We start from the raw sequence: 72089 nt of genomic DNA on the forward strand, positions 1-72089 counted from the left end.
ATAACAAACAAAACTAAACAAAACAAATTCATTTAAGTGCATTTACTTTAATATGAACATAATATTAATAGAAATCCAATAAATACAGACTGGGCACAATTTGTGGGCACACTCGATGTGATCATTCATATTACAATGAATATATGTGTGGAATTGTCGACTTACCTGACAACTGGGATACATTTATTTATTATCACTATTTTAAGAGCAATGGACATCAGAAATGTCATAGCAAATACTATGCCCGTACTTATGTATCCAAATATTAAAACGAGATGCACATATACATATATCGATATAGAAACTCAAATCATAGATTGTTGTATCAAACTGCACATATTTCTCTACCACTCAACTGTATTTGTTTTTACTGTTACTGATTTATATATATACAGTGTGTTCCATCTTACTGTCTTATATATTTGGGTTAATAATCCAAAAAATTATTCATTTTCGTCCATACAGTTATCATGAAATTATATTGTACAATTGACCATCCAATATATTGTAGTTAATAAACCATTATATAGTATCCATACATATACTTTACAGTGTATTCATCACTTATATTTGGGTTAATAAATGTGACATTCTCCGTTTACATGCAGTTTGCAGTTTTGCCAAAAACAGGGAAGGTTACGTAAACGTCTTCAACTACATTATAGAACACGCACAATCTTCACCACGAATTGGCGTACATGTACCAAGCCTTACTCACAATGTCTAATTATTATTGTAATCCACACACACGTGAATAAAAATACACGATATAGAGCATTTGCAACACTTGTCATTACTTATGCATATGACGCCACCTGACGTCATTTACCAATCACGTGGGAGAGGAAAAGATTATAAAAAAGGACTTACACAGGCACAGATCACATAGAGAAGTTATCGTGATACGTGATAGGCATCTTCAGAACAAGGTTCTCGCTATGAAGTCCAGCATAATATTTCTCACAGGTATGTACTCCACAGAAAGCAATTTCAGTGTTTTAGCTGTTTTCAATTTTCTTCTTTTGTTTGGTTTATTGTTTTTATGTTTGCAATCAATACTTTTTCCTGTATTGAGTTTCACGGCAAATGGTACGGGTTTCATACCAAATGGCACAATCGATCGGTCGATTAATAGATTATGAAATGACATATTTTACACCTCATTTACCATATGAGACTTGTTGCATGAATTGTTGCATTGTACAGTCAATAATTGATCTATAATAGAGTATGTGTAAAACTGAATAATGATATGTAGAGATAAATTCTCTATTTTACAAACTTCGGTCACGAATTTCAATTGATTTTACGTGTTTATCGCGAACCTAATACCAACTACATGTCGTACCTTTCGTCGCAATAAATTTCCATTGTTATGCAATCCCAAATGACGGATCTGAGTCTTAGTAATGGAATATTCAGTTCTTTTATAGTCACTTGTCGACAGATAATTGTGTTTTCCTTCTTGTGAATGCATAGCCTATGATGGTTTCCACGGAAGCCTTTTCACAATAAAGCGCAGATCGTGACTGTTAATGAACGAGTCGATAGTCATGCACGATTTACCATTTTCCGATGAAACTGTCATGGTTACTATCGGAATTTTATAATTGCACATATCACACAAATTCGATTTGACGAAATAATGATGTCGAACAAGCTCTTTTGTTATATACATGGACGTACATTTGGTATTACGATATTTTTTTTTGTTTCATCCATTTCAATCCATAAATGCTTTCAGTTTAAACGAACTTGTCACTGTGAAAGTATAACGAGTGTTGGTCGTGTAGAGTTCGTGCTCGGTATAGTCAGTATCACTATGGTCTATTAGATCTAATGTAATCAAGAAGCACAAAACGAGTAGCTTAATATCCCTGGCTAATACTTGTTAAAACTTGCTTCCGGAGATATATGCATCCTCCCATGTTGGGAGTTCATCCGGTCAATGAATTATGGATTAAGACTACAAACCACGTGACATTGGTTGCAGATACATTCACATACCATGTTTAAGTCGTTCACTTCGTACAACGTCAGCATTAAAAGAATATGTGGCAAACACTATAACGATGACGCGGATGTTATTTTAGGTATAGAGATCTCGGTTCTTTCAGCATCGATAAACATAAAAAAACAGTATTCTATGATAATTAAAAGCAACTGCTCGTGTAATTCGGCAATTGCCGAATGAACCGAAATCAATCATTAGTGCTCTGTTATAGACAGTATTGTATTTCACTGTAAACATTATTTTTGATAGAATCATTATCAGTTACAATTCGTTTTAAACTCAGTCCAATCATACTCCGCACCAAATGAAGTCAAAAGTGCTGATTTACGTCGTTGTCTGATTTACATAGTGTATACATATTTATTTTCTATTGAGTATCGTTTATTCTCACATTCATTACATGGTATTCGAACAGACAGCATAACTCGATGGTGAAGGTGCCAAACAATATGTCCATAACGTGTTCTAAATGTATTCGTGTGGCCTCAGGAACATACCACAGTTCTAGAAACAGCATTCTGAATTATACATCTTTATGTCATTACCATGCCAATATACATTAGAGTCGTGGCTGCACCAATGCTCTCGCGGGATGAGATATTTTATCCCGATAGGTGAAGCAAAATGTGAGTTGTACTTTATGGGAGTCAATTTTATCATAATTGGACAATACGTCAATACGAAAATCTCACATCACTATAAAGTTTAGAGGTATACAGTTCTTAGCTTGTTTTTGAACTTGTTGTTGTTGTTGTTGTTGTTGTTGTTGCGATATCTTGTTCTGTCTTTATGAACTCATTTGGGATGAGTCTTAAAACATATCTACCTGTTTACCATTTCGAAATCTTCGTAAAAGGAAATAGGTTATTATTTGATTTATTTAAAAGAACTACCAAATGCTGGGATTTTACTTACTACTCATGTGGGGTAGAGTACTATAGCAGAATATGGCTCGGGATGTACGCGTGTAGGGTGCGGCACAGTAGCGGGAATATACACATGGTTGCTCCTGTATTTTCATTTCAATGGCTGAATAAACTGAACCCAACAAATACACAATGATTGTGTCAGCCTACGCGTGGAAGTGAAACTGAATAGTCATTCCGAAGGTTTATTAATCGAGTGTCTCCTTCCTGTGGATTGAGGTATTGTGTCTTCCTTGTAACTCATATCCTTAGCCGCTGAAGATGTCTACTAAGTCAGGTAATACGAGAATTAGTCGCCTACTACAGATGAATTTAATTACAAAACCAATGACTGCGATCAATATACGGATGTTGGAATATCCAATTCAATTTAATGGGAAGGTTTATCACTTACGTAAATCAGATGACTGATCAAACTGCAGTGTAGTAGAAGTTAATGAATATCCAATTTCAATTTGTTTCCGAATTTTCTATTTGGTGTCTATGCTTGAGTGTTTTTTGAAAATGTGATGAGAAGACACACCAACGTTCATTTATACTTAAGACTATCATCGTTCGGGCCAAATGTAATGACTTTGTTCAAAAGTCAATAAGGAATACTAGTATATAATTATAGAGCCCCAGCGATGTATAATTTTGTCCAAATAGTTGGTATTCAGATATATACCGATAGCGATAAATTCTACAAACCAATGGATGAATGAGTCCATACTTAATCAACTGGAAGAATATATTTTTAGAATCACAACAGACAGACATACATACATGCGAACAGACATATATATTGTGGCGTCTCTGTGCGCAAGTGAAATTAACACTCTGGTGGGAATATCCTGCAATTTGCGGGATGAAGAGTTTGAAGGAAATCATTACCAGTGTACCATACCGAGACAATTCATATCTAGTGTTCAATTAATTAAGTAATTAGCATTTATTTTTAATTTATATACGTCATTTGATCTATCGATTGTCTATCTAGTGAATACGGTAACACATTTGTTCATTTCCAGTTATTCGTTTCGAAGTACGTGTGTGAGCACTGATTGTATTTATACATATACAACGTGTTTGCTATGACGTGGGTTTGACTACTGTATAACAGAAATACTTCGATAGTTAATATTTACTCTATACATGTATTCCTTATAAAATTTGCGTAATTAGATTAACCAGACTTGTCTGTGTCATTACAGCGTATGCTGTATGTTGAATTCGTCCCTATTTATCTATATTAGCTATATTGTTATTGCCGTGCCGTATGCTGGATAGTCAATATACGTGACATCGACAATTAGACAATGGATATTTATTACTAGAATGTGTTCTCTATCGGCTGCCTGAAGCGGCTTCCCCAGAAAAACAACATAAGTTGGATTGTTACATGATTAAATTAATCATATTATAAAATGTGTAATCCTCTCAGTTAATTCAATCTCTGTGATATAAGCGCATATACCGCCAGCACCACTAAAATCCCAGATGCCAACGTATGCATTGATAATCAAGGACAAGTGAGTGTAGCCATCTTTATTTGTCCCGAGCCTTTGCCGGGTAATAATGAATATGTTCAATAAGTTTAATAAATCCAATATTTTAGGATCAATTATAAGATATCCCATATAACTATATAACTAATCGGAAGCAGTCAACGAAGCTGTTCGTTTTGTGAGCGGGTGGGGAAATACTTTATAGAGGAGTGGGCGGGGAGATTTTTCGGATTTGGGAGGGCAATTTCACTTCTATGCAAATAGTACAGTGGGTAAAATAAATTATGGTGAGAGGGCGGGGAATATTTTTCTCGGTTGGAGGGGTGTGTTTTTTTCATGTAGTTTACAATAAGCCACTAAACAAGTCCAACAAGTCCCAACAAATCACTTTCGCAAATGTATTTGTTGTCAACGTTCGGTAACCCGCATAGCTAGAAATCCCTCAGCGAGTATGGCTCCATTTCTCTTTACCCACCGTAACCAGTGGCGGATCCAGAGGGGGAGAAAAGGGCCATGCCCCCCGAACGCATGACGATTCATATAATCTGGATTACCCATAGCTTCTCTGCGATTTACGCTCCGTGATTTTAACGGTGTTTTAAGCGAAGCTTGCCCCCCCCCCCCCCGACCGTAACGGCCGTTATTCAGCGGTAACCCGGCTTTCATCATTAATACACACATGCAATTTTACTTTATGAAAATACATAAAAAAAAAACAAGCAACGTACTAGTAATACTAAAAATAAGTACTAGTACGTAACTCGTTACTGCGTTTCCGGTGACATTTGCTATTGTACATTAGCCGAAAAACACGAAATGGGCAAGTAATCCAAATACTAGTATTCTACACTTATAGTCATGCTATTACAATATATATATATATATATATATATATATATATCAGTTCTTTTTATTTAGATCATGGCAATTTTTTGGTCAGAGCGCCCTCTAGTTTTGTGGAGAATCATGTTCATTTGGAATGCTCTGATTGGATGGAAGTTCAAGCCTAGCAAGGTGTGATAGAATTGGCCTGTTATGTTCAGATTCAAATAAGCATGAACCACTAATTTGACAGGGAAGTGATACTTATAATGCAGCAAGCTGTTCTAATTGCTGTTGTGGTAGAGTTTTTCTATTTTCCTGTCAAATGCATTTATTGGTCCACTGAAAAATGAAAATAATGTTCCCTGTAACTTAGACTCTTATTGATCAAGGCATTTTAAAAATCATGGGTGTTAACTCCCCTCAAGTTATGACCCGTTGTCCCCTACAGAATAATGGTTGCATCTAATATTAAAATAAAGATGGCGGAGTATAGCGTTGATTCATCTCGTTCTACTCTGGATTACTTGGAGTCAATAAAGATCCTAGAAAGTTAGTATTTATATGCCTGTGTGTTTTTTGTTTGTTTGTTTTTTCACTGTCTTTGACTTTCCCAGTATGTTTGTTGCTGTTGACAACAATTCAGTCCTCTGCCAGGCTTCAGTCAATGTTTTTCTTCACTACCTACCCAACTCCTCGTCGGGCACTATGTAGCTGGTGTGGTATATTTATCACAGACAGTAGGGCAATTGTCACATTTAGTGCTCCAAGAAAATATTCTCTGTCCATGTGTATTTATATAAATAGATGCAGTTTCTTTGGCTTGAATAACGATCACTGGCTTCGTACATACAGGTATACTGGTTTACCTGTTTCTAGTTGAAATATAGCCAATCTTATTAACCAAGACAGTTGGACATTTGCCACATGTCACAACACTCATTTCCAAGTGCCATAGCTTGAAACAAGTAGTCAAATCTGATATTGGCTGGAGCTTTAGTTTATATGGACATGGTAAATGGCAAACTAGATGGTCAGAAAGTAATAAAAATAATCACAGCTTTACTCCACCCACCCCACTATGAAGTAAAAGGCTGTTTATAAGGCCATGTATGATGGTTTCATTTTTCTTATGGAAAACAATTTTAATTAAAAACTTCTATGCTCCTGTACCCAACCGTGGGGGTTCATCACACTAAACAACAGGTGTCACTATTACTAAGATAAATGTACTTTTTTTTCATTAAAATTACTGATATATATATATATATATATATATATATATATATATATATATATATATATATATATATATATATATATATATATATATATATATATATATATATATATATACTACGCATTATTATCCAATGCCTATGGGACCAAACCCGACATACACACATAACCCGTTGTAAAATGTCGGAGACTATTCACGTTCTTTTCCTTCCTGGCTGAATTACTTTTTTTTCAAGTTGGACTGTTTTTCTGTCCGTCCCGCCTAGTTTCTCGGACACTTCAAGCAGTGGTGACCATGATAATAACTTCCCGGATGGGAGACTAGATACCGCCTATGATATAGGCCTGTTTATACAATTTCCCGAAAAGAGGAGAGAGAATGATTGGATTCCCGACTACCTAGAATGTGATCAGGACTATGATGTCATGCGATAAGATACCTAGGTGCGATGTTTCAATATTTCTATTTTTCGAAGAGAACGGGCGCCATTACTTTAGTATTAAGTTCGCAACTATAAAAATAACGCATTACTATAAATCTTTCAACAGTTGTTGTACAATGATTCACATCGCCCTGGCAACACGACATATATTTTTTTATTTAAGAATTGGGAAAAAATAAAGTAACCTAAACAAATCCCTTCAGGGAATTCAAATAAATATGAACAAAATAATATTGCCCATGATAAATATGGTGGTAAACAACATGTACGTAAAGATACGACGCATGCGATGTTGATCAGAGCGCGGTATTTCAGACCAACGACGAGCGGTGAATAAAAAACTTGAACAATGGGTCAATTTTCCGTTGCTATCACTTCATGGTACTGAGATAAAATGATTTTTTGTTTGGCATATTTCTTAACATATCTGTATTGGATTCATTAGTTCTGCCAAATTGTACCCAGTTTTGTGCAAAATTTATCAGGCATGATTCTCTCTATAATTAAAGCCAATGTCCAGCATGGTAAATAAGAGTGGCTTAGCCATCTTAAAATCACCTTTCATCCACCTTCATAAACTTCTACAATTTATGACACACATAATGGCAAAGTACATAATTTCATTCACGATTGTGATTAAGTACTTCAATGCGATGTGTTATAGATCGGGTGTATTTTAGGTTTCTGCAGCTATAAAATGGTGTTACAGTTTGGACGAATCAGTTGAGCATTTTGGGGTTTGTGCACTATTCAATAGTTCAGTAGTGAATGACTTGTTTGTTTGTTAATGGTATTGTAATGTTGGATATTGCTATTCAGCTTGCTTCGCCATCCAACTTCCATCCAGTGTCCCTTAAGGTCTCATGCCACTAATCAACCAATGGCTGCTCGTAGCCCAATTTAAATGTCTTGCAAGAACCAATGAAATTTTTGAAATATTTGTTTTTCTTAGGTGCTCCCTGTTTCAGGGCGTAATCACCTGGGTCAAGGGTGAGACCAACATGTGGTCTTTTGTTTACTACTTAGCGGCTGTGTACCTGTGGGTATATTCTGTGTGTATTTGGATGTTCTAAATCTTGGTGTTTTTCCAGTGATTTCTCTTGGTGCAATCCAAATACAAAATGAACAGTAGATTTGTCTTGTTTACCTGAGATTTGCAAGAGTTTGAACTGGCCAACGTGTTAGTTTTTTTCATATGGTTGATTACTGTCATATTGATTTCCCATTTTTGAGCCATGTTTTCAACTTTCTTCATCATTTTTATATAGCAATCTCGTCATATGTTAACATTGTCGTATGAGTATGAGCCCATAAGTCTTGTTTCATAATTACCACTAGAGGGCGTTATTTATACCACTTTGGATACATTTTGATTTAATTACAGAAGCTGTTCGACCAAAAATGTTCGTTAGTGGGAGGGGAACACATAATTTTATGCAGTGGGGAAAGGGGAGGTAGAAAATGAAAAGGGCGGGCAGAGTTTCAATTCCACAATGGGAGGGCACTTTCTGAAAGGAGTAGAGGGAGGGCACAACCCGAACAGCTTTGGGGTACCCTAATTTTCGTGAATGACATTTAAAATCGATAGGAACAACTACATGGGCTTTTCCCAATAATTTGAATGGAAATTTGTAAAATCGTTCGTTGGCTGCTTCTGACTAATAGTAATAATAACTTGTGAGCGCATAACCAATACATCAGCGTCATCATTTAAATAAATAATTAAGGAACATACTTATTTCTTGAACCATCAATATATGTAACATGACCTCTACCTTTGTAGTAAATTCAATCATTCAAGAGATACAGTGTAAGAAACCAGCGTATTGCTAAGATTGTCAACCATGCTTTGAAATGTCGAATCGACTGATATGGACCAACTGAGATTATTATTGCTTAGAGCGGAGATATCAAAGTGTATTACGATTTTTCATTACACGGAACGACCATAATATATTGGATACAAATCCGCACCACTCTTTGAAATAGGTCAATTGGGCCGTGGTTATCCAAACATCTAGTTGAGTGTAAAAGTGTTTATTTGTTATATTTGGATGGAGGTATATCAAGATTTTTAAAATGTTCAAGAAGCAATCTCTCTCCTTTGTCATGATACGGATAATACTGGCAGTTCACGTTTGAGTGCATTCGACGCACATGTTTCGCTGGCCTCGAGGGTTATTAAGGATTATGCATACATTCTATCAATGATGTAGTCTGGGCTTGTAGACGATTTTCACCAGGCAATATTCACTGGTTAGCATCAACCAAATGACTATTCAGTTGACAGCAAAATTGATGTCATAGCTTCAGATAGTGCATATTTACCATTGGGACATGTTCGTCATCTATTTTACGACTCGAAACACACTACGTTCCCAATTCAGTATATACAATGGTAAACAATATATATATATTATTTCTGAGGTATAATATAAGTTTTCTGGTAGAGTTTTTATAAGGTCGATTACAAATTTAATTCTTGTGTTATTTCTTGTATAAAATCGAATTTCAAACCCCATAATCTATGTCTATTGTCTGTGATTTCGTTCACATTCACTGCAATATGTCACATTCTCTTACCTTTTATGGGTAATTATTTTTATTTATAATTATTGTTTGTCTTTCCAATCGTTCATTATTCCGATGAGACTTCCGTTTCCATCTGATTAATTACACTTCTAAGGTAACTGAATTTCCCAACCTGTTTTATCATTGTTTCTCCAATTGTTAAATGACAATCAAACATATCCGATTCTTGCTTACAACCATCCAATTATTCTTTCAACTGATTCTTATCTCCTTAATTTCACTTTCTGTTACTACCTTAACCAAATATCGTGTAACTAATATCTCGAGTCACTTTAAACACTGTGTCATTTACATACCTTAAATTATGCCTTCAAAGTATAGATATAGACGATTTGCACTTCAATGGGTTTCCAAAACCAGTTGTAAAGCAAAAATTGATTGTATTACTTGTTTATGTATCTTTCATAAATCCACATTGTTCTATCCCTATTTCAGGTTCAATACTAGCCTTTGCTCGTCACATGATTATTTCAAGAATTATTTGATGACGTGGTTCATGAGGCTTATCGTTTTATGAAGATCATATTCTGTCGCATCCATTTTTTTGGTAAAGCAATAACAAATAGTTTTCTCAGATCATCTGGGATAGATGCCACTGTCTAAAATTGCATTTATCAATTACCCCATTGTGTCAATTGCAGAGTATTCAATCACCACTATTTTGTATGTGCATTAGCTGCATTAGCTGATGTTTTAATATTTCTTTCAATGCCTGTTTTTATCACAATCATCTCGAAACAGCTCTTTAATATGTTCTGAGCATCATTCCATTATGAAAGTAAATGTTATTATGTATTCAGTTGATGTGTACGTTTTACGGCCTGCACCAAAGCAGTGTCCGTTCTTTCGAGGCGCTTAATTTTGTCACATTCCTAATTTTGTTTAATTTCTTTACATTTCAGTTTTATTTTCGATATTTATGTAGTTTTTGTGTCGACACTTCTCTAGCGTTTTTGCATGGAGCTGTCATCCATTCAATTTCTATTTGCTCCTCTTGTTAGGTATGAACACATAACTGTACCTGCTGTAGTAATTGATTTCTTAAGCAATTCAATGACTTAGTTAACACTATAAATATATTCCTTACGTCTATGTTCTGACGTATTTCTGTAAGCTGTTATACTGTACTCACTAGATTATGTTTATGTCCACAGTCTGTTTCTTTTTATGGCGTTTGTAAATTCTTTGCCGATTGCGATGTTATGAATTTGACTGGATACCAATTGCATAAGACATCTGATAAACAACGTTTTTTTAGCTGGGTCTATTCGATATACGACCACGCGGTTATTACAGTTATTAACGACAATATTAACTATTTAGAATGGTATTGATCAACTTTGTGACAATTGTGCATTTCGAAAAATTCAAAACCTTTGGTGGATGCTATTTTGAACAAAAATGTTATGATTTCAATAACATTGGTACTTTTGATTTTGCTACATTATAAACTAACATACCACACAATAAATCTTGATCAGTTTCATTGGTAAAGCAGGTCTTCTATTATAAAAATGATACATAGATATATATTCATTGTCATAACTCGTGACATTTTAGCAAAAAAAAAACATGGATACAAACCATAAATACACTGATATTATTAAATTCTCACATGGACAATATAATTGTCAAGTTTTATTTTGACAGACTAATGGCATTCCAATGGGCACGAATTATGCAACACTTCTATACTTTCCCTTGTTCTGTCTACAACAAATGAAACTAGTCGAGAGCTTCATCAACACGTACAGACACATTGACGACCTCTTGAGTTTAAATAACGATTTTCGAGTTATCTTCATTTATCCCGAAGATCTCACAGTAGAGAACACAGCAGAGAGCATAAATTCAGCTTCATACCTTGATCTATTACTCCAAATACAACCTAATAGTTTACACACTAAGCTGTATGAACGCGATACAATTAAAATTTCGTAATTATCAATTTCCCGTATATTTTAAGTAACATTCCCTCTGCTTCATCTTATGATGTATACGCGCCTTTTAATATACTGTAGAGCATGTACGTCATATTATGATTTGAAGTAAGACATATATTACGTCATATGATGATTTGAAGTAAGACATATATTACGTCATATGATGATTTGAAGTAATACATATATTACGTCATATGATGATTTGAAGTAAGACATATATTACGTCATATGATGATTTGAAGTAAGACATATATTACGTCATATGATGATTTGAAGTAATACATATATTACGTCATATGATGATTTGAAGTAAGACATATATTACGTCATATGATGATTTGAAGTAAGACATATATTACGTCATATGATGATTTTAAGTAGGACATATATTACTAGCTGCAAAGCTACAAGAAATTTACTGATTAAGACCTCCAAAAAGTGTTCTGAAAAAAATTAACAGCTAATCACCAAATATGACTAATTACGTCTCATAGATCACTTATGGCTTATCAAGATTAGATTTGTATTAATTGACATGCATTACAATATGAAACCAATTAATGAGTGTGTGGGTCAGCAACGTATGTTTACTTATTATGAACACCTGGTACCACCACCGAGACGTCAGTGTTTTAGTCTACATCTCATGGACCTAGCAACCTGGAGTTATTTTTTTCGTTAACAAACTGTGTTATTCCCTTCGCAGCACTGTATTCCATAGTTCCAGCCACGTTATGTATGAGTGTTTCCCGACATGTAGCTGACCTTGAACCCCAGTTTTTACTTGAAGTTCATAACTCTCTGCGACGAACAATCGGATTGCAATGGGGAAATGGAGATTTTCACATATCTGATATGAAGAAATTGGTAAGTTAGATGAGTACATGTGATGGAAATAATGTTCTCAATTTAGGGCGGTTGAATGAAAATTGTCATTTTCAGAATGGTTTATAATAACTCTTTTAGTTAAAAATTGGTAAGTTATGTTGTCTTGTACTGAAAGTCTGACATTAAGCCTCGCAAATCCTTATTTAAATCTGTGATTGGTGTAAGGCGCAAATAATAAAGTAATTACAAAAGCATCGTCTGGAGAATTTGGTGCTCACCACGGCTATTTTTTTAAATTGAACATGCTACGTTTTTGAGGAAACACGTGCTTCCCGTGTTGTGTATTGAGAAAGACAAACGGATAACACGACCAAGTCAGCGCAGGATTCAACGACCGCGAATTTGCCGACAATAGCACGAAATCACAATGCCAAAAATGTCAATAAAATACCCCACTTGTTCGACATTTGGACCCCCATACATATGTCTTTACCAGGCAAGCGTTTTCAAGGAACACATCACACACCACGCTATAGACACCACCATAAAGGCTACAGTTCACACAACATCAGTGTATATGTATACATTTATTAATTTAACAAAAAATGAAATTGAAATAAAAAACAACGAAACATTCAGATATCGGAAACACTCCCAGAAGGTTATTCTGCTTTCTGCCCAGAGATAATAATAATCACTGTGGGACTATGGGTTCACATGTTTACTCTACGATAAGAGCTTACCAAGACAATCCTTGAAGAAGATACACATGGAAAACATTTCAATGTGAAAGCCGCAACTAATTAAATCATGGAGATACATGGCAGGCAGTGTCCCCAGAGGCAATCGGAAAGTTGAATCTCCAGAATCCTAAATGATTAACAGGACACAACCGTAAATATTCATACCTAACGAAAAGATGTGAATACGATGAGGTATTATGTTAGAAATCCCTGACAGATGTGGTAGTACGGGTATGATACTACCATGTAACGGCCATAACCCACACGTTCTGGTAAAATTTTGCAAGTAAAACGTAAGTAAGCTGCATGTTTCAATTTGGTTTCAGTTTGACTACATGCTATGCTGGCTTTCCACTTGTTTATTATTCTGATTCACTAGCAAGCAAATTGGCAGTGTTTAGGGCTTACCCACAAGCCACTTGTTTAATATTCTGGTTTATCTAGTCATAGGTTTTTATCTTTTACCCACAAGCCATTACTCAGATAATAGAACACTGCAATCTTTTCATTAAAATCAAAGTTATGCGAAGTACGCATAAAAGACTTGTTTCAATTAGTTTTGTTTTTTCATATTATTTTATTCATAATGTTGCCAAATTACTAAGAATATACAAAAGATATCAGAATGGATGATCTTGTCTTGTTTCAGTAACCGTCATATCTACTCATCTAGGTTCGCTTATGTATATACGAATACGAATTAGATATAATCTTTAAATTATCCGGTAATTACAATAACATCTGGCAGATGTTCGCTAATAACACTTCTACCAATCAAGAATGTTTTTTTGCGGCAGGAATTGTATCATATAGCACGTGAGACTAATAATTGGTCTCATCACTCAATTAACATCGCTTTTATACAAGTAATATACCCCTGGTGAGACCGGGTATACACAAGGTTCAAATGCACTTTGCATCCATGTCGTGAAAAGTAGAGTACCAACGTGTTTCGCATGATAATCAAGGACAATTATGATGAAATACAGGATGTGAAAATTGATTAACAGGTTTAGGTATTGGAGATGTATAGCACCCTTCACTTTCTGTCTATGACATTGATAAAACGAATTGTTATTAACAAGATTTGCTAAAATAAAATTCACCTGAAACAAAAGGATTTAATTGTTTAGTTTTAAGCAAGCTGCAGTAAATCATATAAATGCTATTCGTTGTGTTCTTATTGTCGCCAAAATCACACAATGAGATTCATGCAGTTTTCTTGTTATGCAATATCTACTTATTATGTTTCAAATCATGCAAACTACCATGATTCTGGTAAAAAAAATAGTCAAACTATTTTGGAATATGGATTATGATGTGTTACATGAATTAAAGGATCAGTCAGTTAATGCTATGCTCAAATTATATACTTGCTATACATATTTCTGTAATATAAATATGTTAAAATATGTTCATGCTACGAAGTGGACGAGTCAAGTCAAAGAAGTTAAGAACACATATCTCATTCAAAAATAATCTGAACTCGTATTTTTCAATGTCTAAATTAATTAATTAATTAATTAATTAATTAATTAATTAATTAATTTATTTAATTAATTAATTAATTAATTAATTTATTTATTTATTTATTAACATCAAGATCCACAATAACGAAAGAGTTTTGGTATGAGGTAGAATACATTTAACGATACAAATTATTGACCTGATTCGAGCACGTCATAGCACACCGTTGCCAATACTATTCCAAATACCACATGCATACTCCAGCTTTGTCCTGATAAACGTTATGTAGAGAGCGGTGAGGTCACTCATAGATCAAAATATCATAATTATGTCTAGTGTTTTAATCAAAGTAGAAACTATACATAAAACATGGTTCGTAAAAGTTAACTTAGAGTCTAGTAGAACCTCTAAATCACTGCGTCAGGTTACCTCATCAAGTAAATGTTTGTTGCGTTGACAATTGGCACACATTTTAATGTCCCAGAACAACGAGATTTGAGTAACTTAGCGTCATTTTCCATATGTCTGACCACTTTGACAAGGAATTAATATCCTCTTGCAATTCGATAGTCATTTACATGACGTATTATCTTATAGCGTTAGATCGTCAGCATAACCAAATGAGTTGCATTTAAATCTGCTAAAAATGTCGAAAAAAATACAGAATAAAACAGTGTGACACCGAAAGCAACTAAAACTGGATCTGACCACGGTTACTGTAACTGTGACCTGACATAAACCTTTTCACTACAACTGAATGCGTCTTCCATGTTAAATAACTGAAAGCCAGCTACTGAGCGATATTGATACCCTCGTATTTTTGTTTTGTTTGTTTTATCTATTTTCTTCCCTACAGCAACCCGGGATCTGTTAACACAGAGCCTACCCCGGTATATGTTAACGGACACATTAGATATGTAAATACTGTATTACATATAACTGATTTTAATATGTTAGTATAATAATTGCTGATATTGGTATTGAGCATAGGAACAAATAAAATAATACATATTGTTGCTGGGAGGAATGAAATGTTGATATAATGACCTTTTCTTATTAGTTTGTGCTTGATGATATGTCCTGTGTAGGTAGATGAAACACTACATTGCGGAAGCTCATGTAAGTACCCTACTTCCTGTGTAGGTAGATGAAACACTACATTGCGGAAGCTCATGTAAGTACCCTACTTCCTGTGTAGGTAGATGAAACACTACATTGCGGAAGCTCATGTAAGTACCCTACTTCCTGTGTAGGTAGATGAAACACCACATTGCGGAAGCTCATGTAAGTACCCTACTTCCTGTGTAGGTAGATGAAACACTACATTGTGGAAGCTCATGTAAGTACCCTACTTCCTGTGTAGGTAGATGAAACACTACATTGCGGAATCTCATGTAAGTACCCTACTTCCTGTGTAGGTAGAAGAAACACTACATTGCGGAAGCTCATGTAAGTACCCTACTTCCTGTGTAGGTAGACGAAACACTACATTGCGGAAGCTCATGTAAGTACCCTACTTCCTGTGTAGGTAGATGAAACACTACATTGCGGAAGCTCATGTAAGTACCCTACTTCCTGTGTAGGTAGATGAAACACTACATTGCGGAAGCTCATGTAAGTACCCTACTTCCTGTGTAGGTAGATGAAACACTACATTGCGGAATCTCATGTAAGTACCCTACTTCCTGTGTAGGTAGATGAAACACTACATTGCGGAAGCTCATGTAAGTACCCTACTTCCTGTGTAGGTAGACGAAACACTACATTGCGGAAGCTCATGTAAGTACCCTACTTCCTGTGTAGGTAGACGAAACACTACATTGCGGAAGCTCATGTAAGTACCCTACTTCCTGTGTAGGTAGACGAAACACTACATTGCGGAAGCTCATGTAAGTACCCTACTTCCTGTGTAGGTAGACGAAACACTACATTGCGGAAGCTCATGTAAGTACCCTACTTCCTGTGTAGGTAGACGAAACACTACATTGCGGAAGCTCATGTAAGTACCCTACTTCCTGTGTAGGTAGACGAAACACTACATTGCGGAAGCTCATGTAAGTACCCTACTTCCTGTGTAGGTAGATGAAACACTACATTGCGGAAGCTCATGTAAGTACCCTACTTCCTGTGTAGGTAGATGAAACACTACATTGCGGAAGCTCATGTAAGTACCCTACTTCCTGTGTAGGTGGATGAAACACTAGATTGCGGAAGCTCATGTAAGTACCCTACTTCCTGTGTAGGTAGATGAAACACTACATTGCGGAAGCTCATGTAAGTACCCTACTTCCTGTGTAGGTAGATGAAACACTACATTGCGGAAGCTCATGTAAGTACCTACTTCCTGTGGAGGTAGATGAAAGACTGCATTGCGGAAGCTCATGTAAGTACCCTACTTCCTGTGTAGGTAGATGAAACACTACATTGCGGAAGCTCATGTAAGTACCCTACTTCCTGTGTAGGTAGATGAAACACTACATTGCGGAAGCTCATGTAAGTACCCTACTTCCTGTGTAGGTAGATGAAACACTACATTGCGGAAGCTTATGTAAGTACCCTACTTCCTGTGTAGGTAGATGAAACACTACATTGCGGAAGCTCATGTAAGTACCCTACTTCCTGTGTAGGTAGATGAAACACTACATTGCGGAATCTCATGTAAGTACCCTACTTCCTGTGTAGGTAGATGAAACACTACATTGCGGAAGCTTATGTAAGTACCCTACTTCCTGTGTAGGTAGACGAAACACTACATTGCGGAAGCTCATGTAAGTACCCTACTTCCTGTGTAGGTAGATGAAACACTACATTGCGGAAGCTCATGTAAGTACCCTACTTCCTGTGTAGGTAGATGAAACACTACATTGCGGAAGCTCATGTAAGTACCCTACTTCCTGTGTAGGTAGATGAAACACTACATTGCGGAATCTCATGTAAGTACCCTACTTCCTGTGTAGGTAGATGAAACACTACATTGCGGAAGCTCATGTAAGTACCCTACTTCCTGTGTAGGTAGACGAAACACTACATTGCGGAAGCTCATGTAAGTACCCTACTTCCTGTGTAGGTAGACGAAACACTACATTGCGGAAGCTCATGTAAGTACCCTACTTCCTGTGTAGGTAGACGAAACACTACATTGCGGAAGCTCATGTAAGTACCCTACTTCCTGTGTAGGTAGATGAAACACTACATTGCGGAAGCTTATGTAAGTACCCTACTTCCTGTGTAGGTAGACGAAACACTACATTGCGGAAGCTCATGTAAGTACCCTACTTCCTGTGTAGGTAGATGAAACACTACATTGCGGAAGCTCATGTAAGTACCCTACTTCCTGTGTAGGTAGATGAAACACTACATTGCGGAAGCTCATGTAAGTACCCTACTTCCTGTGTAGGTAGATGAAACACTACATTGCGGAATCTCATGTAAGTACCCTACTTCCTGTGTAGGTAGATGAAACACTACATTGCGGAAGCTCATGTAAGTACCCTACTTCCTGTGTAGGTAGACGAAACACTACATTGCGGAAGCTCATGTAAGTACCCTACTTCCTGTGTAGGTAGACGAAACACTACATTGCGGAAGCTCATGTAAGTACCCTACTTCCTGTGTAGGTAGACGAAACACTACATTGCGGAAGCTCATGTAAGTACCCTACTTCCTGTGTAGGTAGACGAAACACTACATTGCGGAAGCTCATGTAAGTACCCTACTTCCTGTGTAGGTAGACGAAACACTACATTGCGGAAGCTCATGTAAGTACCCTACTTCCTGTGTAGGTAGACGAAACACTACATTGCGGAAGCTCATGTAAGTACCCTACTTCCTGTGTAGGTAGATGAAACACTACATTGCGGAAGCTCATGTAAGTACCCTACTTCCTGTGTAGGTAGATGAAACACTACATTGCGGAAGCTCATGTAAGTACCCTACTTCCTGTGTAGGTGGATGAAACACTAGATTGCGGAAGCTCATGTAAGTACCCTACTTCCTGTGTAGGTAGATGAAACACTACATTGCGGAAGCTCATGTAAGTACCCTACTTCCTGTGTAGGTAGATGAAACACTACATTGCGGAAGCTCATGTAAGTACCTACTTCCTGTGGAGGTAGATGAAAGACTGCATTGCGGAAGCTCATGTAAGTACCCTACTTCCTGTGTAGGTAGATGAAACACTACATTGCGGAAGCTCATGTAAGTACCCTACTTCCTGTGTAGGTAGATGAAACACTACATTGCGGAAGCTCATGTAAGTACCCTACTTCCTGTGTAGGTAGATGAAACACTACATTGCGGAAGCTTATGTAAGTACCCTACTTCCTGTGTAGGTAGATGAAACACTACATTGCGGAAGCTCATGTAAGTACCCTACTTCCTGTGTAGGTAGATGAAACACTACATTGCGGAAGCTCATGTAAGTACCCTACCGGAAAATCGTGAAGAGAAAATGAAAACATATTCGCGGTTGTGTAGTGATTGTTATTTTCATTAAATTCATTTTTTGTTTAGTTTTAGATTAGTATTGTATGGGTCTTATTAAGCAACATAAAATCACGACTACATCGGCCAATATTGCTTGTATCATCGTCTTTTAGTTTAACAATGCAGCATGGCAAGTCGATTCTGTAAGATTTCAAATATAATATTTGGGTGAGTGCATTGTGATTGTTATTTGTGTAATAAACAATATTCACGAGATATGAGGTGCTATCTGTAGATAATGTGACGTTTGGTGCTAAGACTCGCGGACAACGTGATAATTTGAGAAAAAATACACAGATAATTTAGAATCCGGGTAGTTGTAGTTATATGACAGCTGCCGTCGTGTAGCGTGCATTTGTACACGTGCTGAATACGTGACATGGAACATATACCGAGCAACGCCCATGAAACCATGAAACCTGCAATTCAACATCTATGACGTAATTTCAAGTTAATGGCGTCATATAGCTGACACATTGTTTGCGGTTAAAAGTTATTATTCATAGTATAAACCATGGTAACGATATGTCAAAATGTTGAATGTGTACCCATGATGATATGAAAAGATGGATTTTATTTGATAGTTACTATCCGGTAAAGAGTATATATGTGATACGTGGTTTTAAAGTGTTTGGTGTGAATACGCTACAGCTCAAACCTGTGTGCACATCCAACACTAAAATGAGAGAATACATACAGAGGGTGTATGCCCTATCTACGTTATACTGTTTCAACAATTTTAAAAATCGGCTTCGTATTTGTGTTTCATTATTGTGTGTTTTGGTCTAATCTTTCGCCTACCGCCACCACCTAATTAGTTAGGAGCAATCACATGCGATTCCGATTTTTATTTGTTTAAAATGGCAGTAACGGACGAATATAACGAAATGTATGGGGATGATTTTTACTTGGTATAATGTATATTTATATAAAGGCTGTTCTTTGAAATGTTCGACACGTATAATAGTTCTGTAATGCGATTATGCTTAATTGCATATTGGAAATCCAATGTAACTTAAGTATCCATGGCCATCGCACAATATTACCATGTGTACACTTCCTTAATCTGGCAAAAAGCATTGTTCATATACATGGTGACTAATCAGACTCAGCTGTTGTCACAGGCAAACATTACAGATTGCAAGCGTGGAACATCTATAGGTCAGGCATACAATATATTTGTTGTCATATAAGTTGGAAGGAAATCGTGGATCAGTATCTAATAACTAATTGGAAAGCTAATGGTGGTGGATATATCATCTCAGTTTGCATCCCATTCGTGACGTTCATATACAGCGCAATTTTGCAAAGTGAACACGTTGTGTCATTGCTAAAAATATCATGCTGGGTTAATTTCCGAAGTTTACTTTTGAAGGTTTCATCAGCTTTGAATAAAATCAGTCACTTTAATCATTTTAAGAGGAACCACATTTTGTGAATACAAATTTGTTACGTCAATGCCAAAAAAAAAATAATATCGTTTCAATGATCGGTCGCCAGTTATAACTGATTTTTACACGTATCAATATATACTTCGACATTCAGTAAACTATTTATCTATCCTAGTATTAATTTATTTATTTTGTTTGTGGAAAGACGAGATTTCAGATAGATACAGATATCAGTTGACATGTTATCACATAGAGGAAACATTGTGTTACCTGATCCATGGACTAACGTGAAAATTAAGTGATCCAATAAACATATCTCTTACATAATAGAACATTGAATGATGGTATTCAATGGGTATGTTGCTTACATAAAGGAAAATGTGCACCTTGCTTACAACAATCACGTACACTCAAACGATCAAACGTAAAGTTGGTTACACTACAACCTGACATTCGTACTGCAATTATTTTCTACAGGAGTGGGACACAGAGTTAGCAAAGCAAGCCAGTGAATTCGCTATCTGTGAAAATGTAGGGAATTACCGAAAGGTGGATTTGGGGTCGTACGATGGTTTTATCGACGAAGCACAGCCCCGTGAAACTGGACGAAACATAGCATTTGCGGTGAATACGTCAATACGAGAGATTATCGAAGGATGGTTCAACCAACGAGAGTATTACAACTATGAATGGCAATCTTGCAAACCGCTGGATAAAAGATGTGACGATTTTATTCAGGTATTTCTGCACCACATAAATGTGTACAAATTATTTCAGACAGGGGCTATGTCAGCAATTCAGACAGGGGCTATGTCAGCAATTTTAGACAGGGGCTATGTCAGCAATTTTAGACAGGGGCTATGTCAGCAATTCAGACAGGGGCTATGTCAGCAATTTTTAGTCTCAACATAAAGTCTGTAAGGTTTGTTCATGTCAAAGCAATCAAAGTGTAATTTTGTTTTTAATGAGTCTGTCTGATAATTACCTGAAATTTTACATTTTGAAATCCTCATAACGTAAAACCCAAATAATGTATCTAGTTATACATTTAATTTCCTATACAAGTATGTGGTCAAATATTCGCATAGTGAATGCGGTATGTTCATGGAATGCAAAATACTCGTATCTTGAGAACTATACATTATACCTGACTAAAATGTAAAGATCATACTATCCATTTTTGGTTATGTGTTTTCTCAAAAATATGCAAATTAAAAGTCATTAGCCAAATTAGACTGCACTCCATTTCGCCATGTGCACATGCACATAAAAAGTCTATCCGTAATCTCTGGGGGTTCATTTTACTTGCGCTTTATACTGAGCAACTACAGCCAGAAGTTTATAACTAGAAATCAGACTGTATCATTTTTCTTAGTGAGGGAATTATTCTCCGTACATGTATTTGATAGAACTTCTCACGCGGATTTGTTTTTCACTAATAATATTTAATATTCCACCCATGTGACGTCATCATTGCGATGCTTTAGCTGATAATCGTGATTATTATATCCACTATCTGGTTTTCAGCTTGCCTGGGCAGAAGCATCGCGTTTGGGGTGTAGTGTAAATCCAAGTTGCGTTCACGATGGCATCATGGGAATATTCCTCGTCTGCATTTATGACGTAGGGTGAGTACAGTGATGTGTCAAATTGTACAAGTTAATTTATTTGATCTGAATATTGTTTTTCTTAGAGATAAATGAACTGACCCCCGTTACTAAGAACATATAAATCCCGTGTGTTTCTGCCTCCAGTATCAGTTGTAGTCATGGAAACACATTAACGCTAATATCAATAGTGAAATATTCTTTAATCAAATGAAGGGTGTATGTATAGGCATACGAACTCCCGTTATGTGTGTTGGGATTACCTATTTATTTAATTATGTATAATATTTATTTTATCTTGTGTAGATCCACACCATTCGAACAACCATTTCAACTCGGTCCAGTTTGCTCTAAATGTGGTGCCTCAGCCGGGTTCTGTGAGGAAGGTTTATGTGGTAAGTGCGGTGTTTAGGTTTAGAGTAACGTTTGAAGTCTTCTCCGACCAGTACAATTTAACGTTTGTGGTGTTTTTGACACATTTTTTTTTCATATGTGTTTTGTTTCACATGACTTTGCAAACCATTTCAGGAGTTATTGCACAAACAAATCGACATAGATTAATTCATTACAACTTAAAAGTAAAAGAATACAACGGCTTAATGTGGGATTGCGAAGTAGAGGTTCTGGTTGGACAAGAACGACTCAACTCGAGTACTTTCCGGTTACACACACGGCTCAATGACGTTAGCTTTTGTGTAAGCGCAGAGAATGAATCTATAGAGTTTGACGTCATGGGTGACGTCATTGGCTGAGTAAGGTTTCATCGTATTTCAATATTAGTAATGTTATAGATCATAATTGAATTTACTCAGTCGTCTTTTTTGTTTATATTTCAGTGAATGATTGCATGAACAGTGTTTCGTGTGGTGAGTAGACCCATTGTGACCATATATGATTGGATAACAAGAGAGGCATGCAAGCACGCGTGACCACACAGTAATTTGCATACTATCGCGTGACATGTTCTTCTAAGTTTTTCGTAAGACTGATAGTGACAATCGTGGTCTTTTACACTTCAGTGAATTGTTGGATGAAAAGTCATGCGTGTGAAAATAATCAGCCTGAAAACGTAATCACACCAAGCATTATAAACTGTATTTCATTTTACAGAATGTCTGAAGACCTGTAATCATCCTGGCGTCGGCGAGGGCGTTCTTGACGTGACCACTTGTACTTGTCAGTGTAATTTCGGAATGGGATTTGATTGCGAAGGTATGTGGCCAAATTATTAACTACGCCGTAGTGGGTGCTGATGTAATTCAAATGTAAAGAGATTTCCCACTTTTTAGAAGCAGTTCCATACAAAGACGTATAATAATGCACAAAATAAAATAGTTGTGTACGGTAAACCGTGTTAGCAACATGCCACTAACGTCATGCAGATTTGAATTATAGGAAATGCGACTAAGAACGATTCCTATCATGCAATGCTAACTAATGTATTCATTGTGCATGTCATACTAGAAAACTACAGTTGAATTAGTGACACGTTTAGTATCTTATCAAAATGTCGTCATGGGGCTTTAACAATATCAAGGGAATCCATGTAGTACTGTTGCTGCAATGAATTGGGGGCGCCACATCATATGTATCCAATAAATAAATAAACAAAATTATAATACCCTGATTCCCAATTACAGACAAATGTGAAAATCCTCAGTTTTATGAAGACTGGAGTTTCTGTAAAGAGATTGATACATCTGAAAACTGTGACACTATGATGGAAATGCAAATTGAATATTGCCCAGCGAACTGTGACTATGGCTGCCGTAAGTTACTCCTTAATTGTATCACCACGCTTTTCAGGTTGTTCGGTTTTAGAGTCTCCCGCCGTTCAAACAGTTCCGGTTTCTGAAACAACACTGACATTTATTACATTTCCCTCTGGCTGTAATAATTAATCAAATTCAAATTATGTGGGTGGACAATCGAACGTCTACCCATATTTCGGGCACGTAAACTACTTGTCACTTAGTGTTCTATTATAACTACAATAACGACTTTCGGTTTTCGACATTGTGAAATTCCTTCGTTTTTAAAAAAGAAACAACAACTGAAAACAACTGATTTTTACAATAAAATTAAGAAATTTAGTAAGAATAATTCACAAGGAAATTTATTCCATACGCACACTATTAATAGTTACTCGTGAATGTTAAAGACAAATTATAATTTGCTGTATTCTCTATTCACTCTTTTGTCGCAAATTATGACTGAAAGAAGCTGAACGAAATTACAAAATATGTAGAGTGTTTAAAATCTCATATATGAATAAGAACAATGAATATGATATTACTTGAAAAAATACTGTATTTTTCTGCAATAAAACGAAAAAAATTCACAATGTGGCAAACAGAATGTTTTTACCGTAGTGTTTTTTTCGATAAATAAGCCCATTTTGTCATGCTCAGAATGAAATAACAGTTGTAAACACTAAAATAATAAACAAATTATGAGTGTAATATTAATACATGTACAATAACGTACATATTATGAGTATAATATGAATACATGTACAATAACGTATATATTATGAGTATAATATGAATACATGTACAATAACGTATATATTATGAGTGTAATATGAATACATGTACAATAACGTATATATTATGAGTGTAATATGAATACATGTATATATTATGAGTATAATATGAATACATGTACAATAACGTATATATTATGAGTGTAATATGAATACATGTACAATAACGTATATATTATGAGTGTAATATGAATACATGTACAATAACGTATATATTATGAGTATAATATGAATACATGTACAATAACGTATATATTATGAGTATAATATGAATACATGTACAATAACGTATATATTATGAGTGTAATATGAATACATGTACAATAACGTATATATTATGAGTATAATATGAATACATGTACAATAACGTATATATTATGAGTGTAATATGAATACATGTACAATAACGTATATATTATGAGTGTAATATGAATACATGTACAATAACGTATATATTATGAGTATAATATGAATACATGTACAATAACGTATATATTATGAGTATAATATGAATACATGTACAATAACGTATGTATTATGAGTATAATATGAATACATGTACAATAACGTATATATTATGAGTGTAATATGAATACATGTACAATAACGTATATATTATGAGTATAATATGAATACATGTACAATAACGTATATATTATGAGTGTAATATGAATACATGTACAATAACGTATATATTATGAGTGTAATATGAATACATGTACAATAACGTATATATTATGAGTATAATATGAATACATGTACAATAACGTATATATTATGAGTATAATATGAATACATGTACAATAACGTATATATTATGAGTGTAATATGAATACATGTACAATAACGTATATATTATGAGTATAATATGAATACATGTACAATAACGTATATATTATGAGTGTAATATGAATACATGTACAATAACGTATATATTATGAGTGTAATATGAATACATGTACAATAACGTATATATTATGAGTATAATATGAATACATGTACAATAACGTATATATTATGAGTATAATATGAATACATGTACAATAACGTATGTATTATGAGTATAATATGAATACATGTACAATAACGTATATATTATGAGTGTAATATGAATACATGTACAATAACGTATATATTATGAGTGTAATATGAATACATGTACAATAACGTATATATTATGAGTATAATATGAATACATGTACAATAACGTATATATTATGAGTATAATATGAATACATGTACAATAACGTATATATTATGAGTGTAATATGAATACATGTACAATAACGTATATATTATGAGTATAATATGAATACATGTACAATAACGTATATATTATGAGTGTAATATGAATACATGTACAATAACGTATATATTATGAGTGTAATATGAATACATGTACAATAACGTATATATTATGAGTATAATATGAATACATGTACAATAACGTATATATTATGAGTGTAATATGAATACATGTACAATAACGTATATATTATGAGTATAATATGAATACATGTACAATAACGTATATATTATGAATATAATATGAATACATGTACAATAACGTATATATTATGAGTATAATATGAATACATGTACAATAACGTATATATTATGAGTGTAATATGAATACATGTACAATAACGTATATATTATGAGTATAATATGAATACATGTACAATAACGTATATATTATGAGTATAATATGAATACATGTACAATAACGTATATATTATGAGTATAATATGAATACATATACAATAACGTATATATTATGAGTGTAATATGAATACATGTACAATAACGTATATATTATGAGTATAATATGAATACATGTACAATAACGTATATATTATGAGTATAATATGAATACATGTACAATAACGTATATATTATGAGTGTAATATGAATACATGTTCAATAACGTATATATTATGAGTATAATATGAATACATGTACAATAACGTATATGATATGAGTATAATATGAATACATGTACAATAACGTATATATTATGAGTGTAATATGAATACATGTATATATTATGAGTATAATATGAATACATGTACAATAACGTATATATTATGAGTATTATATGAATACATGTACAATAACGTATATATTATGACTGTAATATGAATACATGTACAATAACGTATATATTATGAGTGTAATATGAATACATGTACAATAACGTATATATTATGAGTATAATATGAATACATGTACAATAACGTATATATTATGAGTATAATATGAATACATGTACAATAACGTATATATTATGAGTGTAATATGAATACATGTACAATAACGTATATATTATGAGTGTAATATGAATACATGCACAATAACGTATATATTATGAGTATAATATGAATACATGTACAATAACGTATATATTATGAGTATAATATGAATACATGTACAATAACGTATATATTATGAGTATAATATGAATACATGTACAATAACGTATATATTATGAGTGTAATATGAATACATGTACAATAACGTATATATTATGAGTATAATATGAATACATGTACAATAACGTATATATTATGAGTATAATATGAATACATGTACAATAACGTATATATTATGAGTATAATATGAATACATGTACAATAACGTATATATTATGAGTATAATATGAATACATGTACAATAACGTATATATTATGAGTATAATATGAATACATATACAATAACGTATATATTATGAGTATAATATGAATACATGTACAATAACGTATATATTATGAGTGTAATATGAATACATGTACAATAACGTATATATTATGAGTATAATATGAATACATGTACAATAACGTATGTATTATGAGTATAATATGAATACATGTACAATAACGTATATATTATGAGTATAATATGAATACATGTACAATAACGTATATATTATGAGTGTAATATGAATACATGTACAATAACGTATATATTATGAGTATAATATGAATACATGCACAATAACGTATATATTATGAGTATAATATGAATACATGTACAATAACGTATATATTATGAGTATAATATGAATACATGTACAATAACGTATATATTATGAGTATAATATGAATACATGTACAATAACGTATATATTATGAGTATAATATGAATACATGTACAATAACGTATATATTATGAGTGTAATATGAATACATGTACAATAATGTATATATTATGAGTATAATATGAATACATGTACAATAACGTATATATTATGAGTATAATATGAATACATGTACAATAATGTATATATTATGAGTATAATATGAATACATATACAATAACGTATATATTATGAGTGTAATATGAATACATATACAATAACGTATATATTATGAGTGTAATATGAATACATGTACAATAACGTATATATTATGAGTGTAATATGAATACATGTACAATAACGTATATATTATGAGTGTAATATGAATACATGTACAATAACGTATATATTATGAGTGTAATATGAATACATGTACAATAACGTATATATTATGAGTGTAATATGAATACATGTACAATAACGTATATATTATGAGTATAATATGAATACATGTACAATAACGTATATATTATGAGTGTAATATGAATACATGTACAATAACGTATATATTATGAGTATAATATGAATACATGTACAATAACGTATGTATTATGAGTATAATATGAATACATGTACAATAACGTATATATTATGAGTATAATATGAATACATGTACAATAACGTATATATTATGAGTATAATATGAATACATGTACAATAACGTATATATTATGAGTATAATATGAATACATGTACAATAATGTATATATTATGAGTATAATATGAATACATATACAATAACGTATATATTATGAGTATAATATGAATACATGTACAATAACGTATATATTATGAGTATAATATGAATACATGTACAATAATGTATATATTATGAGTATAATATGAATACATGTACAATAACGTATATATTATGAGTATAATATGAATACATGTACAATAATGTATATATTATGAGTATAATATGAATACATATACAATAACGTATATATTATGAGTGTAATATGAATACATATACAATAACGTATATATTATGAGTATAATATGAATACATGTACAATAACGTATATATTATGAGTATAATATGAATACATGTACAATAACGTATATATTATGAGTGTAATATGAATACATATATATAATATGAGTGTAATATGAATACATGTACAATAATGTATATATTATGAGTATAATATGAATACATGTACAATAACGTATATATTATGAGTGTAATATGAATACATGTATATATTATGAGTATAATATGAATACATGTACAATAACGTATATATTATGAGTATAATATGAATACATGTACAATAACGTATATATTATGAGTATAATATGAATACATGCACAATAACGTATATATTATGAGTATAATATGAATACATGTACAATAACGTATATATTATGAGTGTAATATGAATACATGTACAATAATGTATATATTATGAGTATAATATGAATACATGTACAATAACGTATATATTATGAGTATAATATGAATACATGTACAATAACGTATATCATTTTTTTTTTAAATTTTAGGACGTCACCCAAGCCAAGAAGACTCACCACCATTAGAGGCAAACGAACAAATGTCTAACTTCTTTCAATATGACATTTAGATTCGGACTATTTTATTTTCCTTATTTTCGACATGCCAACTGCTATTTCACCACATAAATTGAAATATTCGGTCGTGAATTTGTATTTCTAACCCGTTTTAGGTATGCATGAAATTTCATGAATCATTTTTTATCTATTCGCTCTATTCTTTATTGATCACGTTACATATTTGTTTACTTGATGACATCATGTTGCACGTATTCTTACTTTATAACATCACGCTGTGTATTTCTTACTTGATGATATCATCTTACTTCGTTCCGTCAATTTGTATATTCTCCTACTTGATAACACAACCTTGCATATTTCTTACATATTTCCACCAATTGTCAGCCAAGTGGTTTTCAGACAATAATGATAACATCATCAGAAACATGGATTGAACCGTTTAATCATATGTCACCATAACACTGAGTGTATCTTCGCCACTAGACTGGCACAGTCTGGGCGATTTATGTCTTTTTAAAATTTAAATTGAATAACAATATCGTAAACGCAAAATCCCCTGTAACCGCGAACTCATGGTGGTTTCGCGTTTACCCAAACAATCACCACAGCTGTTCTACTGCGCCACCTTCATTCGAATGAGTATGCCAGCCATTACAATCCAATGAAACATACGCTGTGGAAGTTTATTTCAGTTCAGGATATTAACAAGACGAACAGAATTGTGGTGTACATAGAATCCTTCTTTTCATATCAATAATAGTTTACACCTTAATAATTCACAATTAGCTTCTCTGGACGACTGATATCATCCCACATCAACACGATATTGCACAGTTCACTCTTTGAATATTGGTTACTATGAGTTGTAATAAACATCTTCGATTTATGAAATGCAGGAATAAATGAATAATTGTATTGTGTTCTCCACATAGACCATGTGTGTGTGTTAAGTCACTAGAAACAAACACATTCAACCAAAATAACTTGAAATGTGCACTCAAAATGTGCGCCGCCCTAAACCCTTTGTGTCAGCAAAATTTGGCCCTCAAATGCAGGAAATAGCGTTTCAGAGGGTCTAGAACGCAGGTCTCGTCCCGCATGCAAAATTTCGTGCTGCCGTCTCTGAAGACTAAAATGTCTCGGACATGGACAAGACCACAATACGTTTATACATGTTCTGGAGTACATTCCTACTTATGTCTCTGTGATAATCTATTTGACCCTCTGTGATTTCATGATTACTACCTTGTGCACACCAGAACATTAACTTTGGTAACCTCATTGTCTTCAAATTCAACTTTGTAGACGTGACCAAATTACCATATTGTGCATTCCTTCTCGTAATGTGTTATAGTGTCAATAAAGTAACTGAATAGATACTCATTTGATAGTTTGTTAATTATTTACTATAAAACTATACGAGTCGAATTTCATGCAGCTTGCTAACACCATCTATCTATCAAGAAACCATCGATCATCAATATTATTTTATTACCGTCGATAATTTCACTGTTCTACTGTAACGTGAGAAATGCCAATCTACTTGGTATATCAAACGATGCTGGACCCTCAATGGAAGTCTTGGCACAATTATCTGTATTGTTAACATGTAGCAAACAAATAAATTTGTAACAAATAATTAAGATATAGCAAATAACGCAGCACCCTTAACAACAATCTTGGTACAACAAATAACGCAGCGCCCTTGACAACAGTCTTCGTACAGCAAATAACGCGGGACCTTTGACAACAATCTTGGTACAGCAAATAACGCAGGACCCTTTACAACAGTCTTGGTACAGCAAATAACACACGACCCTTGACAACAATCTTCGTACAGCAAATAACGCAGAACCCTTGACAACAGTCTTCGTACAGCAAATAACGCGGGACCTTTGACAACAATCTTGGTACAGCAAAAAACACAGGACCCTTAACAACAATCTTGGTACAACAAATAACGCTGGACCCCTGACTACAGTCTTCGTACAGCAAATAACGCAGCACCCTTAACCACAATCTTGGTACATCAAATAACACAGGACCCCTGACAACAATTTTGGTACAGCAAATAACACAGGACCCTTGACAACAATCTTGGTACAGCAAATAACGCAGCACCCTTGACAACAATCTTGGTACAGCAAATAACGCAGCACCCTTGACAACAATCTTGGTACAGCAAATGACACAGGACACTTGACAACAATCTTCGTACAGCAAATAACACACGACCCTTGAAAACAATCTTGGTACAGCAAATAACGCAGGACCCTTGACAACAATCCTGGTACAGCAAATAACACAGGACCCTTGAAAACAATCTTGGTACAGCAAATAACGCAGGACTCTTGACAACAATCCTGGTACAGCAAATAACACAGGACCGTTTACAACAGTCTTGGGACAGCAAATAACACAGGACCTTTGACAACAATCTTGGTACAGCAAATAACGCAGGACCCTTGAGAACAATCTTGGTACAGCAAATAACGCAGCACCCTTGACAACAATCTTGGTACAGCAAATAACGCAGGACTCTTGACAACAATCCTGGTACAGCAAATAACACAGGACCCTTTACAACAGTCTTGGGACAGCAAATAACACAGGACCTTTGACAACAATCTTGGTACAGCAAATAACGCAGGACCCTTGACAACAATCTTGGTACAGCAAATAACACACGACCCTTGAAAACAATCTTGGTACAGCAAATAACGCAGGACCCTTGAAAACAATCTTGGTACAGCAAATAACGCAGGGCATTTTACAACAGTCTTGGTACAGCAAATAACACAGGACACTTGACAACAATCTTGGTACAGCAAATAACACAGGACTCTTTACAACAATGTTGGTACAGGAAATAACACAGGACCCTTAACAACGATCTTGGTACAGCAAATAACACAGCACCTGTTACAACAGTCTTGGGACAGCAAATAACACAGGACCTTTGACAACAATCTTCGTACAGCAAATAACGCAGGACCCTTGACAACAATCTTGGTACAGCAAATAACACAGGGCACTTTACAACAGTCTTGGTACAGCAAATAACACAGGACCCTTGCCAACAATCTTGGTACAGCAAATAACACAGGACACTTGACAACAATCTTGGTACAGCAAATAACACAGGACCCTTGCCAACAATCTTGGTACAGCAAATAACGCAGGACCCTTGACAACAATCTTGGTACAGCAAATAACACAGGGCACTTTACAACAGTCTTGGTACAGCAAATAACACAGGACACTTGACAACAGTCTTGGTACAGCAAATAACGCAGGACCCTTGACAACAGTCTTGGTACAGCAAATAACACAGGACACTTGACAACAATCTTGGTACAGCAAATAACGCAGGGCCCTTGACAACATTGTTGGTACAGCAAATAACACAGGACCCTTTACAACAATGTTGGTACAGGAAATAACACAGGACCCTTAACAACGATCTTGGTACAGCAAATAACACAGGACCCTTAAAACGATCTTGGTACAGGAAAAAACACAGGACCCTTTACAACAATGTTGGTACAGGAAATAACACAGGACCCTTAACAACGATCTTGGTACAGCAAATAACACAGGACCCTTAACAACGATCTTGGTACAGGAAATAACACAGGACCCTTAACAACGATCTTGGTACAGGAAATAACACAGGACCCTTGACAACAATCTTGGTACAGCAAATAACGCAGGACCCATGACAACAATCTTGATACAGCAAATAACACAGGACCCTTGCCAACAATCTTGGTACAGCAAATAACACAGGACCCTTGACAACAATGTTGGTACAGCAAATAACGCAGGACCCTTGACAACAATGTTGGTACAGGAAATAACACAGGACCCTTAACAACGATCTTGGTACAGGAAATAACACAGGACCCTTGACAACAATCTTGGTACAGCAAATAACGCAGCACCCATGACAACAATCTTGATACAGCAAATTACACAGTACCCTTGCCAACAATCTTGGTACAGCAAATAACACAGGACCCTTGACAACAATGTTGGTACAGCAAATAACACAGGGCCCTTGACAACAATCTTGGTACAGCAAATAACACAGGACCCTTTTCAAAAATGTTGGTACAGCAAATAACACAGGACCCTTTACAACAATGTTGGTACAGCAAATAACACAGGACCCTTGACAACAATCTTGGTACAGAAAATATTGCAGGACACTTGACAACAGTCTTGGTACTGCAAATAACGCAGGACCCTTGACAACAATCTTGGTACAGCAAATAACACAAACCTGTTACAACAGTCTTGGTACAGCAAATAACAGAGGACCCTTGACAACAATCTTGGTACAGCAAATAACACAGGACCCTTGACAACAATCTTGGTACAGCAAATAACACAGGGCACTTTACAACAGTCTTGGTACAGCAAATAACACAGGACCCTTGCCAACAATCTTGGTACAGCAAATAACACAGGACACTTGACAACAATCTTGGTACAGCAAATAACACAGGACCCTTGCCAACAATCTTGGTACAGCAAATAACGCAGGACCCTTGACAACAATCTTGGTACAGCAAATAACACAGGGCACTTTACAACAGTCTTGGTACAGCAAATAACACAGGACACTTGACAACAGTCTTGGTACAGCAAATAACGCAGGACCCTTGACAACAATCTTGGTACAGCAAATAACACAGGACACTTGACAACAATCTTGGTACAGCAAATAACGCAGGGCCCTTGACAACATTGTTGGTACAGCAAATAACACAGGACCCTTTACAACAATGTTGGTACAGGAAATAACACAGGACCCTTAACAACGATCTTGGTACAGCAAATAACACAGGACCCTTAACAACGATCTTGGTACAGGAAATAACACAGGACCCTTTACAACAATGTTGGTACAGGAAATAACACAGGACCCTTAACAACGATCTTGGTACAGCAAATAACACAAGACCCTTAACAACGATCTTGGTACAGGAAATAACACAGGACCCTTAACAACGATCTTGGTACAGGAAATAACACAGGACCCTTGACAACAATCTTGGTACAGCAAATAACGCAGGACCCATGACAACAATCTTGATACAGCAAATAACACAGGACCCTTGCCAACAATCTTGGTACAGCAAATAACACAGGACCCTTGACAACAATGTTGGTACAGCAAATAACGCAGGACCCTTGACAACAATGTTGGTACAGGAAATAACACAGGACCCTTAACAACGATCTTGGTACAGTAAATAACACAGGACCCTTGACAACAATCTTGGTACAGCAAATAACGCAGGACCCATGACAACAATCTTGATACAGCAAATAACACAGGACCCTTGCCAACAATCTTGGTACAGCAAATAACACAGGACCCTTGACAACAATGTTGGTACAGCAAATAACACAGGGCCCTTGACAACAATCTTGGTACAGCAAATAACACAGGACCCTTTTCAAAAATGTTGGTACAGCAAATAACACAGGACCCTTTACAACAATGTTGGTACAGCAAATAACACAGGACCCTTGACAACAATCTTGGTACAGAAAATATTGCAGGACACTTGACAACAGTCTTGGTACTGCAAATAACGCAGGACCCTTGACAACAATCTTGGTACAGCAAATAACACAAGACCTGTTACAACAGTCTTGGTACAGCAAATAACAGAGGACCCTTGACAACAATCTTGGTACAGCAAATAACACAGGACCCTTGACAACAATCTTGGTACAGAAAATATTGCAGGACACTTGACAACAGTCTTGGTACTGCAAATAACGCAGGACCCTTGACAACAATCTTGGTACAGCAAATAACACAAGACCTGTTACAACAGTCTTGGTACAGCAAATAACACAGGACCCTTGACAACAATCTTGGTACAGCAAATAACGCAGGACCCTTGACAACAATCTTGGTACAGCAAATAACGCAGGAGCCTTGACAACAATCTTGGTACAGCAAATAACACAGGACGCTTGCCAACAATCTTGGTACAGCAAATAACGCAGGACCCTTGACAACAATCTTGGTACAGCAAATAACACAGGGCACTTTACAACAGTCTTGGTACAGCAAATAACACAGGACCCTTGCCAACAATCTTGGTACAGCAAATAATGCAGGACCCTTGCCAACAATCTTGGTACAGCAAATAACACAGGACCCTTGACAACAATCTTGGTACAGCAAATAACACAGGACACTTGACAACAGTCTTGGTACAGCAAATAACACAGGACCCTTTACAACAATCTTGGTACAGCAAATAACACAGGACCCTTAACAACAATCTTGGTACAGCAAATAACGCAGGACCCTTGACAACAATCCTGGTACAGCAAATAACACAGGACCCTTAACAACGATCTTGGTACAGGAAATAACACAGGACCCTTGACAACATTGTTGGTACAGCAAATAACACAGGACCCTTTACAACAATGTTGGTACAGGAAATAACACACGACCCTTGACAACAATCTTGGTACAGCAAATAACACAGGACACTTGACAACAGTCTTGGTACAGCAAATAACGCAGAACCCTTGACAACAATCTCGGTACAGCAAATAACACAGGACATTTTACAACAGTCTTGGTACAGCAAATAACACAGGACACTTGACAACAGTCTTGGTACAGCAAATAACACAGGACCCTTAACAACGATCTTGGTACAGCAAATAACACAGGACCCTTGACAACAATCCTGGTACAGCAAATAACACTGGACCCTTTACAACAATGTTGGTACAGCAAATAACACAGGACCCTTGACAACAATCTTGGTACAGCAAATAACGCAGGACCCTTGACAACAATCTTGGTACAGCAAATAACACAGGGCACTTTACAACAGTCTTGGTACAGCAAATAACACAGGACACTTGACAACAGTCTTGGTACAGCAAATAACGCAGGACCCTTGCCAACAATCTTGGTACAGCAAATAATGCAGGACCCTTGACAACAGTCTTGGTACAGCAAATAACACAGGACACTTGACAACAATCTTGGTACAGCAAATAACGCAGGGCCCTTGACAACAATCTTGGTACAGCAAATAACACAGGACACTTGACAACAGTCTTGGTACAGCAAATAACACAGGACCCTTTACAACAATGTTGGTACAGGAAATAACACAGGACCCTTAACAACGATCTTGGTACAGCAAATAACACAGGACCCTTAACAACGATCTTGGTACAGGAAATAACACAGGACCCTTTACAACAATGTTGGTACAGCAAATAACACAAGACCTGTTACAACAGTCTTGGTACAGCAAATAACAGAGGACCCTTGACAACAATCTTGGTACAGCAAATAACACAGAACCCTTGACAACAATCTTGGTACAGAAAATATTGCAGGACACTTGACAACAGTCTTGGTACTGCAAATAACGCAGGACCCTTGACAACAATCTTGGTACAGCAAATAACACAAGACCTGTTACAACAGTCTTGGTACAGCAAATAACACAGGACCCTTGACAACAATCTTGGTACAGCAAATAACGCAAGACCCTTGACAACAATCTTGGTACAGCAAATAACGCAGGAGCCTTGACAACAATCTTGGTACAGCAAATAACACAGGACCCTTGCCAACAATCTTGGTACAGCAAATAACGCAGGACCCTTGACAACAATCTTGGTACAGCAAATAACACAGGGCACTTAACAACGATCTTCGTACAGGAAATAACACAGGACCCTTGACAACATTATTGGTACAGCAAATAACACAGGACCGTTTACAACAATGTTGGTACAGGAAATAACACACGACCCTTGACAACAATCTTGGTACAGCAAATAACACAGGACACTTGACAACAGTCTTGGTACAGCAAATAACGCAGGACCCTTGACAACAATCTCGGTACAGCAAATAACACAGGACATTTTACAACAGTCTTGGTACAGCAAATAACACAGGACACTTGACAACAATCTTGGTACAGCAAATAACGCAGGGCCCTTGACAACATTGTTGGTACAGCAAATAACACAGGACCCTTTACAACAATGTTGGTACAGGAAATAACACAGGACCCTTAACAACGATCTTGGTGCAGCAAATAACACAGGACCCTTAACAACGATCTTGGTACAGGAAATAACACAGGACCCTTTACAACAATGTTGGTACAGCAAATAACACAAGACCTGTTACAACAGTCTTGGTACAGCAAATAACAGAGGACCCTTGACAACAATCTTGGTACAGCAAATAACACAGAACCCTTGACAACAATCTTGGTACAGAAAATATTGCAGGACACTTGACAACAGTCTTGGTACTGCAAATAACGCAGGACCCTTGACAACAATCTTGGTACAGCAAATAACACAAGACCTGTTACAACAGTCTTGGTACAGAAAATATTGCAGGACACTTGACAACAGTCTTGGTACTGCAAATAACGCAGGACCCTTGACAACAATCTTGGTACAGCAAATAACACAAGACCTGTTACAACAGTCTTGGTACAGCAAATAACACAGGACCCTTGACAACAATCTTGGTACAGCAAATAACGCAAGACCCTTGACAACAATCTTGGTACAGCAAATAACGCAGGAGCCTTGACAACAATCTTGGTGCAGCAAATAACACAGGACCCTTGCCAACAATCTTGGTACAGCAAATAACGCAGGACCCTTGACAACAATCTTGGTACAGCAAATAACACAGGGCACTTTACAACAGTCTTGGTACAGCAAATAACACAGGACACTTGACAACAGTCTTGGTACAGCAAATAACACAGGACCCTTGCCAACAATCTTGGTACAGCAAATAACGCAGGACCCTTGCCAACAATCTTGGTTCAGCAAATAACACAGGACCCTTGACAACAATCTTGGTACAGCAAATAACACAGGACACTTGACAACAGTCTTGGTACAGCAAATAACACAGGACCCTTTACAACAATCTTGGTACAGCAAATAACACAGGACCCTTAACAACAATCTTGGTACAGCAAATAACGCAGGACCCTTGACAACAATCCTGGTACAGCAAATAACACAGGACCCTTAACAACGATCTTCGTACAGGAAATAACACAGGACCCTTGACAACATTATTGGTACAGCAAATAACACAGGACCCTTTACAACAATGTTGGTACAGGAAATAACACACGACCCTTGACAACAATCTTGGTACAGCAAATAACACAGGACACTTGACAACAGTCTTGGTACAGCAAATAACGCAGGACCCTTGACAACAATCTCGGTACAGCAAATAACACAGGACATTTTACAACAGTCTTGGTACAGCAAATAACACAGGACACTTGACAACAGTCTTGGTACAGCAAATAACACAGGACCCTTAACAACGATCTTGGTACAGAAAATAACACAGGACCCTTGACAACAATCCTGGTACAGCAAATAACACTGGACCCTTTACAACAATGTTGGTACAGCAAATAACACAGGACCCTTGACAACAATCTTGGTACAGCAAATAACGCAGGACCCTTGACAACAATCTTGGTACAGCAAATAACACAGGGCACTTTACAACAGTCTTGGTACAGCAAATAACACAGAACACTTGACAACAGTCTTGGTACAGCAAATAATGCAGGACCCTTGCCAACAATCTTGGTACAGCAAATAACGCAGGACCCTTGACAACAGTCTTGGTACAGCAAATAACACAGGACACTTGACAACAATCTTGGTACAGCAAATAACGCAGGGCCCTTGACAACATTGTTGGTACAGCAAATAACACAGGACCCTTTACAACAATGTTGGTACAGGAAATAACACAGGACCCTTAACAACGATCTTGGTACAGCAAATAACACAGGACCCTTAACAACGATCTTGGTACAGGAAATAACACAGGACCCTTTACAAAAATGTTGGTACAGGAAATAACAGGACCCTTAACAACGATCTTGGTACAGCAAATAACACAGGACCGTTAACAACGATCTTGGTACAGGAAATAACACAGGACCCTTGACAACAATCTTGGTACAGCAAATAACGCAGGACCCATGACAACAATCTTGATACAGCAAATAACACAGGACCCTTGACAACTCTCTTGGTACAGCAAATAACACAGGACCCTTGACAACAATGTTGGTACAGCAAATAACGCAGGACCCTTGACAACAATGTTGGTACAGGAAATAACACAGGACCCTTAACAACGATATTGGTACAGGAAATAACACAGGACCCTTGACAACAATCTTGGTACAGCAAATAACGCTGGACCCATGACAACAATCTTGATACAGCAAATAACACAGGACCCTTGCCAACAATCTTGGTACAGCAAATAACACAGGACCCTTGACAACAATGTCGGTACAGCAAATAACACAGGGCCCTTGACAACAATCTTGGTACAGCAAATAACACAGGACCCTTTTCAAAAATGTTGGTACAGCAAATAACACAGGACCCTTTACAACAATGTTGGTACAGCAAATAACACAGGACCCTTGACAACAATCTTGGTACAGAAAATATTGCAGGACACTTGACAACAGTCTTGGTACTGCAAATAACGCAGGACCCTTGACAACAATCTTGGTACAGCAAATAACACAAGACCTGTTACAACAGTCTTGGTACAGCAAATAACAGAGGACCCTTGATAACAATCTTGGTACAGCAAATAACACAGGACCCTTGACAACAATCTTGGTACAGAAAATATTGCAGGACACTTGACAACAGTCTTGGTACTGCAAATAACGCAGGACCCTTGACAACAATCTTGGTACAGCAAATAACACAAGACCTGTTACAACAGTCTTGGTACAGCAAATAACACAAGACCTGTTACAACAGTCTTGGTACAGCAAATAACACAGGACCCTTGACAACAATCTTGGTACAGCAAATAACGCAGGACCCTTGACAACAATCTTGGTACAGCAAATAACGCAGGAGCCTTGACAACAATCTTGGTACAGCAAATAACACAGGACCCTTGCCAACAATCTTGGTACAGCAAATAACGCAGGACCCTTGACAACAATCTTGGTACAGCAAATAACACAGGGCACTTGACAACAGTCTTGGTACAGCAAATAACACAGGACACTTGCCAACAATCTTGGTACAGCAAATAACGCAGGACCCTTGCCAACAATCTTGGTACAGCAAATAACACAGGACCCTTGACAACAATCTTGGTACAGCAAATAACACAGGACACTTGACAACAGTCTTGGTACAGCAAATAACACAGGACCCTTTACAACAATCTTGGTACAGCAAATAACACAGGACCCTTAACAACAATCTTGGTACAGCAAATAACGCAGGACCCTTGACAACAATCCTGGTACAGCAAATAACACAGGACCCTTAACAACGATCTTGGTACAGGAAATAACACAGGACCCTTGACAGCATTGTTGGTACAGCAAATAACACAGGACCCTTTACAACAATGTTGGTACAGGAAATAACACACGACCCTTGACAACAATCGTGGTACAGCAAATAACACAGGACACTTGACAACAGTCTTGGTACAGCAAATAACGCAGGACCCTTGACAACAATCTCGGTACAGCAAATAACACAGGACATTTTACAACAGTCTTGGTACAGCAAATAACACAGGACACTTGACAACAGTCTTGGTACAGCAAATAACACAGGACCCTTAACAACGATCTTGGTACAGCAAATAACACAGGACCCTTGACAACAATCCTGGTACAGCAAATAACACTGGACCCTTTACAACAATGTTGGCACAGCAAATAACACAGGACCCTTGACAACAATCTTGGTACAGCAAATAACGCAGGACGCATGACAACAATCTTGATACAGCAAATAACACAGGACACTTGCCAACAATCTTGGTACAGCAAATAACACAGGACCCTTGCCAACAATCTTGGTACAGCAAATAACACAGGACCCTTGACAACAATCTTGGTACAGCAAATAACACAGGACCCTTTACAACAATCTTGGTACAGCAAATAACACAGGACCTGATACAACAGTCTTGATACAGCAAATAACGCAGGACCCTTGACAACAATCTTGGTACAGCAGATAACACAGGACCATTTACAGCAATCTTGGTACTGCAAAATAACACATCACACTTGACAACAATCTTGGTACTGAAAATAACACAGGACCTTTTACAACAATCTTGGTACTGAAAATAACGCAGGACACTTGAGAACAGTCTTGGTACAGGAAATAAAACAGGACCCTTTACAACAGTCTTGGTACAGCAAATAACACAGGACCCTTGACAACAATGTTGGTACAGCAAATAACACAGGACCCTTTACAACACTCTTGGTACAGCAAATAACACATGACCTGTTACAACAGTCTTGGTACAGCAAATAACGCAGGACCCTTGACAACAATCTTGGTACAGCAGATAACACAGGACCCTTTACAGCAATCTTGGTACTGCAAAATAACACATCACACTTGACAACAATCTTGGTACTGAAAATAACACAGGACCTTTTACAACAATCTTGGTACACCAAATAACACAGGACCTGTTACAACAGTCTTGGTACAGCAAATAACGCAGCACCTTGACAACAATCTTGGTACAGCAGATAACACAGGACCCTTTACAGCAATCTTGGTACTGCAAAATAACACATCACACTTAACAACAATCTTGGTACTGAAAATAACACAGGACCTTTTACAACAATCTTGGTACTGAAAATAACGCAGGACACTTGAGAACAGTCTTGGTACAGGAAATAAAACAGGACCCTTTACAACAGTCTTGGTACAGCATATAACACAGGACCCTTGACAACAATGTTGGTACAGCAAATAACACAGGACCCTTGACAACAATCTTGGTACAGAAAATATTGCAGGACACTTGACAACAGTCTTGGTACTGCAAATAACGCAGGACCCTTGGCAACAATCTTGGTACAGCAAATAACACAAGACCTGTTACAACAGTCTTGGTACAGCAAATAACAGAGAACCCTTGATAACAATCTTGGTACAGCAAATAACACAGGACCCTTGACAACAATCTTGGTACAGAAAATATTGCAGGACACTTGACAACAGTCTTGGTACTGCAAATAACGCAGGACCCTTGACAACAATCTTGGTACAGCAAATAACACAAGACCTGTTACAACAGTCTTGGTACAGCAAATAACACAGGACCCTTGACAACAATCTTGGTACAGCAAATAACGCAGGACCCTTGACAACAATCTTGGTACAGCAAACAACGCAGGAGCCTTGACAACAATCTTGGTACAGCAAATAACACAGGACCCTTGCCAACAATCTTGGTACAGCAAATAACGCAGGACCCTTGACAACAATCTTGGTACAGCAAATAACACAGGGCACTTGACAACAGTCTTGGTACAGCAAATAACACAGGACCCTTGCCAACAATCTTGGTACAGCAAATAACGCAGGACCCTTGCCAACAATCTTGGTACAGCAAATAACACAGGACCCTTGACAACAATCTAGGTACAGCAAATAACACAGGACACTTGACAACAGTCTTGGTACAGCAAATAACACAGGACCCTTTACAACAATCTTGGTACAGCAAATAACACAGGACCCTTAACAACAATCTTGGTACATCAAATAACGCAGGACCCTTGACAACAATCCTGGTACAGCAAATAACACAGGACCCTTAACAACGATCTTGGTACAGGAAATAACACAGGACCCTTGACAACATTGTTGGTACAGCAAATAACACAGGACCCTTTACAACAATGTTGGTACAGGAAATAACACACGACCCTTGACAACAATCTTGGTACAGCAAATAACACAGGACACTTGACAACAGTCTTGGTACAGCAAATAACGCAGGACCCTTGACAACAATCTCGGTACAGCAAATAACACAGGACATTTTACAACAGTCTTGGTACAGCAAATAACACACTACACTTGACAACAGTCTTGGTACAGCAAATAACACAGGACCCTTAACAACGATCTTGGTACAGCAAATAACACAGGACCCTTGACAACAATCCTGGTACAGCAAATAACACTGGACCCTTTACAACAATGTTGGCACAGCAAATAACACAGGACCCTTGACAACAATCTTGGTACAGCAAATAACGCAGGACGCATGACAACAATCTTGATACAGCAAATAACACAGGACCCTTGCCAACAATCTTGGTACAGCAAATAACACAGGACCCTTGCCAACAATCTTGGTACAGCAAATAACACAGGACCCTTGACAACAATCTTGGTACAGCAAATAACACAGGACCCTTTACAACAATCTTGGTACAGCAAATAACACAGGACCTGTTACAACAGTCTTGGTACAGCAAATAACGCAGGACCCTTGACAACAATCTTGGTACAGCAGATAACACAGGACCATTTACAGCAATCTTGGTACTGCAAAATAACACATCACACTTGACAACAATCTTGGTACTGAAAATAACACAGGATCTTTTACAACAATCTTGGTACTGAAAATAACGCAGGACACTTGAGAACAGTCTTGGTACAGGAAATAAAACAGGACCCTTTACAACAGTCTTGGTACAGCAAATAACACAGGACCCTTGACAACAATGTTGGTACAGCAAATAACACAGGACCCTTTACAACACTCTTGGTACAGCAAATAACACAGGACCTGTTACAACAGTCTTGGTACAGCAAATAACGCAGGACCCTTGACAACAATCTTGGTACAGCAGATAACACAGGACCCTTTACAGCAATCTTGGTACTGCAAAATAACACATCACACTTGACAACAATCTTGGTACTGAAAATAACACAGGACCTTTTACAACAATCTTGGTACACCAAATAACACAGGACCTGTTACAACAGTCTTGGTACAGCAAATAACGCAGGACCCTTGACAACAATCTTGGTACAGCAGATAACACAGGACCCTTTACAGCAATCTTGGTACTGCAAAATAACACATCACACTTAACAACAATCTTGGTACTGAAAATAACACAGGACCTTTTACAACAATCTTGGTACAGCAAATAACACAGGACCCTTAACAACAATCTTGGTACAGCAAATAACGCAGGACCCTTGACAACAATCCTGGTACAGCAAATAACACAGGACCCTTAACAACGATCTTGGTACAGGAAATAACACAGGACCCTTGACAACATTGTTGGTACAGCAAATAACACAGGACCCTTTACAACAATGTTGGTACAGGAAATAACACACGACCCTTGACAACAATCTTGGTACAGCAAATAACACAGGACACTTGACAACAGTCTTGGTACAGCAAACAACGCAGGAGCCTTGACAACAATCTTGGTACAGCAAATAACACAGGACCCTTGCCAACAATCTTGGTACAGCAAATAACGCAGGACCCTTGACAACAATCTTGGTACAGCAGATAACACAGGACCCTTTACAGCAATCTTGGTACTGCAAAATAACACATCACACTTAACAACAATCTTGGTACTGAAAATAACACAGGACCTTTTACAACAATCTTGGTACAGCAAATAACACAGGACCCTTAACAACAATATTGGTACAGCAAATAACGCAGGACCCTTGACAACAATCCTGGTACAGCAAATAACACAGGACCCTTAACAACGATCTTGGTACAGGAAATAACACAGGACCCTTGACAACATTGTTGGTACAGCAAATAACACAGGACCCTTTACAACAATGTTGGTACAGGAAATAACACACGACCCTTGACAACAATCTTGGTACAGCAAATAACACAGGACACTTGACAACAGTCTTGGTACAGCAAATAACGCAGGACCCTTGACAACAATCTCGGTACAGCAAATAACACAGGACATTTTACAACAGTCTTGGTACAGCAAATAACACAGGACACTTGACAACAGTCTTGGTACAGCAAATAACACAGGACCCTTAACAACGATCTTGGTACAGCAAATAACACAGGACCCTTGACAACAATCCTGGTACAGCAAATAACACTGGACCCTTTACAACAATGTTGGCACAGCAAATAACACAGGACCCTTGACAACAATCTTGGTACAGCAAATAACGCAGGACGCATGACAACAATCTTGATACAGCAAATAACACAGGACCCTTGACAACAATCTTGGTACAGCAAATAACACAGGGCACTTGACAACAGTCTTGGTACAGCAAATAACACAGGACCCTTGCCAACAATCTTGGTACAGCAAATAACGCAGGACCCTTGCCAACAATCTTGGTACAGCAAATAACACAGGACCCTTGACAACAATCTAGGTACAGCAAATAACACAGGACACTTGACAACAGTCTTGGTACAGCAAATAACACAGGACCCTTTACAACAATCTTGGTACAGCAAATAACACAGGACCCTTAACAACAATCTTGGTACATCAAATAACGCAGGACCCTTGACAACAATCCTGGTACAGCAAATAACACAGGACCCTTAACAACGATCTTGGTACAGGAAATAACACAGGACCCTTGACAACATTGTTGGTACAGCAAATAACACAGGACCCTTTACAACAATGTTGGTACAGGAAATAACACACGACCCTTGACAACAATCTTGGTACAGCAAATAACACAGGACACTTGACAACAGTCTTGGTACAGCAAATAACGCAGGACCCTTGACAACAATCTCGGTACAGCAAATAACACAGGACATTTTACAACAGTCTTGGTACAGCAAATAACACACTACACTTGACAACAGTCTTGGTACAGCAAATAACACAGGACCCTTAACAACGATCTTGGTACAGCAAATAACACAGGACCCTTGACAACAATCCTGGTACAGCAAATAACACTGGACCCTTTACAACAATGTTGGCACAGCAAATAACACAGGACCCTTGACAACAATCTTGGTACAGCAAATAACGCAGGACGCATGACAACAATCTTGATACAGCAAATAACACAGGACCCTTGCCAACAATCTTGGTACAGCAAATAACACAGGACCCTTGCCAACAATCTTGGTACAGCAAATAACACAGGACCCTTGACAACAATCTTGGTACAGCAAATAACACAGGACCCTTTACAACAATCTTGGTACAGCAAATAACACAGGACCTGTTACAACAGTCTTGGTACAGCAAATAACGCAGGACCCTTGACAACAATCTTGGTACAGCAGATAACACAGGACCATTTACAGCAATCTTGGTACTGCAAAATAACACATCACACTTGACAACAATCTTGGTACTGAAAATAACACAGGATCTTTTACAACAATCTTGGTACTGAAAATAACGCAGGACACTTGAGAACAGTCTTGGTACAGGAAATAAAACAGGACCCTTTACAACAGTCTTGGTACAGCAAATAACACAGGACCCTTGACAACAATGTTGGTACAGCAAATAACACAGGACCCTTTACAACACTCTTGGTACAGCAAATAACACAGGACCTGTTACAACAGTCTTGGTACAGCAAATAACGCAGGACCCTTGACAACAATCTTGGTACAGCAGATAACACAGGACCCTTTACAGCAATCTTGGTACTGCAAAATAACACATCACACTTGACAACAATCTTGGTACTGAAAATAACACAGGACCTTTTACAACAATCTTGGTACACCAAATAACACAGGACCTGTTACAACAGTCTTGGTACAGCAAATAACGCAGGACCCTTGACAACAATCTTGGTACAGCAGATAACACAGGACCCTTTACAGCAATCTTGGTACTGCAAAATAACACATCACACTTAACAACAATCTTGGTACTGAAAATAACACAGGACCTTTTACAACAATCTTGGTACAGCAAATAACACAGGACCCTTAACAACAATCTTGGTACAGCAAATAACGCAGGACCCTTGACAACAATCCTGGTACAGCAAATAACACAGGACCCTTAACAACGATCTTGGTACAGGAAATAACACAGGACCCTTGACAACATTGTTGGTACAGCAAATAACACAGGACCCTTTACAACAATGTTGGTACAGGAAATAACACACGACCCTTGACAACAATCTTGGTACAGCAAATAACACAGGACACTTGACAACAGTCTTGGTACAGCAAACAACGCAGGAGCCTTGACAACAATCTTGGTACAGCAAATAACACAGGACCCTTGCCAACAATCTTGGTACAGCAAATAACGCAGGACCCTTGACAACAATCTTGGTACAGCAGATAACACAGGACCCTTTACAGCAATCTTGGTACTGCAAAATAACACATCACACTTAACAACAATCTTGGTACTGAAAATAACACAGGACCTTTTACAACAATCTTGGTACAGCAAATAACACAGGACCCTTAACAACAATATTGGTACAGCAAATAACGCAGGACCCTTGACAACAATCCTGGTACAGCAAATAACACAGGACCCTTAACAACGATCTTGGTACAGGAAATAACACAGGACCCTTGACAACATTGTTGGTACAGCAAATAACACAGGACCCTTTACAACAATGTTGGTACAGGAAATAACACACGACCCTTGACAACAATCTTGGTACAGCAAATAACACAGGACACTTGACAACAGTCTTGGTACAGCAAATAACGCAGGACCCTTGACAACAATCTCGGTACAGCAAATAACACAGGACATTTTACAACAGTCTTGGTACAGCAAATAACACAGGACACTTGACAACAGTCTTGGTACAGCAAATAACACAGGACCCTTAACAACGATCTTGGTACAGCAAATAACACAGGACCCTTGACAACAATCCTGGTACAGCAAATAACACTGGACCCTTTACAACAATGTTGGCACAGCAAATAACACAGGACCCTTGACAACAATCTTGGTACAGCAAATAACGCAGGACGCATGACAACAATCTTGATACAGCAAATAACACAGGACCCTTGCCAACAATCTTGGTACAGCAAATAACGCAGGACCCTTGACAACAATCTTGGTACAGCAAATAACACAGGGCACTTGACAACAGTCTTGGTACAGCAAATAACACAGGACCCTTGCCAACAATCTTGGTACAGCAAATAACGCAGGACCCTTGCCAACAATCTTGGTACAGCAAATAACACAGGACCCTTGACAACAATCTAGGTACAGCAAATAACACAGGACACTTGACAACAGTCTTGGTACAGCAAATAACACAGGACCCTTTACAACAATCTTGGTACAGCAAATAACACAGGACCTGTTACAACAGTCTTGGTACAGCAAATAACGCAGGACCCTTGACAACAATCTTGGTACAGCAGATAACACAGGACCATTTACAGCAATCTTGGTACTGCAAAATAACACATCACACTTGACAACAATCTTGGTACTGAAAATAACACAGGATCTTTTACAACAATCTTGGTACTGAAAATAACGCAGGACACTTGAGAACAGTCTTGGTACAGGAAATAAAACAGGACCCTTTACAACAGTCTTGGTACAGCAAATAACACAGGACCCTTGACAACAATGTTGGTACAGCAAATAACACAGGACCCTTAACAACGATCTTGGTACAGGAAATAACACAGGACCCTTGACAACATTGTTGGTACAGCAAATAACACAGGACCCTTTACAACAATGTTGGTACAGGAAATAACACACGACCCTTGACAACAATCTTGGTACAGCAAATAACACAGGACACTTGACAACAGTCTTGGTACAGCAAACAACGCAGGAGCCTTGACAACAATCTTGGTACAGCAAATAACACAGGACCCTTGCCAACAATCTTGGTACAGCAAATAACGCAGGACCCTTGACAACAATCTTGGTACAGCAGATAACACAGGACCCTTTACAGCAATCTTGGTACTGCAAAATAACACATCACACTTAACAACAATCTTGGTACTGAAAATAACACAGGACCTTTTACAACAATCTTGGTACAGCAAATAACACAGGACCCTTAACAACAATATTGGTACAGCAAATAACGCAGGACCCTTGACAACAATCCTGGTACAGCAAATAACACAGGACCCTTAACAACGATCTTGGTACAGGAAATAACACAGGACCCTTGACAACATTGTTGGTACAGCAAATAACACAGGACCCTTTACAACAATGTTGGTACAGGAAATAACACACGACCCTTGACAACAATCTTGGTACAGCAAATAACACAGGACACTTGACAACAGTCTTGGTACAGCAAATAACGCAGGACCCTTGACAACAATCTCGGTACAGCAAATAACACAGGACATTTTACAACAGTCTTGGTACAGCAAATAACACAGGACACTTGACAACAGTCTTGGTACAGCAAATAACACAGGACCCTTAACAACGATCTTGGTACAGCAAATAACACAGGACCCTTGACAACAATCCTGGTACAGCAAATAACACTGGACCCTTTACAACAATGTTGGCACAGCAAATAACACAGGACCCTTGACAACAATCTTGGTACAGCAAATAACGCAGGACGCATGACAACAATCTTGATACAGCAAATAACACAGGACCCTTGCCAACAATCTTGGTACAGCAAATAACGCAGGACCCTTGACAACAATCTTGGTACAGCAAATAACACAGGGCACTTGACAACAGTCTTGGTACAGCAAATAACACAGGACCCTTGCCAACAATCTTGGTACAGCAAATAACGCAGGACCCTTGCCAACAATCTTGGTACAGCAAATAACACAGGACCCTTGACAACAATCTAGGTACAGCAAATAACACAGGACACTTGACAACAGTCTTGGTACAGCAAATAACACAGGACCCTTTACAACAATCTTGGTACAGCAAATAACACAGGACCCTTAACAACAATCTTGGTACATCAAATAACGCAGGACCCTTGACAACAATCCTGGTACAGCAAATAACACAGGACCCTTAACAACGATCTTGGTACAGGAAATAACACAGGACCCTTGACAACATTGTTGGTGCAGCAAATAACACAGGACCCTTTACAACAATGTTGGTACAGGAAATAACACACGACCCTTGACAACAATCTTGGTACAGCAAATAACACAGGACACTTGACAACAGTCTTGGTACAGCAAATAACGCAGGACCCTTGACAACAATCTCGGTACAGCAAATAACACAGGACATTTTACAACAGTCTTGGTACAGCAAATAACACACTACACTTGACAACAGTCTTGGTACAGCAAATAACACAGGACCCTTAACAACGATCTTGGTACAGCAAATAACACAGGACCCTTGACAACAATCCTGGTACAGCAAATAACACTGGACCCTTTACAACAATGTTGGCACAGCAAATAACACAGGACCCTTGACAACAATCTTGGTACAGCAAATAACGCAGGACGCATGACAACAATCTTGATACAGCAAATAACACAGGACCCTTGCCAACAATCTTGGTACAGCAAATAACACAGGACCCTTGCCAACAATCTTGGTACAGCAAATAACACAGGACCCTTGACAACAATCTTGGTACAGCAAATAACACAGGACCCTTTACAACAATCTTGGTACAGCAAATAACACAGGACCTGTTACAACAGTCTTGGTACAGCAAATAACGCAGGACCCTTGACAACAATCTTGGTACAGCAGATAACACAGGACCATTTACAGCAATCTTGGTACTGCAAAATAACACATCACACTTGACAACAATCTTGGTACTGAAAATAACACAGGATCTTTTACAACAATCTTGGTACTGAAAATAACGCAGGACACTTGAGAACAGTCTTGGTACAGGAAATAAAACAGGACCCTTTACAACAGTCTTGGTACAGCAAATAACACAGGACCCTTGACAACAATGTTGGTACAGCAAATAACACAGGACCCTTTACAACACTCTTGGTACAGCAAATAACACAGGACCTGTTACAACAGTCTTGGTACAGCAAATAACGCAGGACCCTTGACAACAATCTTGGTACAGCAGATAACACAGGACCCTTTACAGCAATCTTGGTACTGCAAAATAACACATCACACTTGACAACAATCTTGGTACTGAAAATAACACAGGACCTTTTACAACAATCTTGGTACACCAAATAACACAGGACCTGTTACAACAGTCTTGGTACAGCAAATAACGCAGGACCCTTGACAACAATCTTGGTACAGCAGATAACACAGGACCCTTTACAGCAATCTTGGTACTGCAAAATAACACATCACACTTAACAACAATCTTGGTACTGAAAATAACACAGGACCTTTTACAACAATCTTGGTACAGCAAATAACACAGGACCCTTAACAACAATCTTGGTACAGCAAATAACGCAGGACCCTTGACAACAATCCTGGTACAGCAAATAACACAGGACCCTTAACAACGATCTTGGTACAGGAAATAACACAGGACCCTTGACAACATTGTTGGTACAGCAAATAACACAGGACCCTTTACAACAATGTTGGTACAGGAAATAACACACGACCCTTGACAACAATCTTGGTACAGCAAATAACACAGGACACTTGACAACAGTCTTGGTACAGCAAACAACGCAGGAGCCTTGACAACAATCTTGGTACAGCAAATAACACAGGACCCTTGCCAACAATCTTGGTACAGCAAATAACGCAGGACCCTTGACAACAATCTTGGTACAGCAGATAACACAGGACCCTTTACAGCAATCTTGGTACTGCAAAATAACACATCACACTTAACAACAATCTTGGTACTGAAAATAACACAGGACCTTTTACAACAATCTTGGTACAGCAAATAACACAGGACCCTTAACAACAATATTGGTACAGCAAATAACGCAGGACCCTTGACAACAATCCTGGTACAGCAAATAACACAGGACCCTTAACAACGATCTTGGTACAGGAAATAACACAGGACCCTTGACAACATTGTTGGTACAGCAAATAACACAGGACCCTTTACAACAATGTTGGTACAGGAAATAACACACGACCCTTGACAACAATCTTGGTACAGCAAATAACACAGGACACTTGACAACAGTCTTGGTACAGCAAATAACGCAGGACCCTTGACAACAATCTCGGTACAGCAAATAACACAGGACATTTTACAACAGTCTTGGTACAGCAAATAACACAGGACACTTGACAACAGTCTTGGTACAGCAAATAACACAGGACCCTTAACAACGATCTTGGTACAGCAAATAACACAGGACCCTTGACAACAATCCTGGTACAGCAAATAACACTGGACCCTTTACAACAATGTTGGCACAGCAAATAACACAGGACCCTTGACAACAATCTTGGTACAGCAAATAACGCAGGACGCATGACAACAATCTTGATACAGCAAATAACACAGGACCCTTGTCAACAATCTTGGTACAGCAAATAACACAGGACCCTTGCCAACAATCTTGGTACAGCAAATAACACAGGACCCTTGACAACAATCTTGGTACAGCAAATAACACAGGACCCTTTACAACAGTCTTGGTACAGCAAATAACGCAGGACCCTTGACAACAATCGTGGTACAGCAGATAACACAGGACCATTTACAGCAATCTTGGTACTGCAAAATAACACATCACACTTGACAACAATTTTGGTACTGAAAATAACACAGGATCTTTTACAACAATCTTGGTACTGAAAATAACGCAGGACACTTGAGAACAGTCTTGGTACAGGAAATAAAACAGGACCCTTTACAACAGTCTTGGTACAGCAAATAACACAGGACCCTTGACAACAATGTTGGTACAGCAAATAACACAGGACCCTTTACAACACTCTTGGTACAGCAAATAACACAGGACCTGTTACAACAGTCTTGGTACAGCAAATAACGCAGGACCCTTGACAACAATCTTGGTACAGCAGATAACACAGGACCCTTTACAGCAATCTTGGTACTGCAAAATAACACATCACACTTGACAACAATCTTGGTACTGAAAATAACACAGGACCTTTTACAACAATCTTGGTACACCAAATAACACAGGACCTGTTACAACAGTCTTGGTACAGCAAATAACGCAGGACCCTTGACAACAATCTTGGTACAGCAGATAACACAGGACCCTTTACAGCAATCTTGGTACTGCAAAATAACACATCACACTTAACAACAATCTTGGTACTGAAAATAACACAGGACCCTTTACAACACTCTTGGTACAGCAAATAATACAGGACCTGTTACAACAGTCTTGGTACAGCAAATAACGCAGGACCCTTGACAACAATCTCGGTACAGCAAATAACACAGGACATTTTACAACAGTCTTGGTACAGCAAATAACACAGGACACTTGACAACAGTCTTGGTACGGCAAATAACACAGGACCCTTAACAACGATCTTGGTACAGCAAATAACACAGGACCCTTGACAACAATCCTGGTACAGCAAATAACACTGGACCCTTTACAACAATGTTGGCACAGCAAATAACACAGGACCCTTGACAACAATCTTGGTACAGCAAATAACGCAGGACGCATGACAACAATCTTGATACAGCAAATAACACAGGACCCTTGCCAACAATCTTGGTACAGCAAATAACACAGGACCCTTGCCAACAATCTTGGTACAGCAAATAACACAGGACCCTTGACAACAATCTTGGTACAGCAAATAACACAGGACCCTTTACAACAATCTTGGTACAGCAAATAACACAGGACCTGTTACAACAGTCTTGGTACAGCAAATAACGCAGGACCCTTGACAACAATCTTGGTACAGCAGATAACACAGGACCATTTACAGCAATCTTGGTACTGCAAAATAACACATCACACTTGACAACAATCTTGGTACTGAAAATAACACAGGACCTTTTACAACAATCTTGGTACTGAAAATAACGCAGGACACTTCAGAACAGTCTTGGTACAGGAAACAAAACAGGACCCTTTACAACAGTCTTGGTACAGCAAATAACACAGGACCCTTGACAACAATGTTGGTACAGCAAATAACACAGGACCCTTTACAACACTCTTGGTACAGCAAATAACACAGGACCTGTTACAACAGTCTTGGTACAGCAAATAACGCAGGACCCTTGACAACAATCTTGGTACAGCAGATAACACAGGACCCTTTACAGCAATCTTGGTACTGCAAAATAACACATCACACTTGACAACAATCTTGGTACTGAAAATAACACAGGGCCTTTTACAACAATCTTGGTACACCAAATAACACAGGACCTGTTACAACAGTCTTGGTACAGCAAATAACGCAGGACCCTTGACAACAATCTTGGTACAGCAGATAACACAGGACCCTTTACAGCAATCTTGGTACAGCAAAATAACACATCACACTTAACAACAATCTTGGTACTGAAAATAACACAGGACCTTTTACAACAATCTTGGTACAGCAAATAACACAGGACCCTTAACAACAATCTTGGTACAGCAAATAACGCAGGACCCTTGACAACAATCCTGGTACAGCAAATAACACAGGACCCTTAACAACGATCTTGGTACAGGAAATAACACAGGACCCTTGACAACATTGTTGGTACAGCAAATAACACAGGACCCTTTACAACAATGTTGGTACAGGAAATAACACACGACCCTTGACAACAATCTTGGTACAGCAAATAACACAGGACACTTGACAACAGTCTTGGTACAGCAAATAACGCAGGACCCTTGACAACAATCTCGGTACAGCAAATAACACAGGACATTTTACAACAGTCTTGGTACAGCAAATAACACAGGACACCTGACAACAGTCTTGGTACAGCAAATAACACAGGACCCTTAACAACGATCTTGGTACAGCAAATAACACAGGACCCTTGACAACAATCCTGGTACAGCAAATAACACTGGACCCTTTACAACAATGTTGGCACAGCAAATAACACAGGACCCTTGACAACAATCTTGGTACAGCAAATAACGCAGGACGCATGACAACAATCTTGATACAGCAAATAACACAGGACCCTTGCCAACAATCTTGGTACAGCAAATAACACAGGACCCTTGACAACAATCTTGGTACAGCAAATAACACAGGACCCTTTACAACAATCTTGGTACAGCAAATAACACAGGACTTGTTACAACAGTCTTGGTACAGCAAATAACGCAGGACCCTTGACAACAATCTTGGTACAGCAGATAACACAGGACCATTTACAGCAATCTTGGTACTGCAAAATAACACATCACACTTGACAACAATCTTGGTACTGAAAATAACACAGGACCTTTTACAACAATCTTGGTACTGAAAATAACGCAGGACACTTGAGAACAGTCTTGGTACAGGAAATAAAACAGGACCCTTTACAACAGTCTTGGTACAGCAAATAACACAGGACCCTTGACAACAATGTTGGTACAGCAAATAACACAGGACCCTTTACAACACTCTTGGTACAGCAAATAACACAGGACCTGTTACAACAGTCTTGGTACAGCAAATAACGCAGGACCCTTGACAACAATCTTGGTACAGCAGATAACACAGTACCCTTTACAGCAATCTTGGTACTGCAAAATAACACATCACACTTGACAACAATCTTGGTACTGAAAAAAACACAGGACCTTTTACAACAATCTTGGTACACCAAATAACACAGGACCTGTTACAACAGTCTTGGTACTGAAAATAACGCAGGACACTTGAGAACAGTCTTGGTACAGGAAATAAAACAGGACCCTTTACAACAGTCTTGGTACAGCAAATAACACAGGACCCTTGACAACAATGTTGGTACAGCAAATAACACAAGACCCTTTACAACACTCTTGGTACAGCAAATAATACAGGACCTGTTACAACAGTCTTGGTACAGCAAATAACGCAGGACCCTTGACAACAATCTTGGTACAGCAGATAACACAGGACCCTTTACAGCAATCTTGGTACTGCAAAATAACACATCACACTTGACAACAATCTTGGTACTGAAAATAACACAGGACCTTTTACAACAATCTTGGTACAGAAAATAACGCGTGACCCTTTACAACAGTCTTGGTACAGCAAATAACGCAGAACACTTGACAACAGTCTTGGTACAGCAAATAACACAGGATCCTTTACATCAATCTTGGTACAGCAAATAACACAGGACTCTTTACAACAATATTGATACAGCAAACGACGCAGGACCTTTTAACAAGAAGCTTTATGGCGCAAATGATGAGGACCTTTGATGACAGTCTTTGCACAGACAGCAAAAGAAACAGGGGTCTCAATGACGGTCATGGTATAGGTAATGACACAGGAGCCTGAATAGCAGTCTTGCTACAGCAAATAACGCAGGAACCTCGCTGACAGTTGAACAGAACCCACAACATCATTATTTAGGCCCGAATATGAATAGGGAGATTCCTGCCTATGAATATATATTTACATTGTCTGATATAGCGCCCTTACCGGTCAAGAAGATGTTTAATACGGACTTGCCACTGAGATAAGATTGGGGGAATATTAATCTTCTAATGGCATTTTAAGGCGACACTGGAACTGCTATAGCCAATGCTAGTCTTCTAAAGTGACACTAAAAGAGTAAAATGCTGGTCTTTTAATGTGACACTGATAAAGTCATACAGGCTATACTAGACATTAAATGCACAAGTAGTAATACGAAATATACTAGTATTTTAACAGTGAATTTTTACTCTTGAAATGTGACATCAGAACAAAGGAATACTAGTCTTCTAATGCGACACTAGAACAGTGAAATGCTAGTTTTGTAATGTTAAACTAGAACAGTGGAATGCTAGTTTTCTAATGTCACATTAGAATAGTCATACGAGGAATACTAGTTTTCTAATGCGACACTAGAACAGTGAAATGTTAATCTTGAAATGTGACACTAATTTGGCACTGGAACTTCTAAGGCAACAGTGGAATTATAGTCTTCTAATGCGACACTAAATTAGCAGAATGCTAGTCTTCTAATGCGACACTAGTACAGTGAAATGATGCTCCAATGTAACACTAGATTAGTAGAATGCTAGTCTTCTAATGCGACACTAGTACAGTGGAATCATGCTCTTCTAATGTAACAATAGATTAGTATAATGCTAGTCTTCTAATGCGACACTAGTACAGTGGAATGAGGCTCTTCTAATGTAACAATAGAATGGTAGAATGCTAGTCTTCTAATGCGACACTAGTAAAGTGGAATGATGCTATTCTAATGTAATACTAGATTAGTAGAATGCTAGTCTTCTAATGCGACACTAGTACAGTGGAATGATGCACTTCTAATGTAACACTAGATTAGTAGAATGCTAGTCTTCTAATGCGACACTAGTACAGTGGAATGAGGGTCTTCTAATGTAACACTAGATTAGTAGAATGCTAGTCTTCTAATGCGACACTAGTACAGTGGAATGAGGCTCTTCTAATGTAACACTAGATTAGTAGAATGCTAGTCTTCTAATGCGACAACAGTACAGTGGAATGATGCTCTTCTAATGTAATAATATATTAGTATAATGCTAGTCTTCTGATGCGACACTAGTACAGTGGAATGATGCTCTAATGTAACACTAGATTAGTATAATGCTAGTCTTCTAATGCGACACTAGTACAGTGGAATGATGCTCTAATGTAACACTAGATTAGTATAATGCTAGTCTTCTGATGCGACACTAGTACAGTGGAATGATGCTCTAATGTAACACTAGATTAGTATCATGCTAGTTTTCTAATGCGACACTAGTACAGTGGAATGAGACTCTTCTAATGTAACACTAGATTAGTAGAATGCTAGTCTTCTAATGCGACACTAGTACAGTGGAATGATGCTCTTCTAATGTAATAATATATTAGTATAATGCTAGTGATCTGATGCGACACTAGTACAGTGGAATGATGCTCTAATGTAACACTAGATTAGTATAATTCTAGTCTTCTAATGCGACACTAGTACAGTGGAATATTAGTCTTCTAATGCGACACTAGAATAGTAGAATGCTAGTCTTCTAATGCGACACTAGTACAGTGGAACTTATGATGATCCAATGTAACACCAGATTAGTAGAATGCTGGTCTTCTAATGCGACACTAGTACAGTTGAATGAGACTCTTCTAATGTAACACTAGATTAGTAGAATGCTAGTCTTCTAATGCGACAACAGTACAGTGGAATGATGCTCTTCTAATGTAATAATATATTAGTATAATGCTAGTCTTCTGATGCGACACTAGTACAGTGGAATGATGCTCTAATGTAACACTAGATTAGTATAATGCTAGTCTTCTAATGCGACACTAGTACAGTGGAATGATGCTCTAATGTAACACTAGATTAGTATAATGCTAGTCTTCTGATGCGACACTAGTACAGTGGAATGATGCTCTAATGTAACACTAGATTAGTATCCTGCTAGTTTTCTAATGCGACACTAGTACAGTGGAAGGAGACACTTCTAATGTAACACTAGATTAGTAGAATGCTAGTCTTCTAATGCGACACTAGTACAGTGGAATGATGCTCTTCTAATGTAATAATATATTAGTATAATGCTAGTCTTCTGATGCGACACTAGTACAGTGGAATGATGCTCTAATGTAACACTAGATTAGTATAATTCTAGTCTTCTAATGCGACACTAGTACAGTGGAATATTAGTCTTCTAATGCGACACTAGAATAGTAGAATGCTAGTCTTCTAATGCGACACTAGTACAGTGGAACTTATGATGATCCAATGTAACACCAGATTAGTAGAATGCTGGTCTTCTAATGCGACACTAGTACAGTTGAATGAGACTCTTCTAATGTAACACTAGATTAGTATAATGCCAGTCTTCTAATGCGACACTAGTACAGTTGAATGAGACTCTTCTAATGTAACACTAGATTAGTATAATGCTAGTCTTCTAATGCGACACTAGTACAGTTGAATGAGACTCTTCTAATGTAACACTAGATTAGTAGAATGCTAGTCTTCTAATGCGACACTAGTACAGTGGAATGATGGTCTAATGTAAAACTAGATTAGTAGAATGCTAGTCTTCAAATGCGACACTAGTACAGTGGAATGATACTCTTCTAATGTAACAATTAATTAGTAGAATTCTAGTCTTCTAATGCGACACTAGTACAGTGGAATGATGCTCTTCTAATGTAACAATAAATAAGTAGAATGCTAGTCTTCTAATGCGACATTAGTGCAGTGGAATGATGCTCTTCTAATGTAACACTAGATTAGTAGAATGCTAGTCTTCTAATGCGACACTAGTACAGTGGAATGAGGCTCTTCTAATGTAACACTAGATTAGTATAATGCTAGTCATCTAATGCGACACTAGTTCAGTGGAATCATAGTCTTCTAATGTAATACTAGATTAGTAGAATGCCAGTCTGCTAATGCGACACTAGTACAGTGAAATGATGCTCTTCTAATGTAACACTAGATTAGTAGAATGCTAGTCTTCTAATGCGACACTAGTACAATGGAATGAGGCTCTTCTAATGTAACACTAGATTAGAAGAATGCTAGTCTTCTAATGCGACACTAGTACAGTGGAATGATGCTCTTCTAATGTAATAATATATTAGTATAATGCTAGTTTTCTAATGCGACACTAGTACAGTGGAATGATGCTGTAATGTAACACTAGATTAGTATAATGCTAGTTTTCTAATGCGACACTAGTACAGTGGAATGAGACTCTTCTAATGTAACACTAGATTAGTATAATTCTAGTCTTCTAATGCGACACTAGTACAGTGGAATATTAGTCTTCTAATGCGACACTAGAATAGTAGAATGCTAGTCTTCTAATGCGACACTAGTACAGTGGAACTTATGATGCTCCAATGTAACACCAGATTAGTAGAATGCTGGTCTTCTAATGCGACACTAGTACAGTTGAATGAGACTCTTCTAATGTAACACTAGATTAGTATAATGCCAGTCTTCTAATGCGACACTAGTACAGTTGAATGAGACTCTTCTAATGTAACACTAGATTAGTATAATGCTAGTCTTCTAATGCGACACTAGTACAGTTGAATGAGACTCTTCTAATGTAACACTAGATTAGTAGAATGCTAGTCTTCTAATGCGACACTAGTACAGTGGAATGATGCTCTAATGTAACACTAGATTAGTAGAATGCTAGTCTTCAAATGCGACACTAGTACAGTGGAATGATACTCTTCTAATGTAACAATAAATTAGTAGAATTCTAGTCTTCTAATGCGACACTAGTACAGTGGAATGATGCTCTTCTAATGTAACAATAAATAAGTAGAATGCTATTCTTTTAATGCGACACTAGTGCAGTGGAATGATGCTCTTCTAATGTAACACTAGATTAGTAGAATGCTAGTCTTCTAATGCGACACTAGTACAGTGGAATGAGGCTCTTCTAATGTAACACTAGATTAGTATAATGCTAGTCGTCTAATGCGACACTAGTTCAGTGGAATCATAGTCTTCTAATGTAATACTAGATTAGTAGAATGCCAGTCTTCTAATGCGACACTAGTACAGTGAAATGATGCTCTTCTAATGTAACACTAGATTAGTAGAATGCTAGTCTTCTAATGCGACACTAGTACAATGGAATGAGGCTCTTCTAATGTAACACTAGATTAGAAGAATGCTAGTCTTCTAATGCGACACTAGTACAGTGGAATGATGCTCTTCTAATGTAATAATATATTGGTATAATGCTAGTCTTCTAATGCGACACTAGTACAGTGGAATGATGCTCTAATGTAACACTAGATTAGTATAATGCTAGTCTTCTAATGCGACACAAGTACAGTGAAATGACGCTCTTCTAAAGTAACACTAGATTAGTATAATGCTAGTCTTCTAATGCGACACTAGTAAAGTGGAATGATGCTCTTCTAATGTAACACTAGATTAGTAGAATGCTAATCGTCTAATGCGACACTAGTTCAGTGGATTCATAGTCTTCTAATGTAACACTAGATCAGTAGAATGCTAGTCTCCTAATACAACACTAGTACAGTGGAATGAGGCTCTTCTAATGTAACACTAGATTAGTAGAATGCTAGTCTTCTAATGCGACACTAGTACAGTGGAATGATGCTCTTCTAATGTAACACTAGATTAGTAGAATGTTAGTATTCTAATGCGACACTAGTACAGTGGAATGATGCTCTTCTAATGTAACACTAGATTAGTAGAATGCTAGTCTTCTAATGCGACACTAGTGCAGTGGAATGATGCTCTTCTAATGTAACACTAGTTTAGTAGAATGCTAGTCTTCTAATGCGACACTAGTACAGTGGAATGATGCTCTTCCAATGTAACACTAGATTAGTAGAAGGCTAGTCTTCTGATGCGACACTAGTACAGTGGAATGATGCTCTAATGTAACACTAGATTAGTATCCTGCTAGTTTTCTAATGCGACACTAGTACAGTGGAATGAGACTCTTCTAATGTAACACTAGATTAGTAGAATGCTAGTCTTCTAATGCGACACTAGTACAGTGGAATGATGCTCTTCTAATGTAATAATATATTAGTATAATGCTAGTCTTCTGATGCGACACTAGTACAGTGGAATGATGCTCTAATGTAACACTAGATTAGTATAATTCTAGTCTTCTAATGCGACACTAGTACAGTGGAATATTAGTCTTCTAATGCGACACTAGAATAGTAGAATGCTAGTCTTCTAATGCGACACTAGTACAGTGGAACTTATGATGATCCAATGTAACACCAGATTAGTAGAATGCTGGTCTTCTAATGCGACACTAGTACAGTTGAATGAGACTCTTCTAATGTAACACTAGATTAGTATAATGCCAGTCTTCTAATGCGACACTAGTACAGTTGAATGAGACTCTTCTAATGTAACACTAGATTAGTATAATGCTAGTCTTCTAATGCGACACTAGTACAGTTGAATGAGACTCTTCTAATGTAACACTAGATTAGTAGAATGCTAGTCTTCTAATGCGACACTAGTACAGTGGAATGATGGTCTAATGTAAAACTAGATTAGTAGAATGCTAGTCTTCAAATGCGACACTAGTACAGTGGAATGATACTCTTCTAATGTAACAATAAATTAGTAGAATTCTAGTCTTCTAATGCGACACTAGTACAGTGGAATGATGCTTTTAATGTAACAATAAATAAGTAGAATGCTAGTCTTCTAATGCGACATTAGTGCAGTGGAATGATGCTCTTCTAATGTAACACTAGATTAGTAGAATGCTAGTCTTCTAATGCGACACTAGTACAGTGGAATGAGGCTCTTCTAATGTAACACTAGATTAGTATAATGCTAGTCGTCTAATGCGACACTAGTTCAGTGGAATCATAGTCTTCTAATGTAATACTAGATTAGTAGAATGCCAGTCTGCTAATGCGACACTAGTACAGTGAAATGATGCTCTTCTAATGTAACACTAGATTAGTATAATGCTAGTCTTCTAATGCGACACTAGTACAATGGAATGATGCTCTTCTAATGTAACACTAGATTAGAAGAATGCTAGTCTTCTAATGCGACACTAGTACAGTGGAATGATGCTCTTCTAATGTAATAATATATTAGTATAATGCTAGTCTTCTAATGCGACACTAGTACAGTGGAATGATGCTCTAATGTAACACTAGATTAGTATAATGCTAGTTTTCTAATGCGACACTAGTACAGTGGAATGAGACTCTTCTAATGTAACACTAGATTAGTATAATTCTAGTCTTCTAATGCGACACTAGTACAGTGGAATATTAGTCTTCTAATGCGACACTAGAATAGTAGAATGCTAGTCTTCTAATGCGACACTAGTACAGTGGAACTTATGATGCTCCAATGTAACACCAGATTAGTAGAATGCTGGTCTTCTAATGCGACACTAGTACAGTTGAATGAGACTCTTCTAATGTAACACTAGATTAGTATAATGCCAGTCTTCTAATGCGACACTAGTACAGTTGAATGAGACTCTTCTAATGTAACACTAGATTAGTATAATGCTAGTCTTCTAATGCGACACTAGTACAGTTGAATGAGACTCTTCTAATGTAACACTAGATTAGTAGAATGCTAGTCTTCTAATGCGACACTAGTACAGTGGAATGATGCTCTAATGTAACACTAGATTAGTAGAATGCTAGTCTTCAAATGCGACACTAGTACAGTGGAATGATACTCTTCTAATGTAACAATAAATTAGTAGAATTCTAGTCTTCTAATGCGACACTAGTACAGTGGAATGATGCTCTTCTAATGTAACAATAAATAAGTAGAATGCTATTCTTTTAATGCGACACTAGTGCAGTGGAATGATGCTCTTCTAATGTAACACTAGATTAGTAGAATGCTAGTCTTCTAATGCGACACTAGTACAGTGGAATGAGGCTCTTCTAATGTAACACTAGATTAGTATAATGCTAGTCGTCTAATGCGACACTAGTTCAGTGGAATCATAGTCTTCTAATGTAATACTAGATTAGTAGAATGCCAGTCTTCTAATGCGACACTAGTACAGTGAAATGATGCTCTTCTAATGTAACACTAGATTAGTAGAATGCTAGTCTTCTAATGCGACACTAGTACAGTGGAATGATGCTCTTCTAATGTAATAATATATTAGTATAATGCTAGTCTTCTAATGCGACACTAGTACAGTGGAATGATGCTCTAATGTAACACTAGATTAGTATAATGCTAGTTTTCTAATGCGACACTAGTACAGTGGAATGAGACTCTTCTAATGTAACACTAGATTAGTATAATTCTAGTCTTCTAATGCGACACTAGTACAGTGGAATATTAGTCTTCTAATGCGACACTAGAATAGTAGAATGCTAGTCTTCTAATGCGACACTAGTACAGTGGAACTTATGATGCTCCAATGTAACACCAGATTAGTAGAATGCTGGTCTTCTAATGCGACACTAGTACAGTTGAATGAGACTCTTCTAATGTAACACTAGATTAGTATAATGCCAGTCTTCTAATGCGACACTAGTACAGTTGAATGAGACTCTTCTAATGTAACACTAGATTAGTATAATGCTAGTCTTCTAATGCGACACTAGTACAGTTGAATGAGACTCTTCTAATGTAACACTAGATTAGTAGAATGCTAGTCTTCTAATGCGACACTAGTACAGTGGAATGATGCTCTAATGTAACACTAGATTAGTCGAATGCTAGTCTTCAAATGCGACACTAGTACAGTGGAATGATACTCTTCTAATGTAACAATAAATTAGTAGAATTCTAGTCTTCTAATGCGACACTAGTACAGTGGAATGATGCTCTTCTAATGTAACAATAAATAAGTAGAATGCTATTCTTTTAATGCGACACTAGTGCAGTGGAATGATGCTCTTCTAATGTAACACTAGATTAGTAGAATGCTAGTCTTCTAATGCGACACTAGTACAGTGGAATGAGGCTCTTCTAATGTAACACTAGATTAGTATAATGCTAGTCGTCTAATGCGACACTAGTTCAGTGGAATCATAGTCTTCTAATGTAATACTAGATTAGTAGAATGCCAGTCTTCTAATGCGACACTAGTACAGTGAAATGATGCTCTTCTAATGTAACACTAGATTAGTAGAATGCTAGTCTTCTAATGCGACACTAGTACAATGGAATGAGGCTCTTCTAATGTAACACTAGATTAGAAGAATGCTAGTCTTCTAATGCGACACTAGTACAGTGGAATGATGCTCTTCTAATGTAATAATATATTGGTATAATGCTAGTCTTCTAATGCGACACTAGTACAGTGGAATGATGCTCTAATGTAACACTAGATTAGTATAATGCTAGTCTTCTAATGCGACACAAGTACAGTGAAATGACGCTCTTCTAAAGTAACACTAGATTAGTATAATGCTAGTCTTCTAATGCGACACTAGTAAAGTGGAATGATGCTCTTCTAATGTAACACTAGATTAGTAGAATGCTAATCGTCTAATGCGACACTAGTTCAGTGGATTCATAGTCTTCTAATGTAACACTAGATTAGTAGAATGCTAGTCTTCTAATGCGACACTAGTACAGTGGAATGATGCTCTTCTAATGTAACACTGGATTAGTATAATGCTAGTTTCCTAATGCGACAATAGTACAGTGGTATGATGCTTTTCTAATGTAACACTAGATCAGTAGAATGCTAGTCTCCTAATACAACACTAGTACAGTGGAATGAGGCTCTTCTAATGTAACACTAGATTAGTAGAATGCTAGTCTTCTAATGCGACACTAGTACAGTGGAATGATGCTCTTCTAATGTAACACTAGATTAGTAGAATGTTAGTATTCTAATGCGACACTAGTACAGTGGAATGATGCTCTTCTAATGTAACACTAGATTAGTAGAATGCTAGTCTTCTAATGCGACACTAGTGCAGTGTAATGATGCTCTTCTAATGTAACACTAGTTTAGTAGAATGCTAGTCTTCTAATGCGACACTAGTACAGTGGAATGATGCTCTTCCAATGTAACACTAGATTAGTAGAAGGCTAGTCTTCTAATGCGACACTAGTGCAGTGGAATGATGCTCTTCTAATGTAACACTAGTTTAGTAGAATGCTAGTCTTCTAATGCGACACTAGTACAGTGGAATGATGTTCTTCTAATGTAACACTAGATTAGTAGAAGGCTAGTATTCAAATGCGACACTAGTACAGTGGAATGATGCTCTTCTAATGTAACAATAGATTGGTAGAATGCTAGTCTTCTAATGGGACACTAGTGCAGTGGAATGATGCTCTTCTAATGTAACACTAGATTAGTATAATGCTAGTCTTCTAATGCGACACTAGTACAGTGGAACGATGCTCTTCTAATGTAACACTAGATTAGTAGAAGGCTAGTATTCAAATGCGACACTAGTACAGTGGAATGATGCTCTTCTAATGTAACACTAGATTAGTAGAAGGCTAGTATTCAAATACGACACTAGTACAGTGGAATGATGCTCTTCTAATGTAACACTAGATTAGTAGAAGGCTAGTATTCAAATGCGACACTAGTACAGTGGAACGATGCTCTTCTAATGTAACACTAGATTAGTAGAAGGCTAGTATTCAAATGCGACACTAGTACAGTGGAATGATGCTCTTCTAATGTAACAATAGATTAGTAGAATGCTAGTCTTCTAATGCGACACTAGTACAGTGGAATGATGCTCTTCTAATGTAACACTAGATTAGTAGAAGGCTAGTCTTCTAATGCGACACTAGTGCAGTGGAATGATGCTCTTCTAATGTAACACTAGTTTAGTAGAATGCTAGTCTTCTAATGCGACACTAGTACAGTGGAATGATGCTCTTCTAATGTAACACTAGATTAGTAGAAGGCTAGTATTCAAATGCGACACTAGTACAGTGGAATGATGCTCTTCTAATGTAACAATAGATTGGTAGAATGCTAGTCTTCTAATGGGACACTAGTGCAGTGGAATGATGCTCTTCTAATGTAACACTAGATTAGTATAATGCTAGTCTTCTAATGCGACACTAGTACAGTGGAACGATGCTCTTCTAATGTAACACTAGATTAGTAGAAGGCTAGTATTCAAATGCGACACTAGTACAGTGGAATGATGCTCTTCTAATGTAACACTAGATTAGTAGAAGGCTAGTATTCAAATGCGACACTAGTACAGTGGAATGATGCTCTTCTAATGTAACACTAGATTAGTGGAAGGCTAGTATTCAAATGCGACACTAGTACAGTGGAACGATGCTCTTCTAATGTAACACTAGGTTAGTAGAAGGCTAGTATTCAAATGCGACACTAGTACAGTGGAACGATGCTCTTCTAATGTAACACTAGGTTAGTAGAAGGCTAGTATTCAAATGCGACACTAGTACAGTGGAACGATGCTCTTCTAATGTAACACTAGATTAGTAGAATGCTAGTCTTCTAATGCGACACTAGTACAGTGGAATGATGCTCTTCTAATGTAATAATAACAACCTTTATTGATATCGTATCCCTTCTGGGATCTAGATTAGAATACAATAAGGATATAAGGAACAATAAAATACATAAGTAATAATAATAATAATAAAAAAGAAATAAATAGTAATACTGTGAAAATATTATTATATAAATATTTTTATGGTGTTATTTTGAGGCAGCTGGTAAATTGCTTTTCATGAAATTCTCTCTTTTATTGAAACAGTCGCTGATAAACTTGGCAATTGCTTGGACGGTTTCAGAATTTTTGTTATTCAGAAGTGCTTTCAGATTACCGGATATGTTTACGTTTTCAAACAAAGCATCTCTTTCAAATTTGTACTGGTTACAATTGAAGAGGAAGTGTTCTTCATCTTCAATTTCATTGGAGTCACAGACAGGGCATGTTCTATTTAAGACATCCATGTTGTGATGTCGCCCAACTTCAATCTGAAGTATGTGGGCACTTATCCTCAGTTTAGTCATAGATGATCTGTGGATGGGGTTTTTAATAATTTCAAGGTATTTTTCAAGTGCAAAATCAGTTTTCAGCTGTCTGTAGGTACGAAGTTTATTTTTGTGATTAGTGCCTTTATTGTCATTATGCATTGTTTCTGTGCAGTGTTTCTCAAACATATTTTTTAGTTTTTTTGTAGCTAATGGGATAATACTGGTTTTTTCGCAAACATCACTAATTTCCAAAAGATTCAGTAATTTTTTTATGCCTGTGGTCCAATTACTGACGTTTTCTTTGTCCAAATTGGTGCCAAGTTTGTAGGCCTCAGAGATCAGAGTGGTTTCATCCATATGTTTTATTTTCAGCCAGTAGTTAATCATACGTTTGATGCTTGAGATGATAAGTGGATATCTTCCCAGTTCAAGTAAACATGCCAAGTTTGTGGCTTTACAGTTTACTTGTAGTAGGTACTTACACATTTTGTGATGTAATTTTTCCATAGGCAAGGATTGTTTAAACAAGTCTGTTGAGTGCATATTAATAATATCGCTTGCCCAGATTTCGCTACAGTAGAGTAAAATTGGTTTAACCATAGCATCAAACAATTTCAGATGTGTTTTGATTGGAATATTTGGGTCTGCATAGAGTAATTGTTTTAGTTTAAAAAGTGCCTTCATTGCTCTGTGACTAAGGTCTTCTTGAGCTCTGTTCAGTTTACCAGTAGCATTGATTTTAACACAATAGATTAGAAGAATGCTAGTCTTCTAATGCGACACTAGTACAGTGGAATGATGCTCTAATGTAACACTAGATTAGTATAATGCTAGTTTTCTAATGCGACACTAGTACAGTGGAATGAGACTCTTCTAATGTAACACTAGATTAGTATAATTCTAGTCTTCTAATGCGACACTAGTACAGTGGAATATTAGTCTTCTAATGCGACACTAGAATAGTAGAATGCTAGTCTTCTAATGCGACACTAGTACAGTGGAACTTATGATGCTCCAATGTAACACCAGATTAGTAGAATGCTGGTCTTCTAATGCGACACTAGTACAGTTGAATGAGACTCTTCTAATGTAACACTAGATTAGTATAATGCCAGTCTTCTAATGCGACACTAGTACAGTTGAATGAGACTCTTCTAATATAACACTAGATTAGTATAATGCTAGTCTTCTAATGCGACACTAGTACAGTTGAATGAGACTCTTCTAATATAACACTAGATTAGTATAAAGGCAGTCTTCTAATGCGACATTAGTACAGTTGAATGAGACTCTTCTAATATAACACTAGATTAGTATAATGCTAGTCTTCTAATGCGACACTAGTACAGTTGAATGAGACTCTTCTAATGTAACACTAGATTAGTAGAATGCTAGTCTTCTAATGCGACACTAGTACAGTGGAATGATGCTCTAATGTAACACTAGATTAGTAGAATGCTAGTCTTCAAATGCGACACTAGTACAGTGGAATGATACTCTTCTAATGTAACAATAAATTAGTAGAATTCTAGTCTTCTAATGCGACACTAGTACAGTGGAATGATGCTCTTCTAATGTAACAATAGATTGGTAGAATGCTAGTCTTCTAATGGGACACTAGTGCAGTGGAATGATGCTCTTCTAATGTAACACTAGATTAGTATAATGCTAGTCTTCTAATGCGACACTAGTACAGTGGAACGATGCTCTTCTAATGTAACACTAGATTAGTAGAAGGCTAGTATTCAAATGCGACACTAGTACAGTGGAATGATGCTCTTCTAATGTAACACTAGATTAGTAGAAGGCTAGTATTCAAATGCGACACTAGTACAGTGGAATGATGCTCTTCTAATGTAACACTAGATTAGTGGAAGGCTAGTATTCAAATGCGACACTAGTACAGTGGAACGATGCTCTTCTAATGTAACACTAGGTTAGTAGAAGGCTAGTATTCAAATGCGACACTAGTACAGTGGAACGATGCTCTTCTAATGTAACACTAGGTTAGTAGAAGGCTAGTATTCAAATGCGACACTAGTACAGTGGAACGATGCTCTTCTAATGTAACACTAGATTAGTAGAATGCTAGTCTTCTAATGCGACACTAGTACAGTGGAATGATGCTCTTCTAATGTAATAATAACAACCTTTATTGATATCGTATCCCTTCTGGGATCTAGATTAGAATACAATAAGAATATAAGGAACAATAAAATACATAAGTAATAATAATAATAATAAAAAAGAAATAAATAGTAATACTGTGAAAATATTATTATATAAATATTTTTATGGTGTTATTTTGAGGCAGCTGGTAAATTGCTTTTCATGAAATTCTCTCTTTTATTGAAACAGTCGCTGATAAACTTGGCAATTGCTTGGACGGTTTCAGAATTTTTGTTATTCAGAAGTGCTTTCAGATTACCGGATAAGTTTACGTTTTCAAACAAAGCATCTCTTTCAAATTTGTACTGGTTACAATTGAAGAGGAAGTGTTCTTCATCTTCAATTTCATTGGAGTCACAGACAGGGCATGTTCTATTTAAGACATCCATGTTGTGATATCGCCCAACTTCAATCTGAAGTATGTGGGCACTTATCCTCAGTTTAGTCATAGATGATCTGTGGATGGGGTTTTTAATAATTTCAAGGTATTTTTCAAGTGCAAAATCAGTTTTCAGCTGTCTGTAGGTACGAAGTTTATTTTTGTGATTAGTGCCTTTATTGTCATTATGCATTGTTTCTGTGCAGTGTTTCTCAAACATATTTTTTAGTTTTTTTGTAGCTAATGGGATAATACTGGTTTTTTCGCAAACATCACTAATTTCCAAAAGATTCAGTAATTTTTTTATGCCTGTGGTCCAATTACTGACGTTTTCTTTGTCCAAATTGGTGCCAAGTTTGTAGGCCTCAGAGATCAGAGTGGTTTCATCCATATGTTTTATTTTCAGCCAGTAGTTAATCATACGTTTGATGCTTGAGATGATAAGTGGATATCTTCCCAGTTCAAGTAAACATGCCAAGTTTGTGGCTTTACAGTTTACTTGTAGTAGGTACTTACACATTTTGTGATGTAATTTTTCCATAGGCAAGGATTGTTTAAACAAGTCTGTTGAGTGCATATTAATAATATCGCTTGCCCAGATTTCGCTACAGTAGAGTAAAATTGGTTTAACCATAGCATCAAACAATTTCAGATGTGTTTTGATTGGAATATTTGGGTCTGCATAGAGTAATTGTTTTAGTTTAAAAAGTGCCTTCATTGCTCTGTGACTAAGGTCTTCTTGAGCTCTGTTCAGTTTACCAGTAGCATTGATTTTAACACAATAGATTAGAAGAATGCTAGTCTTCTAATGCGACACTAGTACAGTGGAATGATGCTCTAATGTAACACTAGATTAGTATAATGCTAGTTTTCTAATGCGACACTAGTACAGTGGAATGAGACTCTTCTAATGTAACACTAGATTAGTATAATTCTAGTCTTCTAATGCGACACTAGTACAGTGGAATATTAGTCTTCTAATGCGACACTAGAATAGTAGAATGCTAGTCTTCTAATGCGACACTAGTACAGTGGAACTTATGATGCTCCAATGTAACACCAGATTAGTAGAATGCTGGTCTTCTAATGCGACACTAGTACAGTTGAATGAGACTCTTCTAATGTAACACTAGATTAGTATAATGCCAGTCTTCTAATGCGACACTAGTACAGTTGAATGAGACTCTTCTAATATAACACTAGATTAGTATAATGCTAGTCTTCTAATGCGACACTAGTACAGTTGAATGAGACTCTTCTAATGTAACACTAGATTAGTAGAATGCTAGTCTTCTAATGCGACAGTAGTACAGTGGAATGATGCTCTAATGTAACACTAGATTAGTAGAATGCTAGTCTTCAAATGCGACACTAGTACAGTGGAATGATACTCTTCTAATGTAACAATAAATTAGTAGAATTCTAGTCTTCTAATGCGACACTAGTACAGTGGAATGATGCTCTTCTAATGTAACAATAAATAAGTAGAATGCTAGTCTTCTAATGCGACACTAGTGCAGTGGAATGATGCTCATCTAATGTAACACTAGATTAGTAGAATGCTAGTCTTCTAATGCGACACTAGTACAGTGGAATGATGCTCTAATGTAACACTAGATTAGTATAATGCTAGTTTTCTAATGCGACACTAGTACAGTGGAATGAGACTCTTCTAATGTAACACTAGATTAGTATAATTCTAGTCTTCTAATGCGACACTAGTACAGTGGAATATTAGTCTTCTAATGCGACACTAGAATAGTAGAATGCTAGTCTTCTAATGCGACACTAGTACAGTGGAACTTATGATGCTCCAATGTAACACCAGATTAGTAGAATGCTGGTCTTCTAATGCGACACTAGTACAGTTGAATGAGACTCCTCTAATGTAACACTAGATTAGTATAATGCCAGTCTTCTAATGCGACACTAGTACAGTTGAATGAGACTCTTCTAATGT

The 72089-nt window shown here is 37.0% G+C and overlaps 1 protein-coding gene across 1 annotated transcript; it reads left to right on the forward strand.

Moving 5' to 3' along the window:
• Window positions 1-871: 871 nt before the first annotated feature.
• On the forward strand, window positions 872-30590 carry LOC100377415 (cysteine-rich venom protein VAR5-like). The gene is made up of 9 exons (XM_085500730.1): window positions 872-966; window positions 12173-12333; window positions 20858-21118; window positions 21908-22008; window positions 22294-22382; window positions 22824-22853; window positions 23098-23199; window positions 23628-23756; window positions 29178-30590. The coding sequence occupies exons 1-9, from the start codon at window positions 939-941 to the stop codon at window positions 29255-29257; spliced, it is 981 nt and encodes a 326-aa protein (XP_085356856.1). The 5' UTR covers window positions 872-938; the 3' UTR covers window positions 29258-30590.
• The last annotated feature ends 41499 nt before the right edge of the window (window positions 30591-72089 follow it).

This window comes from Saccoglossus kowalevskii, chromosome 6, assembly GCF_978046115.1.
Source record: "Saccoglossus kowalevskii chromosome 6, keSacKowa6.1, whole genome shotgun sequence".
NCBI classification, from domain to species: domain Eukaryota; kingdom Metazoa; phylum Hemichordata; class Enteropneusta; family Harrimaniidae; genus Saccoglossus; species Saccoglossus kowalevskii.

Bases quoted from the DNA above. Each gene is read 5' to 3' on its own strand.
- LOC100377415 (XM_085500730.1), top strand. From the start codon at position 939: ATGAAGTCCAGCATAATATTTCTCACAG. The intron at 12,334-20,857 runs GTAAGTTAGATG...TATTTTCTACAG, and splicing joins TATCTGATATGAAGAAATTG to GAGTGGGACACAGAGTTAGC. The intron at 22,383-22,823 runs GTAAGTGCGGTG...TTTATATTTCAG, and splicing joins CTGTGAGGAAGGTTTATGTG to TGAATGATTGCATGAACAGT.